The sequence below is a fragment of the Ruditapes philippinarum genome, unplaced genomic scaffold (assembly GCF_026571515.1).
Source record: "Ruditapes philippinarum isolate M1 unplaced genomic scaffold, ASM2657151v2 ctg5686_1_1_1_1, whole genome shotgun sequence".
NCBI classification, from domain to species: domain Eukaryota; kingdom Metazoa; phylum Mollusca; class Bivalvia; order Venerida; family Veneridae; genus Ruditapes; species Ruditapes philippinarum.
The window spans coordinates 1-56,034 of NW_026866571.1; the positions used below are offsets into that span (position 1 = coordinate 1).

Genomic DNA, 56,034 nt, shown 5'->3' on the forward strand with positions numbered 1-56,034 from the left:
ATTATAGGGACATCTTTAAAAATCCTCTTCTTAAGAACCACAAGGCCCAGAGATTAGGTATTTTGCATGTAGCATTGTCTAGTGAACCTCTACAAGTGAGCCAAGATTGTTCAAATCATGTTAAACATGTATGCACCCTATCGGAAGCCAATTAGTCATGTAGCCAGGTCATTGTGACCAACTCCTAAAATCAATAAGGTTTTATTTACTGGTCAAATCTATAGGGTTATCTACTGGTCATGACTCAGTCACTAGGTCATTGTGACTGTGAAATTTGTGCACAGAAATTTCATGATAAAGTTATTACAAACCTTACCAAATACCAAAAATCTATAGGGGTCATCTAATGGCCAAGACCAATGCACCTAGATATACTCAGTTAAATTTAATGGATATTTGCACAATATAAATGTACTCAGATTAAATGTTCCTGAATTATTCATGAAGTTCTTCATTAATTTGTACAAGAATTTGTATAGAATTGTTGAGGAATATTGATATTCTTAGTAAATTCTTGAGCTATTCATTAAAAATATATCATGAGTAATTCATGAAGTGTTTAATTCTGCTTGATACCTTCATGAAGTTAACAATTCTCACTTCATGAATAAAACTTCATGAAGAAGGATGAAGAAGAAATCCAGAATAGTTCATGAATAATTCATAAAAGTAATGAAAAATTCATGACTTCATGAAGTCTACTTCGTAGGGGATGTGGCTTTAAAACCTTTATTTTCCATGTTTCCACGGAAAAAGCTTTGGTATGAACTAAAATCAGTAGACCAAGAGTTAGTAATATTATAAGTAATAATAATCTTCTTTGAAAAATTCTGTTTCAATAGTGGGTTTAATTCTTCTGTTAATTTATCACTCCTATTATTTTGGGGGTTTAATAAATTTCGGGGTTTTAAACCCCCTTTTTACTGTTTTCTAAAATTTGACCTAGACTAAGTTTTTATTTTTTATCATAATATTTGCTTTCCAAACTATAAGAACTTTAGCCATTTTTTCTCCAATAGTATTTAATGTTAAAGTTTTTAAATTAGACAACATCTGCTTATCTGGCCACTAAGCTTCCTCGAGTTCATTTTAAATAGACTAGTATTAAAATACAAGTGCTTATTTTAAAAGTAAAAAGTTGGGGCGTCCGTGGCCTAGTGGTTAAGGTTGTTGACTTCAAACCACTTGCCCCTCACCACTGTGGGTTCGAAATCCCGACAAGGACTTTGGATTCTTTCATGTGAGGAAGCTTTCCAGGGGCCGTATTCACAACTGATCTTAAGTTATTTCTTAAGTTAAAACATAAGTTGAAAAAAAAATCTTAGCTAAGAAAATTTTTTATCTTAAGATTAAGTCGTATTCTGAAAATGACTTAAGAAAAACTTAGCTGAGATTATTCTTAAGATTGAGAAATATCTTAAGTAATAAATATTTCACTTAAAAAATTCTTAAGTCGGTTGCTAATGAAAGAGGGGTTTTCCGTTACTAAAAATAGTAACGGAAGTGCTCTTCAATGTCTAAAATTAGAACGGGTGTTTATAAGCTGTCAAATCCAGCTGAAAACATGTCAAAGTACCATATAAAACTAAAAGATGTAGATTATGTGGAAGGGATGGCAACATGAATTATAAAATGAAAAACTATATCTAAGTATAAAACTATATTAAGTTTTATAGCCTAAAATGGGAATCAATTTGGGGGAAATGGATACTCCATTTATGTTACTTGTCAAGGCCATGGCCTATGTATTGGCAAAACTCAATTGCACATATGAGCCGCGTCACGACAAAACCAACATAATGGGTTTGCGACCAGCATGGCTCCAGACCAGCCTGCGCATCCACACAGTCTGATCTGGATCCGTGCTGTTCGCTTACAAACCCTATTACAAGTAGAGAAACTGGTAGCGAACAGCATGGATCCTGATCAGACTGTGCGGACGCGCAGACTGGTTTGGATCCATGCTGTTCGCAAACGCATAACGTTGGTTTTGTCATGACGCGGCTCAATTATAAGATGACTGAACTTGATGGGTTAGGCTAGCCATTACATAGGATAAAAAAATTAAATAATGGAGAGGGAGGAAGTGACTTGCTTAAATTTGTATAAATAAGTGTATGAAGCCCATGGTAAAGGTAGAACTTATTTATGCATGGAAAGTTAAACCTAGTACAGACAGATGGCTAAAATTTCATTTTTTTTTCATTGAAATGTTGCGATAAAATTTCTTTTAAAATAATACAAAAAGAAGGCATTTAAATTACATGTCATGCTTTTCAGCTATTCTGCTTCTAAATGATAAATCACCTAGTGTGTAAACAAGACACAGGTTGTTTTTTTTATTATTTATTTCTTTTTAATTGCAATATCAAATGTAAAACTCTACATGAACAGTTTTTTTTAAATCACACATACATGTTAGAAGAAAATACATATTTCAGAATCTGTGACCAAGTACATAGCCAATGCTTTCTTTTTGACATTATGATAGTGCTTGCACTGCAGATTAATGTTTTTAGACATACTGAAAGCTGCCGGCATAGTAGTTTTAGAAAATTAAGAGGTATGCAAGCTTATATCTCCAGTTCTGCAGTTTTGACTGTTCTAATTATACAGAAAATTTCATTCAAATGCTCACAAATTCCAAACAATTTTCATGAATAGTTCAAGGATAGCAAAAAAAAAAAAAACAAGTAAGATTGAGCTGCCAGAAGAGCAGTGCACTCCAGTTTTCTCAGAGCTTATCTGGATAGTAAACTTCATATTTTCTACAAAAATAGATAATTTGAATAAAATCACATCGACCTTAACTTTGACTAAGCAGGCTGTGCCCACATTTCAATATGTGTTCTTGACCTTAAAAATCTTATTAAAAATATCAACACAGGTCATTGTGAACCATCACCATGACCTTTTGACACAAAATGAGTATCATGTCAGGTACAACTCATCATGATTAAATCTGGTACATACAATTTGTCAAAGTCTGATGTTCCTCAGTAAATGCCTATTAAATGGCTAGTTTTATGTTTGGTTACCACAAGTCAGTGACTTTGACCTTTTGACCTGAAAATGAGGGGTTCAGGTTGAACTCATCAAGGTTCATCCACATATAAAGTTTTGATGTAATAGATTTGTAAGTACATGTATTGTATAATGAAAAATCAACAACACCAACAGGTCAGTCATACCGAATGAATATAACATTCATTTTTTCTTCTATAAAAAGTGGGTGCTGATAATCTTCCTTAAAACAATTACTAGGAAATGTTAATTCTGATCTTAATTCACACAGTTCTTTTTCCATGAATGAAATTTTCTTTCATAGTTATCCTTTTGATAGTCTTCAAGTTTCTCACAAGTTAGAATGTTTCATGTGTTTTTCGATGAAAACATTGGACCAATTCCTCTTGCACATTATGAACACAATCGGCAGTGATAGATTTTACATTTTATCACACCAAGAAAAATTGATAATGACATGTCCTGCATAAAAGTTAGTAACAATAAGGCTCCTTGATGATGTACCCAGGTATGAATCTTTTGGATTACTAGTGGTCTCTAGAGTTTTGATTCCACTGATGTGTTCCAGTGTTTATGAACACAGTAACTGTTAAGTCTTCATTGTTCTATGTGTTTTTCATGTATTTAGTGTCCATGATTTAAGGTTGCAAACAGGTGATATTTTGATGTTATATGCCATAGCTGTCAGATAGAAAATCTGATACATTATGGTAGTATATAGTCACTACACATTAATCCCGATTCAATTCTCCATGTATTTGGTCAATGAAGTAGTGCTATGTTCAGCAGCATTATAAATTATGTAACATGTTGCTACTATGTTGATATCTTTATTCTCCATACTACTGTCAGTCTGGATGACTACAAAATCCGAGGTTCATGAATAGTGTGATATCATCTGAAAATATAAAAAAAATTGTTTTTTTTAAGAAAATATAGGTACATAAATCAACAAAAGCTTTCAAAGGCATCAGCGAAGCTCGACTAATAAAATACTAGACACAGTACGGAACACAAAACTATGAAAAAAAAATCAATTATGTATAATTATTATTATGTATTAAGTTATAGTAAAAAAATAACATTTGTTAACATAAATTCCATGTTCAAGGGGAAATAATTCTGGAAATAGTCATGCTAGAGTTATGAAACTTGTTACACAACATGTGTGTAATGATAAGAAATATATATTTGAAGTTTAAAGTAGATACCTTAAAAGTAAAGATGTATTTCTTAAGGTAAATCCTAAGTTCAAAGAGAGATAAATCTGACAATATTGCGTCAATAGTTATAAACCTTGTAACATAAGATGTAATTGATGATAATGAATAAGTTTTTGAAGTTTGAGGTAGATATCTTTAAAACTAAAGAAGTTATAGAAAAAACTACATTTTTCAAGTAAAAAAATCTAAGTTATGGGGAGATTATTCTTGCAATATTGGTGCTAGAGTTATGAACCTTGTCATATAACATGTGGTTAATGATAAGGAACATATATTTGAAGTATGAACTTGATCCCTTAAGAAATAAATAAGTAACAGTAAAAATTAGTATTTTTTAAGGAAATTTCTAAGTTCAAGGGGAGATACATGTATCTGAAAATATTGTGCTAGAGTTATGAACCTTGACACATAAGATGTGGTTGATGAAAAGGAACATAATTATATTTGTAGGGATGTCATCGATTCAATCGATATCGGTGTATCAACGATCTTTGTTATCCGATTCGATATCGATTCCATTTTTTAAATATCGGATATCGAATGCACATATATTTCTAGCTAAAGAGACTTCAGCGAACAGGTTTTATAGAACTGATAGACCTGTTTACTGTCGCAAAACGTCAAAATAAAAGCGACATATAAAGTTATGGAACCCAGAAACTTTTTTTTTCTAAAATGAAAACGGAAATCAATGCCAAAGTTACCTCCCAGTGTCTCTAACGAATGCTGGCTAATTTCGTTATAATCTCGCTTGTCTGCTAAGTGGATGTCAAGACCCCTCAATAGGGAAAATGCCAAGAAAATTTTTGCAGTGTTTGTAAACATTATGATTACAAAATGTTAAACTTTAATAATTATTCAGGTTCTAAACACTATAATTTGCCAATTAAACCCGGCTTAATTGGAACAGCAAAGACGGCATTTAGCATGATCAGTAACTACGTAATAGCAACAACAACAACTAAAGTAAAATTGAAAAGGCTTTAAACTTTATAGTTACTAGTCATTAGTTTTCATTATTGCTATATGATAAAAAAAAGAAACAAATTGTTCAGTTTTCATAGTTTATCTTTTTATGCCCCCATTTTGAAAAAAAGGGGGTATATTGCTTTGCACTTGTCGGTCCGTCGGTCCGTAGACCAAATGGTTTCCGAGTGATAACTAAAGAACCCTTAGGCCTAGGAATTTCAAACTTGGTATGGTGATTGGTCATGACCAGTAGATGACCCCTATTGATTTTGGGGTCAAGGGGTCAAAAAGGTCAAGGTCACATTGACCTTGAAAGCAAAAACGGTTTCCGATCAATAACTAAAGAACCTTAAGGCCTAGGAACTTCAAACTTGGTATGGTGATTGGTCATGACCAGTAGATGACCCCTATTGATTTTGGGGGTCAAGGGGTCAAAGGTCAAGGTCACATTGACCTTGAAAGCAAAAACGGTTTCCGATCAATAACTAAAGAACCTTAAGGCCTAGGAACTTCAAACTTGGTATGGTGATTTGGTCATGACCAGTAGATGACCCCTATTGATTTTGGGGTCAAGGGGTCAAAGGTCAAGGTCACATTGACCTTGAAAGCAAAAACGGTTTCCGATCAATAACTAAAGAACCTTAAGGCCTAGGAACTTCAAACTTGGTATGGTGATTGGTCATGACCAGTAGATGACCCCTATTGATTTTGGGGTCAAGGGTCAAAGGTCAAGGTCACATTGACCTTGAAAGCAAAAAACGGTTTCCGATCAATAACTAAAGAACCTTAAGGCCTAGGAACTTCAAACTTGGTATGGTGATTGGTCATGACCAGTAGATGACCCCTATTGATTTTGGGGTCAAGGGGTCAAAGGTCAAGGTCACATTGACCTTGAAAGCAAAAACGGTTTCCGATCAATAACTAAAGAACCTTAAGGCCTAGGAACTTCAAACTTGGTATGGTGATTGGTCATGACCAGTAGATGACCCCTATTGATTTTGGGGTCAAGGGGTCAAAGGTCAAGGTCACATTGACCTTGACATTGACCTTGAAAGCAAAAACGGTTTCCGATCAATAACTAAAGAACCTTAAGGCCTAGGAGCTTCAAACTTGGTATGGTGATTGGTCATGATCAGTAGATGACCCCTATTGATTTTGGGGTCAAGGGGTCAAAGGTCAAGGTCACATTGACCTTGAAAGCAAAAACGGTTTCCGATCAATAACTAAAGAACCTTAAGGCCTAGGAACTTCAAACTTGGTATGGTGATTGGTCATGATCAGTAGATGACCCCTATTGATTTTGGGATCAAGGGGTCAAAGGTCAAGGTCACATTGACCTTTTAATTATAAACGGTTTCTGATCAATAACAAAAGAACCCTTAGGCCTAGGAACTTCAAACTTGGTATGGTGATTGGTTATGACCAATCAGATGACCCCTATTGATTTTGGCGTTAAGGGGTCAAAGGTCAAGGTCACATTGACCTTGTAGGTAAAAACGGTTTCCGATCAATAATGAAAGAACCCTTAGGCCTAGGGACTTCAAACTTGAGATGGTGATTGGTCATGATCAGCAGATGACCCCTATTGATTTTGGGGTCTAGGGGTCAAAGGTCAAGGTCACATTGACCTCTTAGGTAAAAACGGTTTCCGATCAATAACTAAAGAACCCTTAAGCCTAGGAACTTCAAACTTGGTATGGTGATTGGTCATGACCAGCAGATGACCCCTATTGATTTTGGGTAAAGGGGTTAAAGGGCAAGGTCACATTGACCTTGTAGGTAAAAATGCTTTCCGATCAATAACTTAAGAACCCTTATGCCTAGGAACTTCAAACTTGGTATGGTGATTGGTCATGACCAGCAGATGACCTATTGATTTTGGTGTCAAGGGGTCAAAGGTCAAGGTCACATTGACCTTGTAGGTAAAAATGGTTTCCGATCAATTAACTAAAAACGCTTAGGCCTAGGAACTTCAAACTTTGTGTGATGATTGGTCATGACCAGCAGATGACCCCTATTGAGTTTTAGGTGAAGGGGTCAAAGGTCAAGGTCACATTGACCTTTTAAGTTAAAAAACGGTTTCTGATCAATAACTCAAGAACGCTTAGGCCTAGGAACTTCAAACTTGGTATGGTGATTTGTCATGACCAGCAGATTACTCCTATTGATTTTGGGATCAAGGGGTCAAAGGTCAAGGTCACAATGACCTTGTAAGTAAAAACGGTTTCTGATCAATAATTAAAGAACGCTTCGGCCTAGAAACTTCAAACTTGGCATGGTGATTGGTCATGACCAGCAGATGACCCCTATTGATTTTGGGGTCAAGGGGTCAAAGGTCAAGGTCACATTGACCTTATAGGTAAAAAAGGTTTCTGATCAATTTACTAAAACGCCTAGGCCTAGGAATTTCAAACTTTGTATGATGATTGGTCGTGACCAGCAGATGACCCCTATTGAGTTTTGGTTCAAGGGGTCAAAGGTCAAGGTCATGACCAGTAGATACTTTATAACCCTTATTAATTGTTTGATCACTGGGTCAGAAGTCATGCATAATAACCTTATCACATGACTAATTGGCTGCTGATAGGGGGCATACATGTTTTACAAACATATCTTGTTTGCATTTGTCTTAATATAACTGCTTTGTCAGTGTCCTAAGGAAACATTTAAAAAGACTCGAAAGCTAAAATTTAGCCTGGCAATTGATATATCGCTGTATCGCCGATAATTCATTACCGATATATCGATACAAAAATCCTTATCGATGACACCTCTATATATTTGAAGTTGATACCTTAAGAAAATGAAAAGTTATAGTGAAAAATATTTTACTAAACCAAAACTTTAACCTGAAATCTGGAGGCTGATGCCGGGGCGAGTAGTTCAGCTCTCCATATACTTTGTATAGTCAAACTAAAATTGCAGTTTTAGTTTTAACTGAATATCATTCTGAATATCATTCAAACAAACAAATTGAGCATAATTATGTTGTCACTTATTGAAGTAAATATAAAATATCAACAAATTTCTATATCATTTACCCAATAACAACAAACCCCACTATAAATGAGATTTCGCACCACAGATGTGACAATTCACCACACCTTCAACATGATATTAAAAATGTTATAAACAGAAGGATAGTTTTATGATTGGTTAAGTGTCTAACCATAAACAACACTGAACAACAGTGACACAAGTTTGTGTTCAATTTATAACCTTGAACAGACAATATGATAATAATGGTATGTGTTTATATTTGGCAGTGTTTTGAACTACATGTCTATCTCCTTTATGAAAATTGGGGCTAATTCTGCAATAATCCATGCTAGAGTAAAGTTATGGGTCTTGGATGGTTAACTCCAATTTTAAATCTGAATCTTAAGTTTTAAGTGAATACCTCAGTAGTTATGAAGATTGATGTAGCATCAGGAACTTCTAGTTCAAAAAGGGTTATAATTCTGGCAAAATACATGCTAGAGTTATGAGCCTTGGATAATAATCACCAATTATGATCCAAAAAATGTGTGTTAAGTTTCAATTGAATAATTTAATGTTGATGGTGCATGGAAAACTTTAACAGGGTGTCCGTTAGACCCTTCAAATTTCCAAAAGGCCTGATTTGACACTCAGGATTTTAACTGGAGGGTCAAATTTTGTAAAAATCATTGGGATTTGACCCTGTAGTCTGTAAAACTTGTTCAAAATTACCCTCATGATTTCATGGCTAGTGAACACCCTGCTTTAAACAAACTGATGACTGATACCCTAGTGTCAGTAAGCTTACAATGTCTAATTTTTTTCAAACCTTTCTTTAGATAGACTATTGAGAGTTGACCAACATAATAATACTCATTTCATCATAAATCTATTTTTTATTTTTCTTTGAATTCCTTGTGATAGATTGGGCTGCTTTTGTTTTCTTGCTTTTTATGACTGTCAACCTGCTTCCTATTCTATGTATTTAAGCAACAAGAACCTTTTAGTAAAAGATGGGTTAAAGAAAAAAAAACATTTCTATGCATTGTTTTCATTTGACAGCAGCATACATGTCTATCAAAAATTAAGCTTTTGTGCACACAATTTGATATAATCCAGGACGCTTCTAGTGAAAAATAAACAGCTCATTAATGAATGCTTTGAGATTGGATTGGGTGTGTGATAAGAATTAAGAGTAATGCCTAAATATGAGGCAGGAGTATTTGAAAGGGTGGTTTGGAAGATTCATGAAAACTATTCATTTTATTGTTGTTTGATCTCAGAGATACTAAGAAAAGATAACTATTTGAAGTAAAAATACTTAAAAAATTATATAACATAGATGTCACAAAGCATCATTTATAAAGCAAACCCTGGCGCACAATATGTTAGGCTATAATGAGTGACTAAATTTGAAACTCACTGGCTGATGAATGCAAATGCTGGACATTCATTGATTTTATTTTATAAAAAAAAATCAACATGTTGTGAATGCAGTTGTATACATAGGCCACTTCTAACAGCCTTGCTGTTGCGTTAACCCTTTAGCACCTTGTTATCAAAAAGTTTGAGGTTTAAATCCCGGAGAGTGCCTATGTATTTTGGTAACGATTTGCCCCACTTTAGCGACGATTTTTCCTAGCTTTAATATATTTAATAAACATTTTTTAATTCATTTTGATGGAAAAAAGATTATGGTTTGGGTATTTTCTGCATTTATTTGGCATAGATAACATTTTATATAGACTAAGAGATAGACTAAAAAAAAATATCCGTTTAATGGAACTTACAATTACTAATACCATTTGTATATTTCATCAAACTTTTAGAGTTAAAACTAATAAATTTAACAAGAAATGTCAAACGACACATGCCCCCCTTTCTAGCCCTTGACACATTATTGGTTATTTTGTTATAGACACTTGCCATAAATGGGTACCTGGAAGAGTTCAGTTAATTGGAAAAAAAAAAAGAAAAATAATGAAGACTTTGTGATAAATAGTTTTCAAGATAATGAGCAGACACCATTCTGACTTTAAAGGCCTCTGTGACCTTAACCTTTGAACTAGTGACCCAAAATCAATAGGGGTCATCTAATAGTTATGACCAATCAAAATTAGAAATATGAAGACTTTGTGATAAATTGCTTTCAAGATTATGAGCGGAAACCTAAACCATACTAATAACAAAATGAAGAGAAAAAAAACTGAAAACAATATTATATCATTTGTATGGAACATATTTATAATACATTTGTAATAAAATTTTATCTCGAACGCTTTTAGCGGGCATTGAAAATGACAAGCTGGTTGTTTGCTCACCAATACAAGATGAAACACACCTGTTTTTCACGACTGCACAAGAACACTACTGTATTATTGACCTTAAAGTCTGTGGGTCAATATCCAGCAGTAGTTACATGTAGATCATGACAAAGTAATTTTAATAATTAAAACTTGTAAATAACATGTACAGAATTTCCATTGGCTAACGAAAACTCTTCAATTAAAGGTGAATTTATTTCTGATAGATCACAGCGTTTTTTTTCTTTATATAACTACTACTCGAAAAAGGTACTGTTCCCAATGGTAAAAAGACATGAAAATTCCCAAATTCTAATGAGAAAATTCTCAAAATGACTGTTCAGGCCATGATATTTCTCTAAAATCATTATATTTATATTAATTACCACTCAATAGTTCTACCTGGACACTGGAAGATGTTAACTGTCTTTATTCATTATGATTAATCTTATTTGTAGCTGAAAAGATGCTTAATAAAATTTGAGTCAAAATAACGCATTTTTTCCTAATCAGTCTGGTACCGGCACCAATAACCAAAGTAGAGAGAAAAAACCTGCTGGATCTATTCGATATCTTGTCATCATGATAATATAAATGGCCGAACATCATCGGTAATATTATTTTTTTTAAATATGTATGTTCATTCTGTGTGAAAATGTAATAAGACCTGCAAATTACTGACTTCATCATTGCATTTATCTATTATTGAAAAACTACTGTACGGCTAGCCACAACAGTGTGTATAGGATAGATATATGTGACTCACATACAGCTAGAACTTCTGGCACCCAGTACGGGCGCGTATGGTAACCCACTTGCTAAATACATAACACATTTTATTTCACAAATAAACGGTTACCAAAAGAAACATTTCATCTTTTCATTTCTTTATTTTGATAACCTAAAGGACGTTTAAAAGGATTATTCTAAAGAAGGACAGATCGTCTCTAATCTGAAGTGAACCATCAATAAAGTGGGGCGAAACGTTCTTGGGCGAATCATCAGAGGGGCAAATCATTATCAATTCAGCATGTGTCAGGTTTTCAATAAATACATCGGTAATACGGAACATTATCAATTTGCATATGTAAATTATTCAATTAAAATTATCCGCTAAGCATTGCAAGTTGTAGCTTATCCGCAATTTTCAGTGATAGTCATAATTGATTCTCGCGAAAACCAGTGACATTCCAAATAAACACTCGTAAGCGTTTACCAGTTATGTTTTTCTCAAAGAACAACACACAAACCGACATTTTACATTTTTCTGTGCACAAATATTTTCTTTACAAGTACTTACCAGCAAGAAACTGACGATCATACTCCGGTTTGTGAAATGAGCGTCTCTTTTGCGTCTTCAATTTTTGCCGATTTAACTCCCTTGTTTTACTCACATTTATCGTGTGTATAAATTACTTTGAACGAAATCATTATTGCTGTAATTATTGGCGTTGATTACCTCAATGCTATATCTAATACTAGTAAAAAACGCAAGTTTTCAATCGAATCGACGTTTACCGTCCGCCATTTTTAAGATGATTTACTGCCAAGTTAAGAAATTTCTTAACTTTAAGATAGGGTAGTAGCTGACTTATATTTAAGACAAAAATTGTCCATCTTAAGACAAAACTTAAGATAAAAAACAGTTGTGAATACCACTTAAGTAAATTGCGAATTATTATCTTAAATCTAAGAAAATTTCTCAAAATATAAGAAAAATCTTATATTTAAGTCAAAAAATTAACTTAAGATCAGTTGTGAATACGGCCCCAGCTAGCTTACGGAACGTCGGTGGTTCTACTCAGGTGCCCGTTTGTGCCTGAAATAATGTACGGAAGGGCACCGGAGGTCTTCCTCCACCAGTAAAGCTGGAACGTCGCCATATGACCTATACTGTGTTGGTGTGACTTGAAATTCGGTCAAACAAACAAAATTGAAGAGTTAAACACACACATTATCAATGTCTGTTATCACATGTCACTGGTATATTGATCTTTACATGTTAACAATATAGTGTTTATCATCAGACTTATATTAACCTTGAAGTATTCATTTGAGCAGACAAATATTGATAGTAAAACAATTGCACAACAGTTACTATTCAATTTATGTATGAAATTCAAAAGTTAGATTATCGCTACACCTGTTAGTACGCTGTGTTCATTCATTGTCTGGTATGACCCTAAATTGTCTGCGTAATGGTAGTTTGGACTGATATTGGTTTGTTACTTAAATGTCTGTAACAGCCGCACTGGAGCTCCAACTTTGTCTATGGCAGAACAAAGGTTGCACGCTCAATAGATATCTTCCTTGAATTATAAATAACATGTGCCGTAAAAAGGAAATCTGCTTGATAGAAAATATTTTATGCTTTCTATCTTACTTTACCATATTTGGCTTGGTCAAAGAAGGGGAAATAAAGATGATTTTAAGGGCTGGCCAAAGTAATGATCTTCTTGCTTTGTGACATACATTATATGTTGTTACATACATTCTTTGTTGCTGTCTGACAGCTTCTAGTCCCCATCTTACTCTTGTGGATAAAAATTTAACTGTAGAGATGGTTAAAATGCATTTTTAGCCTCTCCACCTCTTGTCTCTTGCAAGTTGTCTCAAGTGAAGGGTGGCATTTTCATATGACATATTTCTCGTTATGTTGTTCTTCAGATTCTTTGTTGTTGACAGCTTCCCAGTCTCCTTCACAAAAAAAAAAAAAAAAATTCTGGATAAAAAATTAACTGTGGAGTCAGGTGAATTTTTTGTCTGACAGTATCCAAAAAAATGTCTACAAATAAGTGTGCTGATTCTATGTCACAGATCTGCTTTTACTTAAAAGGAGCATTTTATCCAACAAATTTTGTTTAATGTAAATGTACATTATACATACTTTATTTATTTCCTTTGTTGGGCCCTTTGTGGGAGTCTTTTTATGTATGTCGTCTTTTTGTTGTTGTGCCTAGGGTATAAAAGTTGCAGGTGGATGTGACACATTTGTTGTGTTGTTGTTCTTGCGAAACCTTTGTTACAGCCTGCTCCCCCACACTACTCTCAAAAAAGTCCTTGATAGAAAATGAACTGTAGAGTTGGTGGTTCCAACAACTTCCTTATTTTTTCCATTTAAGTGTCCTTCTGATGCTTCTACATCACTTATCTGTTATAACTCAAGTTGGAGCTCTTAATCTAATATATTGTTGTATTTAAATATACATTATATAATACTGTGTTAATATCTTTTTTTGGCCCCGGTGTGAGAATCTTTTTTTGAATGCCTCACTTCTTGGGTTAAATGCTGCAGTGTGATATGACATATTTCATGTGTTGCTATCTATATCCAGGCCAGTTCCATCCCTAGTTGTGCATATCTCCTACACAATCTGCTTATATGCAATATTTACTTTTCTTAAAATTTTCAAAAAATATTTCCTTTGTTAACCCCTTTGTGGGAATCTTTTGAAATGTCCATCTTCATGGTAGTTGTATATGGGAATGAAAGGCTGTAGTCTGATAGGATTTTTTTTTTCATGTGCTGTTTTTTCTTGCACATACGTTGTTGCTGTCTTCCCCTCCACCCCCTCCTTCTTACCTCCCATTTCCCTCTAAAGTCATAGATAAAAAATACTGTAGAATAACCAACTTCTTGATTGTCTCCCTTACATTGTCTCCAATAAAGGGTGTTGATTGTCTCCCTTACATTGTCTCCAGTAAAGTGTGTTGATTGTCTCTCTTGCATTGTCTCCAATAAAGTATGTTGATTGTCTCCCTTACATTGTCTCCAATAAAATGTGTTGATTGTCTCCCTTATATTGTTGTCTCCAATAAAGTGTGTTGATTGACGCCCTTATATTGTCTCCAATAAATGTGTTGATTGTCTCCCTTACATTGTCTCCATTAAAGTGTGTTGATTGTTTCCCTTATATTGTATCCAATAAAATGTGTTGATTGTCTCCCTTACATTGTCTCCAATAAAGGGTGTTGATTGTCTCCCTTACATTGTCTCCAGTAAAGTGTGTTGATTGTCTCCCTTACATTGTCTCCAATAATATGTGTTGATTGTCTCCCTTATATTGTTGTCGCCAATAAAGTGTGTTGATTGACGCCCTTATATTGTCTACAATAAAATGTGTTGATTGTCTCCCTTACATTGTCTCCGTTAAAGTGTGTTGATTGTTTCCCTAAATTGTATCAAATAAAATGAGTTGGTTGTCTCCCTTACATTGTCTCCAAATAATGGAGCTTTTTATTTAAAAAGAAACCTGTGGTATGAAAGTATACATAATACCTAATTAATTTATTCCTTTCTGGGAGTCTTTGCTAGTTGTTGTTCTTTCAAAACCTTAGTTACTGCCTGCTCCCCCAAGTCACTCCCCAACAAGTCCTTGATAGAAAATGAACTGCGAGTTTGTGGTTCTAGCCTTTAAGTATAGTGTCTTTCTTATGATACTACTTCACTTATCTGCTGTAACTTTAGATGGAGCTCTTTATCTAACATAATGTTGTATTGAATATACATTATACATAACTGTGTCTATATCCTTTGTTGACCTCTTTGTGAGAGTCTATTTTTCAATGCCGCTCTTCTTGATGGTTATGTTTGGGATTAAAAGGCTGCACTGTGACTTGGCATTTTTATGTGTTGCTGTTTATCCCTATGCCAGTACCAAATCTAGTAGTGCATATCACTTGCACATTCTGCTTCACTTCACAAAATGGTCACAATTGGTCTTGGCCTATAGATGACCCCTATTGCTTCTAAGGTCAAGGTCATATTGAGCTTGTAGACAAAAACAATTTCCGATCAATAACTTGATAAACCATAGACCCTTTGCCCTTTTACTGCATAGGTGCATTGGTTTTGACCAGTAGATGACCCCTATTGATTTTGGGATCAAGGAATCAAAGGTCAAGGTCACATTGACCTTGTAGGTAAATAACTTGACAACCCATGGGCTGTTGGCCCTCAAACACGGTAGGTGCATTAGTCTTGGCAAGTAGATGACCCTATTAATTTTGGGGTGAGGGGGTCAAAGGTTAAGGTCATATTGACCTTGTAAGTCAGAATAGTTGCCTACCAATAACTGGACAACCCATGAACTCTTGACCTTCAAACTTCACAAATGCATTGCTTTTGGGCAAGATGACCTCAATGGATTTTATGTTCAAGGGGTCAAGATTACATTGACCTTATAGTAAAAAACAGTTTCTGATCAATATCTCAATAAATCATGTGCCCTTTTACCTTCAAACGTCACAGGTGCATTGGTCTTGGCCAGTAGATATCCCTATTGATTTTTTGGTCAGTCACATAAACCTGGCCTCATGACTAATTGGTTGGCCATAGGGGGCATTCATGTTTTACAAACATTTCGTTTATGAGTATATTTTTTTTAATGCTTTGTGAAAATGTGCTTTGTGACAAAATCACTTAATTTTATGTCCACAAAATGAAGTTAAGTCACAGCACATGTAGTTTGTACAGTTGACAACTAGTCCTTGGTTTCATTTTTCTACCCATTCAGGCACTTAATTTTACAAAGACATACAGAAAGGTGATACCTTTTTCAAGACTTCTTGGCTCAGAGTTTGGATATTTAGTATTAGATATTCTACGGCTGATGTCTGTATTTTTTTTTAACTCATTGCCCTGTAATTAAAATTAAGATAAATTATTCACCATCCATTTGTAGAATCATATAAACTTTGGAAAAATTTTCCAAACTCTTCTTGCAAACCATAACCTCTAAGGAAACCCAAGCACTTAAAAGCTTGGATTGTACCAAGTTTACTCAGTAATAATTATGAACCTTATGCTAAAATAAGCCTGGCTTACTCTGTGACAGTCAAGTTTTGTATGTTTATTTTAAAACCATTTTCAAAACAGTAAAATTACAGGACAAAGTTCCAAATAATATTGTTTTTAAGTGGTTGCTCTCCTAGTTAAAAAAATTAATCTTCAGTAAAATGTCCATCTCATTTTCGGAAAATAGGTTATTAACCAGTTTTTTCATTTACAAAATTCTGGTTATTAGATTGAGGTATGCTGACAGGCAGGTAGATGAGCGTCAAATAAGTGGTTTATAGTAGTGATGTTCCGATTGTCGCAAGTCACCGATAATCAGTTACTGTTATGTAAAGCGACAATAATCGATTCACAAAACTTTGTAAACAAGTGAATGTTATTATTTGACATCCATTGAAAAATAAAATTTATTTTGTAAAATTATGACTATATAAGGTGAAAACTGTGTTGAAAGTGCTAAATGAAGTTCATGTTACTGAATATAATCAAGTGCCTTGGGAAGAAATGTTTCTTCCCTATTTCTTTTTAACACGACTTTATTTGAAAAGTTATCAATTATGGCCCATCCGATTGAACCGATGATCGATTGGGACAAATTTCATTCGATTTCCGTCACTAGTTTATAGGTAGTTTCAAATAGTTGACCACTGCAACAATTTAAATAACAATATAGAAGAAAATGAAACAAACTGAGTTTATTCAAATTAGAACAAATCATTCTAGTTTGAACTGTAAACCTGGTTTAGTGGCTTAGTGTTAAAAAAGAGGTATTGCCATGTTCTTTTTTTCTTTGTACTGAAACTGTTTTCCTACAGTAATAAAAATACAGCAATGATATAAGAATACCATTGCAAAACAATTATATTTTAGGTGTCAAATTATATAATTTATTGAAATTTTGGCTATGAGCTTATTTACAGAAGTATAAGGTACAAAAATCATCATAGTATATCACTAAGAAATACTAAATAACCGTAGGAAATTTAAAAAATTGTTTCAACACTTTTCGATTTTTGAAATTCTCTATCTAAATGTTTTAGAATTAAGTTTGTATGCTATTACACATTAATTAGAAAAAAAATCTAAGAGTTTTTTATGTACTGTTGCTAACATTTTTATGTGCTTTTGTACAAATAAAGTCATTTTTGTGATTTTGATAGATTCAATTATAAATGTAAATATTTGCATAATTATAGAGAATACAACTAGTGTCAAAATTTTAAATATTACTTTACATTCAGTAATTGAGTACTTGACTATATGTTTGTAGCAGTGTCATTAAGTCTTGAACAACATAAACTGTCAGCATTTATTAAATACATTTCAAATACATGGTAGACATTGAGGCTATTTTATATAAGTGACAGCATACTGTCCACTTAAACCATAACATGGCAGTACCTTTGATGTATCTGTAGTATCCACAAAAATAAAATAAAACAACTTCATTTGACATAAAGGCAATGAGAAACAGTCTATATAATGGCTGTACAATAAATGAGAAAAAAAAGACAAAGGAAAAGTGTCTGAACATTGGTTCTGCATGATTTCTTTGTTGAAAAATCTCAAAGAACAATAAATTGCCAATACTAGAGGTGCTTGAGGTACCTTATAGAGTAAAGTTGTTACCAAAAGTGGATACACAGAATGATATAATATGACTTTTGAATAATATTTGGTTGGCTGGGATGAGGTAGTTATTTATTTTTATATAAAAGTTTGTTTTGTTCTTGATGAATGATAATGCTTATAAATATATAGTTTTGGCTCACAAAACAAATTTAATAGAGAAAACTTAAAGGAATTTATTAAAAAGCACATACACTACATTTGTCATTTTCCTGAAGTTTAAATTGCAAATGTAGATATTTTTAACTAAATACTAATTGTATTTTAATAGCAGAATGTATTCACTATATGCAAAATATTTCATATATTTGTACAACTTTAGTGTTAAAAATTTATGATTGTCTAAATTAAAAAATTAACTTAAACATTTATAAATTTTGTTCCATCCTTAGTTACAAAGGTAGCTCTATACTAAATTTTAACTTTTATGAATTTTTGTTCCATTCTCAGTTACAAAAATAAACTAAATTTAAAATTTCATAAATTGTTTGTTTCATTCTTCTCTATGACTGTATACTATGGTTACTTTTGTCAAATAGAAACTGATGCTTTAGTTATCATAAAATACTCCACCGAAAAATTGTATCATCTCTGTAGAATGTTTACTGTAGGAAAAGAATCAGAGATGGAAGCTCATTACAATTTGAATTTGCAAGATTTGTACAAAACTTGACTGTTGTTGTGCCACAGACTCAAGGTCAATGTCAGCCTTGAAGGTCAAACATCAGATGATCCCTTCGAACTTCTTTAACCCAGGCCTTTTAACGATGTTCCTCAAAGGAAATGGTCACCACCAGTGATTTTTTTTCTATATTTTACAGCCGAATAAAGGCTGTTTCCCCTAGCCCAAAATAGGTATATTTTCCCCTAAAAATGCTTATATTTTCCCCCAAAATGCCCTGTGCACTTCTTCACCAGAACCATGGCTTAACAGTAGCTGACTTTTTCAGTTACCAAGTTGATAGATTCAATTGTTGCTGTCCCTATATATACATGTAGCCTCTATTATGTAGCATGCATGTTAATTGAATTGAAATTGAAAAATAAAAAAAAAAAATTGTGGGTGGTGGTAATTTCCATTCTCAGTTATTGTAATTTGATTTCAGATTTTCCTACTTATCTGAATTATCACGCTATATTTTCCCCTTTAGAAAGTTGCGGGTTGTTTTGAAAATTGGGGAAAAAAGTCACCACAACAAAGCAATGTGCAGAAACCTATCCCGCTGCATTGCCAGCTCAATGTCAAGGTCCCTTAGAAGGTCAAATGTCTCACTGTATAAATCCTATACCCCTCAAAGGCTTTTAAACTTGGCTATAATGTTTACCTCAATAAGGCAGCAGGAAGAAATCAGGTTGGCTGCCAACATGCAGAACATATCCGGCTGCTCTGCCAACTCAAGATAAATAAAGGTCACCCTTGAAGGTCAAATGTCATAAAATTTTGTGGTGGATTTAAAAAAATATATACATTGTATTGAATATTATGTGAAAACTTGGCTAAAATGCTCACCTGAACAAGATTATATGCAGAACCCATGCTTCAGCTATGCTGGCTTATTAGGTCCACATTAATGGTCAAATGTCAGATGATTTGGTGCTCCTCTTGAAGGAATAAACATGTAATTTCAAAACTTGGCTCAATGATTTCATAGTACAGTACAACCAGACCTTATATAGTACAGTACAGCCACACCTTATATAGTACAGTACAACCAGACCTTATATAGTACAGTACAACCAGACCTTATATAGTACAGTACAACCAGACCTTATATAGTACAGTACAGCCACACCTTATATAGTACAGTACAGCCACACCTTATATAGTACAGTACAGCCACACCTTATGACCATCAGGACAACCAAGTTATCAAAGAGCATTTAGTCTTTTTCTCATTTCAATGGTCTTTCTATTAGAAATTTCTGTTTTTGGTATACCTTTGCTGTTGAGGGATTTTCAGATAATGTTCAGACAATATGTCTGAGTCTTATTTCTTTTAAGTGCATATCCTTTTTCTGGATTATAGATAGAGTGTTGTCTGTGGATTGGAAATTTAATAACATGGACTGCTGATGGGGGCAGAAATAATGCTATTATAAGCCAGGTTTATGTAATATCCAAAGTAGTCATATCAGTACAGCTTGTTTTTTCTGGTCCTATTTCTTGGAGAACTTTTGCCATTGAAAGCAGCAAGTATGTCTCATCAGCCCAGTGATCATCTGCAAAGATCTAGCAAAAATGTGTAGTTTTGCATTTATTTGAGATGCAAATAGATAAACTGAGACATCAGGGAATATTTTTAGTATCTTTTCAAAAAGATGTTCCCTCGATACCCATTTGGTACCCATAATGAATTTTCTAGATAATCTGTCTACCTTATAAGCAAATATCTTTTGTGTAAAAAATTTCAAATTATTAATTCACTTTCTCATTGTTTTCAGAATAATTATTCTTATTTCACTCACATTTGGCTAAGAATAACACAACCATATGATTTTCAATTCATTTCTCAGAGTTTATATCTTGATTATCTTTCGGGTATTTCTGTTTTAAGTGCTCAACATGGTCTATGTAACTTTGCTTTTTAGGCTTTTTAACCTCAGAGAAGTTATGATATGGCCTGCTGTTAAGTGAATTTTTCTTTCTAAACAAATGATTGTCATATTTCCCTGGCTTAACTCTTTGACTCTAAACATTTGTCCACAAATTTAGTCGTATAAATTATGAGCAGCTGTTGTTCTATGAATATGCCTGTGTAAATGACAATTTGACACATGTGACTACTGACCACATGTTCTGTGATTGTTAGTTTTGTCACTCATTCTCCCCCATCCACAGTCTTTGAAGCCCCATTCTCCCCCATCCCCAGGCTTTAAAGCATCTGAAAATAGTAGCCATTTTTGGCTGTCCATGAGTAATAAACTTTTGCTTCATGAAAGATTATTGATACACCATTTAAAATAGATGTTTTTTTGCATTTTTTAAGGATTTCCTTTGAATTCTGTTTTATATATACATGAATATCATGCAGAAGTACAGATCAACTGGCTGTCAGTCACTATGTTTAACAAACCTCAAAATGAAAAGTTAGACTTTTTCGTCTAACAATTCAGTCAGATGGTTTTAGATATATAAAACATACTACACACAGTGTTTTGTTTTTCTTTTTCTTTAAAGGCTCTTCAACATAATTTAAGTAATATGGTGCCAAAACAGAAAAGATGATATTGGCTTACTTCGGTTTTACAAACTTAAAGCAACACCAGGGGTCAAAACCACCTCATCTGTAAAGTGATTTAAAACTCATTTAGTCGCCTCTGACATAATTATGCAGGGATAAACAGTGGCTGCAATTCTGATGCCTCAACTCCCTCTGCAACAAGGAGATACAACCACAACATGAAAACTAAATAATTATAAAGTTGGCATCAGCACTGCACTTTATTAATTATATTTGTCATAATTTCTTGAACATTTGTCAGATAACGCTGCATAAAATTATACATTTAAAGAAAACTCAAGTTTACCAAAATAAGTTGTTTTCTTAATTTTAGGATACAGAGATATTTGCACAAAAATATTTAGTTGGATGCTGTCGTCTAATCTTAATTATGCCCCCATTTCGAAGAAAAGGGGGTATATTGCTTTGCACTTGTCGGTCCGTCGGTCTGTCGGTCCGTCGGTCCGTAGACCAAATGGTTTCCGAGTGATAACTAAAGAACCCTTAGGCCTAGGAACTTCAAACTTGGTATGGTGATTGGTCATGACCAGTAGATGACCCCTATTGATTTTGGGGTCAAGGGGTCAAAGGTCAAGGTCACATTAACCTTGTAAGCAAAAACGGTTTCCGATCAATAACTTAAGAACCTTAAGGTCTAGGAACTTCAAACTTGGTATGGTGATTGGTCATGATCAGTAGATGACCCCTATTGATTTTGGGGTCAAGGGGTCTAAGGTCAAGGTCACATTGACCTCTTGGGTAAAAAATGGTTTAGGATCGATAACAAAAGAACCCTTAGGCCTAGGAACTTCAAACTTGGTATGGTGATTGGTTATAACCAGTAGATGACCCCTATTGATTTTGGGGTTAAGGGGTCAAAGGTCAAGGTCACATTGACCTTGTAGGTAAAAACAGTTTCCGATCAATAACTAAAGAACGCTTAGGCCTAGGAACTTCAAACTTGGTATGGTGATTGGTCATGACCAGCAGATGACCTATTGATTTTGGGGTCAAGGGGTCAAAGGTCAAGGTCACATTGACCTTGTAGGTAAAAATGGTTTCTGATCAATAACAAAAGAACCCTTAGGCCTAGGAACTTCAAACCTGGTATGGTGATTTGTCATGACCAGCAGATTACCCCTTTTGATTTTGGGATCAAGGGGTCAAAGGTCAAGGTCACATTGACATTGTAAGTAAAAACGGTTTCTGATCAATAACTAAAGAACGCTTCGGCCTAGGAACTTCAAACTTGGCATGGTGATTGGTCATGACCAGCAGATGACCCCTATTGATTTTGGGGTCAAAGGTCAAGGTCACATTGACCATGTATGTTAAAACGGTTTCCGATCAATAACTAAAGAACCCTTAGGCCTAGGAACTTCAAACTTGGTATGGTGATTGGTCATGACCAGCAGATGACCTATTGATTTTGGGGTCAAGGGGTCAAAGGTCAAGGTCACATTGACCTTGTAGGTAAAAACGGTTTCCGATCAATTAACTAAAAACGCTTAGGCCTAGGAACTTCAAACTTTGTATGATGATTGGTCGTGACCAGCAGATGACCCGTATTGAGTTTTGGGTCAAGGGGTCAAAGGTTAAGGTCATGACCAGTAGATACTTGATAACCCTTATTAATTGTTTGATCACTGGGTCAGAAGTCATGCATAATAACCTTATCACATGACTAATTGGCTGCTGATAGGGGGCATACATGTTTTACAAACATATCTTGTTTCAATTAAATATTCAAGTTTGTAATTGTGCCATAAAGTAACATTAACAAAAAATATTTTATTTGTACAAAGTGTTGTTCAAAAGTAATGGATATTCTTATCATTTAATATTTTACAGACAGCTGCCATTATATTCATTATTTGTTCCATAATTGTTCATATTTTGTTCCATCATATTCATTATTTGTTCCATTATATTCATTATTTGTTCCATTATATTCATTTATTGTTCCATTATATTCATTTATTGTTCCATTATATTCTTATTTGTTCCATTATATTCATTAATTGTTTCATTATATTTTTATTTGTTCCATTATATTCATTAATTGTTCCATTATGTTCTTATTTGTTTTATTATATTCATTAATTGTTCCATTATATTCTTATTTGTTCCATTATATTCATTATTTGTTCCATTAAATTCATTATTTGTTTCAATCTATTCATTATTTATTCCATTCATTGTTCCATTAAATTCATTATTTGTTCCATTATATTCATTATTTGTTCCATTATATTCCTTATTTGTTCATTTTTTCTATATACTCTTGTTATCTATGTTCATTATTTGTTCCATAATTGTTCATTTTTTGTTCCATCATATTCATTACTTGTTCCATTATATTCATTATTTGTTCCATTATATTCATTTATTGTTCTATTATATTCTTATTTTGTTCCATTATATTCATTAATTGTTTCATTATATTTTTATTTGTTCCATTATATTTATTAATTGTTCCATTATGTTCTTATTTGTTTTATTATATTCATTAATTGTTCCATTATGTTCTTATTTGTTTTATTAGCTCGACTATTCGAAGAATATGAGAGCTATTGTAGTCGCCCCGGCGTCGGCTTCGGCGTCCGCGTCGGCGTCTGCGTTGGTTAAAGTTTTTTGTAAAGTCAAATATCTCAATTATTACTTGAGATATTCAATTGAAACTTACAATACTTATTTATAGTAACAAGGTACATCAGATTGACAAGTTGGATAACTCTGCCTACAATATTGACAGAATTATGCCCCTTTTTAACTTAGAAATTTTGGTTTAAGTTTTTTGTAAAGTCAAATATCTCGATTATTGCTTGAGATATTTAATTGAAACTTACAATACTTATTTATAGTAACAAGGTACATCAGATTGACAAGTTGGATAACTCTGCCTACAATATTGACAGAATTATGCCCCTTTGGAACTTAGAAATTTTGGTTAAAGTTTTTTTGTAAAGTCAAATATCTCAATTATTGCTTGAGATATTCAATTGAAATTTAAAATACTTTTTTATAGTAACAATGTACATCAGTTTGCAAAATTGCATAACTCTGCCTGCAATATTTGCAAAAATTATTTGCCCCTTTGAAACTTAGAACTTTTGGTTAAAGGTTAAAGGTCTTCAAAGATATTTACTTGAAACTTTACACATGCACTTAGGGTCATAGTTGGAGGGTCATAATTGTATGTCACTGACCAAGTACCATAACTCTATCTTGCATTAAGGCTGATTCATATCCCCTTTTCTAATTAGTCTCTTGGTTAATGTTTACATGCAAGTTTTACATATCTCAATAAGTATTTAAAACTTCACATATGCATTTAGGGTCATAATTGTAGGTCACTGACAAAGATACATAATTCTATCTTGCATTTAGGCTGATTTTTCTCCCCTTTTTCAACTTAGAAATTCATGGTAAAGTTTTGCTTGTAAGCTGTTATCTCAATAACTTCTGAATGGTTTGTGCCTTTTTTGGGACAATTTTATGCATTCATAATAATAAAGCAGTGATTTACTTGATAAAACATCTTAATAACAATGAATCCTATGTACCTTTTCTGTCAAATTTATGTATTCATAGGTAATTAGTATTATTATACTCAATAAAACACCCTTGTGGCATTACCTTCTGAATAGTCAAGCCAATACTGTATAATTAGACTCTCTCTAAGGCCTATAACATGAATTTATAAAAAAAAATTAGCCCTTTTGTGAACTTAAAAAATTTAACATTATCAAGGCTCTTTTACTATCAAGCACTTAGAATAGTCGAGCGTGCTGTCCTTCCGACAGCTCTTGTTATATTCATTAATTGTTCCATTATATTCTTATTTGTTCCATTATATTCATTATTTGTTTCAATCTATTCATTATTTATTCCATTCATTGTTCCATTAAATTCATTATTTGTTCCATTATATTCATTATTTGTTCCATTATATTCATTATTTGTTCATTTTTTCTATATACTCTTGTTATCTATGTTGGTGCACATAAATAAATCAATTTATATATAATACCTCATTATATCAAAAAAATCTCTATATAAGGAGATCCCTTAATAAAGCAATGAAAACATCAATTTTGTATGAAAAGTGAAGACTTGGTTTCATTGAGTCTGTTTAAAAGAGTTAATTAAAGTAAAAGAGCAATATCTGTTACTTCTCCAAGTGCAAAACAGGCGCAATATTTTGCAAGGGCGTAGTTTCTTATTGGCAATGCAACCTTATACTCTTTCTATAAAAATGACAAGCCATTAACTTGTTTCTCTTCAGTTGTCTAACAATTCCCCAATATATTTTGACTATATATACATGGCAACGCACTTGCAACAAATTAATGTAGAGAGCATCGATTCCATAATTATGTGCTACAACTAAATTTAATAGTTTACATACATGTTACACTGTAATTTTTCTAGTATTATTACATTAAAGTTTTGTAAGTTGGAAGGTGTTGATATTCACTGATGCCCACACATTATCAATTTAACTTAAATTTTTACAGTTTTATTCACATGACTGAGGACTAACCTGTAAGGAAAGGCAATAATTGACTAAACTGTAAGGAAAGACAATGTTTGACTTAACTGTAAGGAAAGGCAATGTTTGACATATCTGTAAGAAAAGGAAATGTTTGACTTACCTGCAAGGAAAGGCAATGTTTGAATCACTTGTAATGAAAGGGAATGTTTGACTTAACCTGTAAGGAAAGGCAATGTTTGACATACCTGTAAGGGAAGGCAAATTTTGACTTACATGTAATGAAAGGGAATGTTTGACATATCTGTAAGGAAAATGCAATGTTTGACTCAACTGTAAGGAAAAGCAATGTTTGACATATCTGTAAGGAAAGGCAATGTTGGACATATCTGTAAGGAAAGGCAATGTTTGACTCAACTGTAAAGAAAGGCAATGTTAGACACATCTGTAAGGAAAGTCAATGTTTGACTTACCTGAAAGGAAAGGCAATGTTTGACACATCTTTAAGGAAAGGCAATGTTGGACATATCTGTAAGGAAAGACAATGTTTGACAGACCTGTAAGGAAAGGCAATGTTTGACTTAACTGTAAGGAAAATGCAATGTTTGTGTCACCTGTAAGGACAGGCAATGTTTGACTCACCTGTAAGGACAGGCAATGTTTGACTTAACTGTAAGAAAAGGCAATGTTTGACTCACCTGTAAGGAAAGGCAATGTTTGACATATCTGTAAGGAAAGGCAATGTTTGACATACCTGTAAGGAAAGGCAATGTTTGACTTAACTGTAAGGAAAGGCAATGTTTGACTCACCTGTAGGAAAGGCAATGTTTGACATATGTGTAAGGAAAGGCAATGTTTGACATATCTGTAAGGAAAGACAATGTATGACTTATCTGTAAGGAAAGGCAATGTTTGACTTAACTTTAAATGTGTTTCTGCTAGAGGCTGAAGACATAGTGAATTTGAGAGAAAGTGAAAATTCCATATATTTTACAGCCAAATTTAATTGACTGAAAGACAAAAAGCTGTCTATATAGATCGCCTTTGTTGAGTTTGTCCTAATTATTGGATCTAATTATAATTCTCAGTTGTTTGAATTTGATTTCAGCTTTTACCCCTTTTCTGATTCATCATGCTTTTTTCCCCTTCAGAAAGCCTACAGTTAAAAATCACTGACAGTTTAATAAATATGTGCAGTTATTTTATAATTTATCATTTTGTAGGGCTTTACAAATGAGTATACCTACTTGGATTTTGATAGGTTTCAGGAAGGTTGCCTTGGTAAATACAAAACAGTAATAGTCATGATTTTGAAAATTTGTCTAAGACCCATTCAATAGAGGTCACTAGCTGTCGATATCCAGTGGTTATTTGATTTCCATGACTATTTGCCATTTTGAGCCCGAATAACGGTCATAAATTTTTACTTTGTTGACATGTGAAAATACACATACTGATTTGTTGTTGTCATTTATAGTGGTTGTTTGTCAAGACTGCTTGAATGTAACACAACAAGTCTCACTGTTATATTTACCTTTTAATTAATAAGTTTGCTTGCTTGAATCTAATTGAGTTAAAGTTATTTTCATAAATAAAGCAAGTACAAAGGGAAGTAAAAATTGCTAAGAAAAAAATATCAAAATGCTTTGATAGTGATAATTAAAACTGTCTAAGATGTACAACCTCAGTTAATATTAAGCTATATATTCTTTATATACTAGGCACTTAAAGCCAATTGAAGCATAGGTTTTCCTGACTTTAAACATATTTAATTTTCATGAAGCCAGTTAGATGAAAGGTGTTTTGGTTGTTTTAAACCTCATTTTGGGGAGTAGATTGTTTTGTTACCTGTTGGTCAGGTCAGTCTGTAGACTTAACCGTTTCCAATCAATAATTAAAGAGAACTTCATACAAGGTATGGTGACCCTATTGTTTTTGGGTTTCACTAGGTAAAACAATGTCACATTGACCTGTAATATGTAAAGTCAGTAACCAATAACTCAACAACCCATGAACCCTTGGTCTTCAAACTTTACAGGTGCGTCTGTCTTCGCCAGTAGATGACCCCTATTGACTTTGGGGTCAAAGGCCAAGGTTACATTTAATTTGAATGCCAAAATAGTTTCCAACTAATAACTTGACAATTCATGGGACCTTATACTGTATAACTTTTATTTTGGGGGGGGGGGGGGGGTAAGCATATGCTTACATGTTTTACAAACATATCTTTTTTGGTAGACGTAACTTGTCCTTATATATCAAGCACACACAAGTTGTGCATGTTATTTTAAATAAACAAGTATCATATCAAATGATTTTTATGCCCCCACAAAGTGGGGTGCATATAGCGTTGCACTTGTCCATCCGTCCGTCCGTATGTCCCGAAATCTGTTAACGCAACTCCTCTTAAACCAGATGGCAGATTTTGCTTAAACATCCAGGGATGACCAACCTTAATGTGTAGATGGTAGTAAAGGAAGGAATTTTTGCTGCGACTAAATTTAACAGAATTATGGCCCTTTGTTGATTTTTTCACTATATACCATATATATGTTGTTCGTTGGGGCATCCGTGTCCTTTGGACACATTTATAGTTTACTATATTTATACATAAAACAATGTATAATAATTGGTAAATTAATCGAGACTTGTTGAAGATTGATTAAGATTTTATTGAACTACCAGTGACTTAGATTTTACATGAGAGAACGGAAACGTGAAGGTCAAGGTCATTCTTCAGAGCTACTGTATAAATGATAAACTAAATTGCTTCGGGTTGGGCAACCAAAAAGTGTATTCCATATATATTGATGGGTGGGCATGTAAAATCTAAGTCACTGGTAGTTCAATAAAATCTTAATCAATCTTCAACAAGTCTCGATTAATTTACCAATTTTATTGAACTACCACGTGACCAGATTTTCCATGAGATTTCAGAGCTAAGCAATAGTAGTTTATCATCTATTATTAAACAAAACAGTAAATATATAGTTTCCTATTTGTATTCAGACAATTTTAATTGAATAAAATTCACAACTTGTAAACATCTTTTCTATATATTTACTCTAGTATATTTACATCATTCAATACATTTCTCAAAAATAAGGGAGACAAATGCTATACATAAAACTAATTCAGAACATGTTGATTAACTCCCTTGAATGTGTAAAATTCCATTTTGTTATAACGCATAAAATAAACAGATCATAATGTAACCACCATTATTTCAAATGTTTGTACCATCTAAAATTACGTCTGAAAAAGATTGTTCAACAGTTTTGTTATAGTATAGAGCAAACGTTTTTGCTGAACTCCATCCAGCTGCCTTCATTATAGAGTCTATTTGAACACCTCTATTTGCAGCAGCTGATGTTGATGCTGCACGACAACTATGAACACCAAATTTGTTCACATCAATGCCAGACTGTTGCATTAATTGCTTTATCCATCTAGCAACTGTAGTTTTAGTCACTGCCTTAAAGGGTTTTACAGTTGAAATAAACAATTTGAGTTCAGTCCCTCTAAGTTTAGATGTAATTATAATGTAAGTTTCCAATGTATTCACTAAACATAATTTTGGATCATTGTAGTATCTACGAATTTGCATTGGTTTCACATGTAACCCAGGTTTAGACTGTTTCACTAATTCTGATACGTGACAAACTACTTGTTCTTTACAAATCTGTAAATCAGACAATTTTACTAAATGAATTGTTTGACATCTTTGTCCGGTTAACAACATAAACAAAGTTGACAATTTTTGAGACAGTTGTAATAAACTCAGTTCATTATTGTTAGGAAGACTAGAAATATATTGCAACACTTTATTTACATCCCAAATATTGTCATATTTAGGCAAAGTTGGTCTGATTGAGAATAACCCTCTCATAAACTTTTTAATCAGAATGTCATTACCAATATCTTTATCATTTATCAATTTGCATGTAGATGAAATAGCAGATTTCGCTGTATTGATAGCACTATAGCCTAACCCACTTTCATATAATTCAGTTAAAAATTCTAAAACTGTCACTGTAGATGGGTTAAGTGAATCAATTTGTTTTGAACTTGAAAAAAGCAGCCATTTTCTGAAATAAGACCCATACTGCTTTGTTGTTGATGTTTTCCATGATTGTAAAATAATTTCGATAGTTTTTTCTGATAGGCCTCTGTTTTGGAGCTGTTCCCTGATAAGACAAAGGCTCCCAGTCGCATCTTCTGAACAGGATGTTGCTTGTGTGGATTTTTTGGCAGAATTAACGTTTGTTGTTTTGGTAGAATGTATGACTGGGCACAAATCTGTTGTAATAATTGACTGAACCACACCTGTGTTGGCCATAATGGAGCAATCAATACCGCTGAATTCACTCTGTCGAGGATTATTTTCTGAAGACAGTGACTGATCAAACTGAAAGGAGGAAACAAATAAATTTTTTCATTCCATGACAATGTAAATGCATCAACAGCGAATGCTTTAGCATCAGGTTGATAAGATACATAATTTGATATTTGGTGATTCAAATGCGAAGCAAATAAATCTATGTCAAATGTTCCCACTTTCTGTTCTAACATTTTAAAATATGTTGGATTTAACTGCCATTCTATATCTTCATTAACTTGTCTAGATAATCTATCTGCTTCATAGTTATCTTTCCCTGGAATATGAGCGGCACTTAACCAGATATTCCTTTGTTTGCACCACCACCAAATTTCTTTAGCTACTTTATGCAAATTTAAGGATTTCCCCCCAAATTTGTTTATATAAGCAATTGCAACTGTATTATCCATATATATCCTCAAATGTTCATTCTTAACATCCGCAGCCAACGATTGTATAGTAAGCATTGCTGCTTTAAGTTCTAAAATATTAATATGTTCCTCTTTTTCAAATTCATCCCATAATCCCCGAGTATTTGTATTGTTTGTTTTATTAACTCCACCCCAACCTGTTTTGCTTGAATCACTGAATAAAATGACACCAGGGGCATTTCTTATAATAGGTTTTTTCGCTAATGGTAGAAATTGTATCCATTTGTATAAAATGTCTTTGCTTTCATTTGTTAATGTTATCATTTGGTCAAATTTACCCTTGAAAACACCAAGTTTCTCATCTTTTTCATGTTCTAAATCTTTATAAAATAATGGAGCATAATCTACCCCTGGTTCACTAGCCACCATCTTCCCAATAACTTTAGAAAATTCACGAATAGTAATATGTTGCTGAGTAAGTACTTTTTGACATAACTCGATTAAATTTGAAATTCGTTCTGGTGTCATTTTTACTGTCATATTTTCTGAATTCAAAATGAATCCTAAAAACACAATTATTTGAGATGGTTTAAACACAGATTTTTCAGGGTGTATTGTTAAAGCCCAAGTTATCCATAATATTAATAGTTTCTAAAACATTCTGTTCACAGGAATGGTATGTTTTAGCTTTTAACAAACTATCATCAATATAAGGTATGTTAGAATACCCTTTCTTTCTAAGAAATGCATAAACTGGTTTTAGCAATTTAGTGAATACCCGAGGGCTACACGCTAGTCCTTGTGGCAAAGTTATAAAATGATAATGTTTGTTCTGCCAAATAAATCTAAGGTATTTTCTATGTTCAACATGAATAGGAACACTAAAATATGCATCCTTTAAATCAATAGACGCAAAATAATCCCTGGGTTGAATATTAGCTATTGCTGATTTTAGAGTTTCCATTTTAAAATGGCACTTTGTAACATGATCATTGAAAGCTTTTAAGTTCAAAATAATTCGCACACTACCATCTTTCTTAGGTCTCATGAATATGTTAGAATAGTACTGACCACATTCGTCCGAACTAACCTCTTCAATAATTTTCTTATCTAAAAATTTTTGAATTTCAACATCCACAAGATTTTTCTCAATGTTACTCAATTTAATTGCTTTTGGTACAAAAAACTGGGTTGGCTTAGAATCTAAATCTATTCTTAAACCAGAAACCGTGTTTAATATCCAGGGATCAGTAGACAATTTTGTCCAATTTTCTGCAAATTTTGAAATTTTTCCTCCATAAAAATTCTCGGGAGTATTCATAACTCGAAAATTTTTACTTACAGTTATTTCTTCCTGTAATATGCCCCTCTTTGGGCCTGGAATTTTCCTCGATGGACATTTCTCCCCCATGATGGGTTGTAATTGCCTTGATTCGACTGTTGCGGCGGTTGAAATTGATTCCCTTTCGGGAATCGTTGGCCTAAAAAAGGCTTCGATTTACTTGTTGTGACACTATTCTGGTGGCCACCTAATTTCTGTGCACGCTTTTCTTCCTTCTCACAATTTTCAACCTTTAAGTCTAAGTCATTACCAAAGAGAAATTCTGTGGTTTTTTCTTCCCCTTCACACACCTTACGATACTTTGTTGGTATTGCTGGTCTTATAAGAGCCCTACGCTTCCGATTAGCCACATTAATGCCTTGAGCCAATAATCTGAACGTATCTTTGGTCAACTCTTTTACTTTCTTAATGTCCCCTTTTTCCATTAGCAGTTCAAGAGATTTAATAACTGGTACAATTGCTAAACTCAAATAGCTCTGTGTTGATTGCAATGCCAAGTCAGATGCTCGTTTTAACTTAAATGCAGTCCATAATTCCCTGTTAACTTTGGGAACTCTCAAGTTTTGACAGTTTTCCGGGATTAGGTATTTTTCTCTTAATTTTTTGTCTTCTTCTTCTGGCAACGCACTGTCGATAGCGTTGCAAACAAGTTTCCCTAATGTCTCATTTACGTTAGGCCCAAACTGCGTTTTAGTCTCATAGTCATTCATTAAGTCTGCCAAAAATTCATTGTCAACGTTGTCACCACTCGTTACCGTACTTTCGGTTTCACTTAACAATTCGTCTAATCCATCATGATTTATTGTAGCAGGGGTGTTGTTTTCAGTTGCAGTCATAATCGACTGTTGACTATTTCTTTCTTTTTGCATATTTTGTTGCATTTTTGCAACGTTCAGCACTATATTTGCTAAGATTTCCGTCTGCGCTTCTTCCCGTTTCCGGAAAGATTCTTCCATTGAGGAAATCCTTCCCCACAATCCATTGCTGTCTGCGCATGCCGCCATGTGCTCCGAGCCTCGTTCTGGAATTTCTCCAGCATCTCGTTCTAGCGACTGGGGATTTCCCCCATTGTTTACCCTTTCGGGTGAAACGCATTGTTCATTATTTAATTGCGTTTCGCAATTCATATTTTCTGAGATTTCATCCGGATTTCCCGGTGTCTCACTGGCTTTCCCAGCTTTGACTCGCGCTAATTCTTGCGCCCGTTTAATAGTTCTTAATTGAGCCGACAATTTGTTCATTTCGGCCATTTCGGCCATGCACAATTTTTCGTCGAATTTGTAAATTACAAAATCCAATTGAATCCGTTACTTTTATTAATTGCTCAGTGTCTTTTTGCAACAAAAAAGTGTCAAAATAAAATTTCACTCCTGACATTAATTATTTAATTCCCAAATTAACAACTTTCCGCGTTTATTTATCGATTTTTTCACAGTATTAGTATCTAAAGAACGACCCTTTCCTAGTAATTTTTCCGTAATGACCTTGACCTTCACGTTTCCGTTCTCTCATGGAAAATCTGGTCACGTGGTAGTTCAATAAAATTTTTATCCTTTTACAAAGGTCGACCAAACAATACTTTTGTAAAGCAGAATTGTGCAAACTATTGGCAGCAGATGTATCATTAATAACATTAAGATTACTTTTTACAATGAAAGGCTCACCAACATAGGCCTAGGTGATTTTGTAAAAGTATTTCAGTCACATGTTAGCAGTCAGTACAAAAACTTTTAGGATTTTTATTTAAATATTAGCCTATTCTCCATAAGTAACTGTCCATGAGTCACTTTGACCATTGGTAGGGAGTCAGCTATGGCCTTGCGGCATATAAACAGTCTTTGATCATATGTTACAGAGAACAAAATACTGCAACCAAGATTCAATCCCACACCCTTTTTTTCTTCTTTCTTAAGTAATGTATCCCTGGTGAGTGAACACAGCAGAACGCAATCCTTCATCTTTTTTTGTATGTTGTTATTATTAATGTTATTTCTTGTCTTACAGCCATTTCAGCTCCAGTTTTATAAATGAGCCATGTCACGACAAAACCAACATAATGGGTTTGCGACCAGCATGGATCCATACGAGCCTGCGCATCCACGCAGTCTGATCAGAATCCATGCTGTTCGCTTACAAACCCTATAACAAGTAGAGAAACTGATAGCGAACAGCATGGATCCTGATCAGACTACTCTGGGATGCGCAGGCTGGTCTGGATCCATGCTGGTTGTAAATCCATTATGTTGGTTTTGTCGTGACACGGCTCAAATGATTTTATGCCCAAAAGGGTGGTATATTAGAATCGCACTGTCTGTCTGTCTGCCATGTCTGTCTGTCTGTGCATCCCTTCTTGCACAGCATTTGTGTCCAGATAGGAACTAAAGTCATACATTAAAATATTTTGAAATAACTTTTGTCAACCACATCATGATGATGTGTTACATCTAAGACCCATGTCCCTACCTCCAAGGTCAAGGTCATGCTTACATTTTGAAGGTTCACATTCTCACAATTAAGAGTTTCAAGGTACACACATTTGTGTCTGGCCTATAACTTTGTCATACTTTGAAGGATTTAAAAATAACTTAGCATAATTGTTTACCACATAAAGAGGACTGTCATATCCAAGACCCATGTCCTTACCACTAAGGTCAAGGTCACACTTAGTTTATAGTTTTAAATTACTCATTCTCACAAGAAGAGTTTGAAAGTACACTATAACTTTGTCATGGCACAAATGTCTACAACATCAAGACAATATATCATGTCTTATTTCAACACCTAAAAGGTCAAGGTCACACTTGAATATACACATTCCTGTCTGGACTGTAACTTAATCAAGTATTGAAGGTTTTTACAATATCTTGGCACAACCACAACCACATCATGAAGGTGTGTTGTGTCTAAGACCAAGTTCCCTACCTCAAAGGTCAAGGTCATAATTTTGGTTTGAAGGTTCAAATCCTCACAGAGTTTAAAGGCTTCAGTGTCCGGACTGTAACTTTGTCATGCATGAAAGGACTTTCAGATTACTTAGCATATATTTCAACCAGATCAAAACAATATGCCACATCCATGTCCCTACCTCCAAGGTCAAAGTCACAATTACAGTTTGAAGGTACTCGTTTGTGTCCAGACTAATTTGATCAAGGATTGAAGTATTTTAAAAAACTCGGCATAAATGTCTACCACATCAAGACCATGTTGCATCTAAGGTTATTGTCAGTACATAGAAGGTCAAGGTCACATTTAAAGCTTTAAGGTACACATTCATGTGTGAACTGTAACTATTTCATGCATTGAAGGATTTTTAAATAACTTCACTTAAATGTCAACCACGTCATGATCCATGTCCAAGGCGGTAATTTAAGCTTGCTATGAATATCACTTTTTTCACAAGAATGATATTGAGCAATAAGTAATAGAAAGAGCACCGAAACACGAGGCTATCTGATTTTTACGAGGGGGCGTATCCCCCGAGTATAAATCAGATTGCCGAGTGTTTTGGTGTTCTTTCTCTTTTGTATCATAGTCAAACATAAAAGCACGTTCCCTGTTGTCACAATATGAAACCCCGGCAAAAATGAACCAATGAACGAACATCTGAATATGACATTTCTGTCGCTTTCCCTTTCTCTGCCGTCACAATATGTAAACCCCAGCAAAAATGAACCAATCAATGGGCATGCTCTGGAGTGCGGGTATCAGTTACCCGCACTCCAGTTACCGCACTGTGCATGTATATGTATACGATTTAACCCTGACACATTTTCAACAGAAAGGTCTCCGAACTATGATACAAGTTACTTTTATTACCCTTTCTTTTCATGATACCTTTCTGTAATACTTATAAAACCTTTTCGGGAGCATTTGTCACTTTGGCATGACAGTGGGTTTTTTAAGCTCACCTGAGCTAGCTCAGGGTGAGCTTTTAGGATCGTTGGATGTCCGTCATCTGTCCACACTAAGTCTTGTTCGTTAACATTAGTCACATTTTTGCCTAAATCATCTTCAAACTTTGTCAGGATGCTTATCTAGTTGATAGCTTGGATGAGTTCAAACATGGGTCATCTCGGATGAAAAACTAGGTCATCAGAGCTAAAAATAGAAAAACCTTGTTAACGCTCAAGCAGTCACATTTTTGCCTCAATTATCATCAAACTTTGTCAGGATGATTGCCTAATTGATAACTTGGATGAGTTCGAACATGGGTCATCTCGGATGAAAAACAAGGTCACAGCAGCTAAAAATAGAAAAACCTTGTTAACACTCTAGTGGTCACATTTTTAATTCAGTCATCATCAAACTTGATCAGGATGCATGTCTAGGTGATCTCAGATAAAAAACTAGGAAAACCTTGTTAACACTAGCGGTCACATTTTTGACTCAATTATCATCTAACTTGGTCAGGATGCTTGTCTAGGCAATAGCTCGGATAAGTTCCTACATGGGTCATCTCGGATGAAAAACTAGGTCACAGGAGCTAAAAATAGAAAAACCTTGTTAACACTCTAGTGGTCACATTTGTCATCAAACTTGGTCAGGATGCTTGTCTAGGTAATTTGGATGAGTTTGAACATAGGTCATCTCGGATGAAAAACTAGGTCACAGGAGCTAAAAATAGAAAAATCTTGTTAACATTCTAGTGGCTACTCTTTTGATCTAAATATCCTAGAAATTGGTCTGAAAGTTTGTTTTGGTGATTTCTAGGTCAAGTTCGAATATGGGTCACCCGGGGTCAAAAACTAGGTCACACTGCCCAAATATGGAAAAACCTTGTTAACATTCTAGTGGTCACGTTTTTGCCTCAATTATCTTCAAACTTGGTCAGGATGCTTTTCTAAGTAATTGTTTGGATGAGTTCGAACATGGGTCATCTTGGATGAAAAACTAGGTTACCGAAGCTAAAAATAGAAAAATCTTGTAAACACTCTAGTCGCTACTGTTTTGATCCAAGTATCCTGGAAATTGGTCTGAAAGTTTGTTTTGATGATTTCTAGGTCAAGTTCGAATATTGGTCACCTGGGGAAAAAACTAGGTCACACTGCTCAAATATAGATTATCCTTGTTAACACTCTAGTGGTCACATTTTTGAAACTGTCATGAATTTTGGTCAGAATCTTGTCTAAGTAATTGTTTGGATGAGTTCGATGGGTCAGGTGAGCGATCTAGGGCCATCTTGGTCCTTTTGTTTCTTTTCTTTTAGCCACTTTTAGCTCCATTTTTTCAAAGAAAAAGTAGGGCTATTGACATGACTCACTCAGCATTGTTGGTTAACTTTTCTGGTTAAGATTTTGTTCATGGTCATTCCCTTCAATGCAAACAAAGCTTCACATGCAGATACACACTTATAAGTTCTGCCTGCCAGACCTATTTTCAGCTTTAATGGTCAAAGATCTAGGTGGCTTCAACTTGTAATAATGCATCATAAAATGGGCTATTTAATGAAAGAGCATAGACCTATGCGGATTTGATTAGCCATTCCTTCCATATTTATTTTTGGGCATCTGTCTCATTATGCCCATTTTAAGGTCAAAAGGTCAATATGCCACTTAATTAGCGTGTTGATCTCAGGACTTTTTCTGTAAATGCCTGTTCATATCACTCATAGTCATTTTAGGTCAAAGGTCAAGGTTACATTTTCAATAGTCAATGACTTTATTTAATTGCAGATTATAAATTTTTCATTCTTTAGATTTGTAAAAAGTGAATTTTTCTAAGGTTTAAATAATGGTTTCAGAGTATGTTAGATACTTGCTGACATCTCAACCATGCCTATTTTCAGGTTAAAAGCCAAGATGACCCTAGAAAATGTGCCCTTTACTGAGTTAAATATTTCCCATGGACAGAGCTTGTTTAGCATAGCAGTTGTCTTCATAAAGGTCTTTCTGGTTAAAGTTTTCTTGTTGTAACATATTTCTTATTATTATTAGTTTGTTGTTGAGAAAGATAGGGAATTATTTCAAACTTGAAATGTGTTTCCCTCATCATCACCTACATAATGCCAATTTTCACATTTAAGAAAAGAATGAGTCAAGCATGCTAGTTTCTCTGTGTAAATTCTTTCTTGTTTTATGCACTCTTCATTATATCTGTTTTTGTTTTTAATTACTTAAACTTTAAAACTATTACTAATAATTTATAGAAGTTTGCACTTAATCAAAAAATCAGCACCAATATGTTGTCCAATTAACTTGTTATTCTATGAGCACTTATTATAACTAACATGTTTGTGTTACTTTCAAATTTAGAGTTCATTTACTATCAAAATATATCTCTTAACAGCTCTAGTTTGGTCTCAAAATATAATTATTTCTTGTACATCAGCTTGTTTTACTCATTAGTCCTGGTATGAGAGTAGCCAGATGAGATACATGCTAATGTTGATGTCATTTCCCTGTCTGAATAGAGTAGTAAATTCATAAATTGCTACAAGAAAATTAGTAATGATTAACATAGGCAAACTCGTTCCAATTTGGTTAAATATAGTTACATGAAATAATATCTGACAAATATTTGTTGTTTAAATCAGAATATTCATTCCCCATGCATTAGCCACTTTGCCCTTTTCCTATCTTCTTCCCTTTAGCTTTTCCAAGCAAAATCAATTTTGGATGTCATCCTCTAACTTAAGTTGGGGTTTGGGGCTACTAAGGTCAATGTCACATGCATTAAAGGTTTTTTACACTTTTTTCTCAAATTCACCCTTTTTGGCATCATTGTCTTATGAACACATATTTAGTTTTTCTTAGCTTGTTGAAGTTTATTTATTTATTTTTTTTTCTTCCTTGTTTTTATTTATTTTATTTTTTTTGCTTGGTTTAAAGGAACTCCACTGAGTTTTTTTTGTTCCCCTGCCTTTTCGAAGAAAAAAGGGGGATATAGAAATAGGCTCTGTCCGTCCGTCCGTCCGTCACACTTTCGTGTCCAGTCCATAACTTTGTCATTTATGAAAGGAATTTGAAATAACTTGGCACAAATGTTTATTATAATAAGATGATGTGTCATGTGCAACAACCAGACCCCTACCTCCAGGGTCAAGGTCGCACTTGCTCATTCAAGGTCAACATTGCCTATTTGAGGGTATATGTCGTGTCCGGTCCATAACTTTCTTATCTATGAAGGGATTTTGTAAATACTTGCCATAATTGTTCACAATAATCAGACAATGTGTCATGCGCAAAATCCAGTTGCCTACCTTCAAGGTCACGGTCACACTTGGAGGTCAAATATTAACATAGTCTGTTACAGGGTATATTTTGTGTCCGGTCCATAACTTTGTCATTTATCAAAGGAATTTGGAATAACTTGGCACAAATGTTTTTTATAGTAAGACGATGTGTCATGCACAACAACCAGACCCCTACCTCCAGGGTCAAGGTCGTACTTGCTTATTCAAGGTCAACATTGTCTATTTGAGGGTATATGTCGTGTCCGGTCCATAACTTTCTTATCTATGAAGGAATTTTGTAAATACTTGCTATAATTGTTCACAATCATCAGATGATGTGTCATGCGCAAAAACCGGTCACCTACCTCCAAGGTCAAGGTCACACTTGGAGGTCAAATACTTACATAGTCTGTTACAGGGTATATTTTGTGTCTGGTCCATAACTTTTTCATAGATCGAAGGATTTTGAAAATACTTCGCACAAATAGTCACTATAATAAGAGGATGTGTCATGCGCAACACCTGCATCCCTACCTCCAAGGTCAAGGTCACACTTAGAGGTAAAAAATTAACAGAGTCTGTTATATGGTATATTTTGTGTCGAATCTAGAACTTCTTCATAGTTCAAGGGATTTTGAAATAACTTGGCACAAATAGTCACAATAATCAGACGATATGTCAAGTACAACACCTGCACCCCTACCTCCAACGTCAAAGTCACACTTAGAGGTCAAAGGTTAACAGAGTCTGTTATTTGGTATATTTTGTGTCCCATCCATTATTTCTTCATAGATTAAGGGATTTTGAAAATACTTGGCACAAATAGTCACAATGATTAGATGATTGTCATGCGTAACATCTGTGTCCCTACCTCTAAGGTCAAAGTCACACTTAGAGGTCAAAGATTTGCATAGTCTGTTATAGGGTATATTTTGTGTCCAATCTATAACTTCTTCATAGTTCAAGGGATTTTGAAAATACTTGGCACAAATAGTCTCAATAATAAGACGTTATGTCATGCACAACACCTGCTCCCCTACCTCAAGGTCAAGATCACACTTAGAGGTCTAAGCTTAACATGATAGATTTTTAAATTCCGTGTTTCATTTTATTTTTTTAACAAATTTATTGTTACATTTGCAGATCTAGCATTGATCATAATTTTGGACTGAATGTCCTGAGATCCATACCTCAATCTTTTGAAATAGCACAATTTTATGCTTCATATAAAATTTCCCAAGGCGGGGGATGTTGGTAACTCTGTTACAAATTCTTGTTTTTTAAAAAACGTGACCTGAAATAATTTTTGGAAATAGAATTAATGTGTAATTTGATATAGGTCTTAACCAATATCTTACATGCAAAATTTTATGTTATTTGCTCATTCCAATTTCTAGAAAAATAATTGAAATTCAATTCAAATCAGGCAAAGAAAAGCACAAAAATACATTTTTTTTTTCAATCTACTCTTGGGTATAATTTTTTAATGATTAATTACATATCTTACCCGCTCATTAGATCTGTGTAGAAATTTCAAACTTTATGTTTCTAGGATTTTGGACCCCAGTGGAGTTCCTTTAAGGTGACAGCAAGGTCGCAATTATGATATTTACCAGTTGAACTGGTACAGGAAGACATAAATACCTCCATGCATTATTGTAGGCACAAGGGGGCACCTGACTGGAACCACTGTCTGTAAGCAAATTTGTAGGATGCATAATACTTATCATCTTCCTATTTAAGTGACCTTATTTTACTTGATGTAAAGAATGATATATTTTATACTTTCTGGGACTGAGTGCACAAAGAAGAAAACTAGAGATAACTGCAGTAGACTGGATTCACCTGAGGAGACTGTTTGTGATTTTGGAGTCATTAACATTTCATCAAAGGTAAATATTTATCCTTTTTAGACCCCTATCAGTTTAACTGGAGGGGACTTTAAGTTTACCCTCTGTCGGTCTGTCCGTACAAACCAGAGCTACATTATGGGGTTTGGTCTATTGTTCTCATAACAATAGATGTCTTTGATGTCATTCATTCCGTTTCTCTTGTGGGGTTATTTTCTGCATTGTGGGGTTAAAAAGAACAAAAGAAATAACAAAAGAAAACCCCATAATGTAACTCTGGTAAGAACATCCGTCCATCCGTACAAACATATAGATACTTAGGTCACCAGGCTATGGGAACATTAGTAGGTAACAGTAAATATCCTTTGTAGCTATTCTTATGTGGCTTATTACTTTTTCTCTGACATGGCTAAAAGAACAATAAAGAGAACAAAAGAGTAGCCACTTAAATACCCAACTTTGAGTAGGTCCATCTGTCTGTCCATCAGTCCATCCATCCACAAAACTGGATCATGGATAATCCAAAAAGTACTGAAAATATATTTATGCAACTTGATGTATGGATATATGGCAGTATAGAGATTATGCACGTCTTTTTATTTTCTTCCTAATAGTTGTTCCTATGTTAAAAAATGTGGTTACTATGGCAACAAATAGGCTTAAATATGATAAATGTAACAATTTTTGTGATTACTCAAAAGGTAATGTAAACATTTTTATGAAACTGCAATTATGGATAGATGGCAGTATGGAGATTATGCACATCATTTTAATCTTGACTATAGGGAGTATATTGAGAGGTGTCCTACTCGCCAAATTCGGCGACCTCGTCAAGATTTCTGATTAAAAATTTTACACTTTTTCTCTATAAGTTTTTAAGGTATTTACTTCAAACTTCAAATATATGTTTCGAATCATCAATCACATCATATGTGATCTAGCACAAAATTATCAGACTTACCCCCCTTGAACTTAGAATTTCCGTAAAAAAGATTATGTTTTTTTGTTTTGTTATAATTTCTTTATTTGTTTATGTATCTATAATGGACTTCATATATATGTTTTATATTACCACTAAAATCATTTGTAAGAAGGTTTAATATTCTAGCTTGATGGTTTCCAGAATTATGCCCTCCTTGAAATTTTTTATCCATAAATTATCATTTTTTACTCAAACTTCTTAATTTCTTTAAAACATTTATTTCAAACTCCCATATCATAATAATATGACAATGGTTATAAGTCTAGTGTCCATATATCTAGAATTATCTCTTTCATCAACTTTTAAATTTTCTTATTCATTCTTTAACTTTCTTATTTTTCCATGGATTTACTCCAAATTCAAAATAGACATTCATTATCAACACATATTATCAACATATATGATTAGTTTTATAAGTCATGAGTGACTATAAATAGCATCTTCTTTAGGCTATATAAAATAAATTCCCAGATTGTCATCCCCCCATGCCCAGCAAAAATTGCTTAAAAAAAAAAAAAAAAAAAAAAAAAAATTTTTTTTTTTTTTTGAAAATCAAGAAAAAAGTTTATAGCTAGAATTATACATTTGATTACCGTGTATGAATGCCGAGTCCTGAAAATATAAAAGTTTATAGCTAGAATTATACATTTGAATACCGTGTACGAATGCCAAGTCCTGAAAGTATAAAAGTTTATAGCTAGAATTATACATTTGATTACCGTGTATGAATGCCAAGTCCTGAAAGTATATAAGTTTATAGCTAGAATTATACATTTGATTACCGTGTACAAATGCCGAGTCCTGAAAGTATATAAGTTTATAGCTAGAATTATACATTTGATTACCGTGTATGAATGCCCAGTCCTGAAAGTATAAAAGTTTATAGCTAGAATTATACATTTGATTACCGTGTATGAATGCAAAGTCCTGAAAGTATATAAGTTTATAGCTAGAATTATACATTTGATTACCGTGTACGAATGCCGAGTCCTGAAAGTATATAAGTTTATAGCTAGAATTATACATTTGATTACCGTGTATGAATGCCGAGTCCTGAAAGTATAAAAGTTTATAGCTAGAATTATACATTTGATTACCGTGTACGAATGCCGAGTCCTGAAAGTATATAAGTTTATAGCTAGAATTATACATTTGATTACCGTGTATGAATGCCAAGTACTGAAAGTATATAAGTTTATAGCTAGAATTATACATTTGATTACCGTGTATGAATGCCAAGTACTGAAAGTATATAAGTTCATAGCTAGAATTATACATTTGATTACCGTGTATGAATGCCGAGTCCTGAAAGTATATAAGTTTATAGCTAGAATTATACATTTGATTACCGTGTATGAATGCAAAGTCCTGAAAGTATATAAGTTTATAGCTAAAATTATACATTTGATTACCGTGTATGAATGCCAAGTCCTGAAAGTATATAAGTTTATAGCTAGAATTATACATTTGATTACCGTGTACAAATGCCGAGTCCTGAAAGTATATAAGTTTATAGCTAGAATTATACATTTGATTACCGTGTATGAATGCCGAGTTTCTGAAAGTATAAAAGTTTATAGCTAGAATTATACATTTGATTACCGTGTATGAATGCCGAGTTCTGAAAGTATATAAGTTTATAGCTAGAATTATACATTTGATTACCGTGTATGAATGCCGAGTTCTGAAAGTATATAAGTTTATAGCTAGAATTATACATTTGATTACCGTGTATGAATGCCAAGTCCTGAAAGTATATAAGTTTATAGCTAGAATTATACATTTGATTACCGTGTATGAATGCCAAGTCCTGAAAGTATATAAGTTTATAGCTAGAATTATACATTTGATTACCGTGTATGAATGCCGAGTCCTGAAAGTATATAAGTTTATAGCTAGAATTATACATTTGATTACCGTGTATGAATGCCAAGTCCTGAAAGTATAAAAGTTTATAGCTAGAATTATACATTTGATTACCGTGTATGAATGCCAAGTCCTGAAAGTATATAAGTTTATAGCTAGAATTATACATTTGATTACCGTGTATGAATGCCGAGTCCTGAAAGTATATAAGTTTATAGCTAGAATTATACATTTGATTACTGTGTATGAATGCAAAGTCCTGAAAGTATATAAGTTTATAGCTAGAATTATACATTTGATTACCGTGTATGAATGCAAAGTCCTGAAAGTATATAAGTTTATAGCTAGAATTATACATTTGATTACCTTGTACGAATGCCGAGTCCTGAAAGTATATAAGTTTATAGCTAGAATTATACATTTGATTACCGTGCATGAATGCCAAGTACTGAAAGTATATAAGTTTATAGCTAGAATTATACATTTGATTACCGTGTACGGATGCCGAGTCCTGAAAGTATATAAGTTTATAGCTAGAATTATACATTTGATTACCGTGTATGAATGCCATTGAACTACTGAAAGTATATAAGTTCATAGCTAGAATTATACATTTGATTACCGTGTACGGATGCCAAGTCCTGAAAGTATATAAGTTTATAGCTAGAATTATACATTTGATTACCGTGTACGGATGCCGAGTCCTGAAAGTATATAAGTGCATGATCATTATCTGTGCGGCCAAAACTAGGTCAGTCTCGGTCCTAGCTGAATAAAAATTGGATCATGTGGTCCAAGACAAATTTTCTTACCGCCAATCCTCGGGTCCGAATAAAATTTCAAAGAGCTTAAGATAACTTGTTTTGATAGTAAAAAGGAAATTTGTTAAAAAAAAACAAACTTTAAAGATATTGACCACAGAGGACCAATTTCGGACAAGTCAAACAGCTGAGAGCTTGTCTTCATAAACAACATCGGTAAATTTTGCCAAAAATTACAAATTTGGACGTTTTGTTTTACAATGCCTTTTAAAATAGCGAATGAATAACAATCTAAAACTAATAATAAAATGTTTAATCTGATAAATCAAAATCAACAACAACTAGAATTGAGAATGGTTATGCAGGAAACAGACATTTTTAAATTGTCACAATTATTTTCATGATGCCAATTATTATAATAAAAAAAGAAGTTGCCTAAAGGAAGCTTAGTTTTGTTAAAATGTGTCCAATAACACTTTAGATATAGTTTATTATTTAAAGACGTTTTCGGTAGTTTTCTGTGCGCACCGTTATGCGCTTCCAAGAAATATAATCACGGATAATTACTCTTCAAATGAAGGTCAAGTTGAATAGTATTCGGATAAGTATTTAAATTTCGGCCATAAGCAAATAATGAGTAAATAATACAGAATAGATATTTCTAAATGTTCAAAAGGAGATCGGTTCAAAAGAATAAGAGGTCGTTTAGACAACATCACATAAAGGATTTCTCCAAGCATTAGTACGACAGCATTGATGATAATTCTGCGCGTGTTACCCCACCCACTTGTGGTATAGTGACAAAAGTGCGTCGCGACTTGATTACTGGCAGACAACTGGGCAAAGAAGTTTAAAATGATAAATTTTAAAGTGTTGAATAAAAAAACAAAATTAATATCCAAGAAATGTTCCGAATTTCATTATTTTCTTTGTAAATTTCTGAATACTTGCTTACTGTTCGGGTATGTTAGTCGAGTCACGGATTTATATATTTTGTAATATAAATCCGTGGTCGAGTGAAAAAAATAATATTGCCCAAAAAATATTCAGTATAATTTACTTAATATAACATCAAAAGAAAAAGAAATTTTTATTACAACATGTTTTTGTTGTATATTTGACAATACATTTAGTATAACACTGATATTTCTTAAGAAAGCGTGGTAATTTTGACAGTTGGCATATGCGGTAACCATGGAAACTGCCCGTTTACAAAAATTTAACACGTCAACATATATATTTTATTTCTATTTTTGAATCCACCATCAAATGTTACTTGATATATCAATAATGTAGAAAATTCTATGATAGCTTTAATTTTTTACAGAATTCATGTTTATTTTTCTCATTTTTTGCTTAGTTAAAAAGCATGAAAACTCATTTTTTAAAGAAATATGTTCAAATTATCGTTTGTTTTATACAGAACCCTAAGATTAATAATATCTGTCATATTTTGCGGTTCGGATCGGAATATCCGTCCTGAGGTGATCCGCCCATTGGGCGGTAACGAGGCTTGCCGAGTTATGGCCCTTTGATAAAAAGGTGTTTTTTCTGTGTGTTGCCAGATATGCAAAAGCTTGTCCGGACTACTCCTCATAAACTACTGGTGCGATTTCATCCAAACTTTACAGGAATGATCAGTACCAAGTCTAGTTGTGCACTGTCCGTCTGTCTGTCTGTCTGTCTGTCACAAACTTTGTCCCAACATGAAATTGGCCATCATGAGGCGACACATGTGATTACTGATCGCTCTTGTTATTAATAAACGATAAAGTAATGCATTTGAAAATTAATGTGTAGAGATAAATACAACGCACCGGAATATATTTATTAATGCATCAACGTACAGTACATAGATGTACTATAATTTGGTAATTAAGTCTTGTAGGATGATTCAATTAATTGACTTTGTATAGAGTTCAAGCCAGATCATGTATTTTATCAGATAGCATCACTGGAAACTCAATATGACTGTTTCAATATTCTATACTGCAGTCCATTTAACGGGTGTTTCAAAAAATGATTTCTTTATTGCTCATCTATCAGCTTGCCTAGCAATACACAGATGGAACATTACATCTTCCTTGTCCATAAATAACTTTGGAAGAAAAAGCCTTGGTGCATGTGAGTCACTTGTTAGGGACATTGACCTTGGTCAGAAGATGACCCCTATTGTTTTCGAGGTCAGTAGGTTAAAATCAACATGGCTTTGATGACAAAAATGGATAATATTATCAAGCAATGTATACTTCAGTACTTTCAGTGCTTTGATTTTTCATTCTTTTACATACCTTCTATTACATATCTATTCACTTTATTATTGACAAATTGCACATTTAGCTTTTTTGATTATTATTTTATAGGGAAAAGCAAAATTAAATGCAAAACATATATTGCATTTAAGCAGAACGATGATAAAAGCTTACCTGTATATGCGTTGTGTTAAAAATAATATTTGTGCATTACATCAAATATTTCGGACCAGCCATTGCTCAAGCCAATATAGTTTTACGGTGTGTAAGTTGGATATCAGCCTTGTACATCGATCTTTCTGTTTAGGAAAGACCTAGTCACGAATTTCATGAAACACCACGAGCGCTACGCGCTCTCGGTGTCACATGAAATTCATGACCAAGTCTTTCCTAAACAGAAAGACCTCGTACTCGGTCGATATCCTATACTTATATCATAATGTACATTTCATTCTGCAACTTTTATATGCTGATATATACATTTTTTAGTTTATTTTTATTCAAAAAGTAGGAATAGTAGGAATATTTGTAAAAACAGTAAAAGTATGGCAAAAAAGTAGGCAAAAGTAGGGCTAATTTCAAGCCTATATAATAAAAGTGCCACAATGGCTTTAAATGACATTAAATAAATAGGAGTCATCTAATGGGCTTTTGTCGATGTTTTTTTATTTATACCCCCAAAAACGAAGTTTGGGGGGGTATATAGGAGTCACCCGGTGGTCGGTCGGTTGGTCGGTCGGTCGGTTGGTTGGTTGGTCAGTCCAGACGTCTGTTGCATTTTCCTTGTCCGGAGCATAACTTCAAGACTAATGGTTGGAATTTAATATAACTACATACAATGGTCAAGCACATTGAGAGGAAGTAGAGTGCACAAGAATCATAACTCTATCTTGACTAATTACAGAGTTATTGCCCTTTGTTACTTTTCCTTGTCCGGGGCATAACTTGAAAACTACTGGTTGGAATTCAAAACAACTTCATACAATTGTCAAACACAATAAGGGAAAGTGCAGTGCACAAGAACCATAACTCTATCTAAAGTAATTACAGAGTTATTGCCCTTTGTTACTTTTCCATTGCTTTCTTTTGTCCGGACCATAACTTGAAGACTAATGGTTGGAATTCAATATAACTACATACAATGGTCAAGCACATTGAGAGGAAGTGTAATGCACAAGAACCATAACTCTATCTTGACTAATTACAGAGTTATTGCCCTTTGTTTCCTTTCCTTGTCCCGGGCATAACTTGAAAACTACTGGTTGGAATTCAAAACAACTTCATACAATGGTCAAGCACAATAAGGGGGAAGTGCAGTGCACAAGAACCATAACTCCATCTTGACTAATTACAGAGTTATTGCCCTTTGTTACTTTTCCATTGCTTTCTTTTGTCCGGACCATAACTTGAAGTCAAATGGTTGGAATTCATTATAACTTCATACAATGGTCAAGCACATTGAGAGGAAGTGCAGTGCACAAGAACCATAACTCCATCTTGACTAATTACAGAATAATTGCCCTTTGTTATTTTTCCTTGTCCAGAGCATAACTTGAAAACTACTGTTTGGAATTCAATTCAACTTCATACAGTTGTCAAGGACATTAAAAGGAAGTTCAGTGCACAAGAGCCATAACTCCATTTTGACAAAATACAGAGTTACAGTAACTGCCCTTTGATACTTTTCCTTGTCCGGAGCATAACTTAAAACGTACTGGTTGGAATTCAAAACAACTTCATACAATGGTCTAGCACAATAAGAGGAAGTGCAGTGCACAAGAACTATAACTCCATCTTCAGTATTTATAGAGTTATTGCCCTTTGTTCCTTTTCTTTGTCTTTCTGGACTTATTACAGAGTAATTCAATAAAACTTCACCAATGGCCAACCACATTGAAAGGAAATGCAACATACAAGAACCACAACTGTCTTTAATTGCCCACAACCATAACTCTGTATTTCAATTCTTTTACAAGGTATTCTGTTACTAGTAACATCCTCATTTCCGAAGCAGTCTTGTGGGGGTATTAATCATATTTAGTGATAGTTCTAGTTTTTGTGTCGCCTTGAAAAGGTGACATATAGGGGTTACTTTTGTCGGCGGTGTCTGCGGCGGCGTCTGTGTCGGCGTCATTGTCGGCGTCGTTGTCGGCGTCCCCTAAAGCTTGTCCGGAGCATAACTCAGTCACTATAAGTCTGAATGACTTCAAACTTGGTATGCATGCTTCTTTCAATAACCCGAAGTGCAGTGCACAAGGACCGGTACTCTGCAGTTCTTATTTTTTGAGTTATTGCCCTTTGTAAATTTTCATACTTTAATTTTGTCCAGGCCATTTCTCTTCAACTAAAAAAGCTATGGACTTGAAACTTCATAGGATGATAGATCTCATTATTAAGAAGTGCAGTGCACAAGAACCAGTACTCTGCACTTCCTAATTTTTGAGTTATTGCCCTTTGTTAATTTTCATACTTTATTTTTGTCCGGGCCATTTCTCCTAATGTATAAAAGCCATGGACTTGAAACTTCATAGGATGATAGGTCTCATTAAGAAGAAGTGCAGTGCACAAGAACTGGTACTCTGCATTTCTTATTTTTTTGAGTTATTGCCCTTTGTTTATTTTCATACTTTAATTTTGTCCGGGCCATTTCTTCTTAAGTATAAAAGCTATGGACTTGAAACTTCATAGGATGATAGATCTCATTATTAAGAAGTGCAGTGCACAAGAATCGGTACTCTGCATTTCTTAATTTTTGAGTTATGGCCCTTTGTTAATTTTCATACTTAATTTTTGTCCAGGCCATTTCTCCGAAAGTATAAAAGTTATGGACTTGAAACTTCATAGGATGATAGATCTCATTAAAAAGAAGTGCAGTGCATAAGAACTGATACTCTGCATTTCTTATTTTTGAGTTATTGCCCTTTGTTGATTTTCTTACTTTATTTTTGTCCTGGTCATTTCTCCTCAAGTATGAAAGCTATGGACTTGAAACATCATAGAATGATAGATCTTATTGATAAGAAGTGCAGTGTACAGAAACTGCTGCTCTGCACTTATTATTTTTTTAGTTATTGCCCTTTGTTATTTTTCATATTTCATTTTTGTCCTGGCCATTTCCCCTAAACTACATTGTTCACAAGGCGACACATCCGACTCGCGGAGTTCTAGTTTTGTTGTTTTTTTCCCTTAATTTTCTAAATAAAATTTATATAATATCCAATCCATAGAGGAAATCAACAACATGACAACATAAATATGTAATTAAGAACAGAAAACATATAATTAAACGATAAAACCTTAATAACTGAATAAATGGAATAACCAAAACGAATATTATCATTACTATTGGTTATTTGATAGAATTTTAAGTTTCTGTGCAATTACTTATCTAATTCTAATATTTAACCTTTGTGAGAAAAGAATATTTAACTTAACTATATCATAGTATAATACATTATTTGACAATGTTGTTTTAATTGACACTGTGATTTGCATAAGATTAACATACAAACACAAAACTTAATATTTCATCAATATTGAATAAGAATGTACTGTAATGAGGAAGTACCCGTGGCTACGGAAAAACACACCAAAATTTGTGCATACAGTTGGTTTATTGAACCAAAGTATTAGGCGTACAATAAGAAAACTGGAAATATTTATATATTTTCAGATAGATATGGAAAACTACTCTTGTTTATCGTTTTGTTATCAAAATTAAACATGTTGGGACTTAAAGTAATCAAATATCTCGTTTTAAAACTACTGATACATTATTCCTTTGCATGTGCATATCAGGTTGATGGTTGAATTTGCAGCAACAAATACCTCAATAACTTCCTCAATACTATAAAATTTAGTATTTTATTTTGACAATCATACACAATTATGAGTTCTGATCAGCATGCAAAATGCTATTCTTCAAGAAATTACAATAGACAACAAATATTTGAAAACAAACATGCTCACTATAACCCACTTTCGTTTTCGCTTTCGTAGGCCATTAGTCCGTATTGCATGATTTCACCTCGCTTAAAGGAGTATTGCACCGCTATACTTTCGACCCCCTGTTTATAATATCTTGTCATGGTATAAAGTGAAAATAAGATAGCTTTTTAATATAATAGGTAAATCTCTGTACTTCCTTTGCCAAATGTTCAATCATGAGGATATGTTATTATTTTTGCTATGTGATATATAAATAGGATTTTATTTTTGTGTAGCTTCATGCTTCATTGGTTGATTAATTAATCTTTATTCAACTCTTTTATAAAATTAAGATGTCTTATTTTGTAACAATACATGCATATACATGTATATATTGGTTCTTTTTTGTCCAAACAACAATTTGCTTGATGTCAGAATATGAAACGTTCAATAAAACATATCATAACGATCAAGATATATTATCATGTTGCTTCATAATTCTCAATCTGTCTCTATACATTTTACATACACATAATATTAGCACCTAAATAGTTTATAATAGAACAAATCCCCAAATATTGACCTCCTCGTATGTAATTCCAGACCGAGAATGGAAAATAAAAAATATAATCCAACCAACCGCCCCATTTTTTTCCAAATTTGAATGAGAATCTAGTTATTTATTTTCTATTGCCTTATCATACTTAAGATAATTGCTCTTTGTTACACTCACATCATGTATGATAATGTTCATAAGTCGAGCATCTTTTTTCAACAGTTAATTTTTCTTAGTTTAAAAAGTTTGCTTTTAAAAATGTTTTATTCAGGATGTTTAAAGATTTTACCTCAGTGTCTTTCAGTCTGTCTGTCTGTCCGTTCCTAACTTAAGATTTAAGTACATTCATGTCATTCATTCATTCAATGGCATAATTAAATCACCAATGGCCCTTCAGAATGTTGCAGGTGTTCTAATCGGTAGGGGACTAATGGATTGCTTGCAATACTATGATAATTGCTTGTTGTTATGATATGTCTGTCCTTCCAAAGAATCTGTATATGTCTTATACAGAAAATTCTTTCAAAAGCGTACTTATTTTCTCCCCTTTAAATGAAACTTAAGAAAAATGAACACAGATTTAGGGAAAGTAGAAAGATTCAAGATTAAAGTTATAATTTAAGTGTTATTAAGCAACTAATGGTTATTATGTCTCAAAAATTTTTTAGGAGACATATTGTTTTTGCCTTTCGCCGTCTGTCTGTTCGTCCATCTGTTGTCCATCCGCATTAAGCTTGTCCGCCTTTCACAGGTCAAACTACTGGTGGGTTTTCAACCAAACTTTACAGGAATGATAAGTAACATCCTTAGATGGGCACATCACCGGCACATTCCGCTTCGCTGCACAAAATGGCCACCAGAGCTTAAAATAGAAAAATCTTGTCTGGCTTTCACAGGTCAAACTACTAGTGGGATTTCAACCAAACTTTACAGGAGTGATCAGTACCATCCTTATTTATGCACATCATTGGCACGTTCCTCTTCGCTGCACAAAATGGCAGCCAGAGCTAAAAATAGAAAAATCTTGTCCGCCCTTCACAGGTCAAGCTACTGGTGGGATTTCAACCAAACTTTACAGGAGTGATATCAGTACCATCCCTAGTTGTGCACATCACCTGCATGTTTAGCTTCCCTGCACAAAATGGTCTCCAGAGCTAAAAATAGAAAAGTCTTGACCGCCCTTCACAGGTCAAACTACAGGGGGCATTTCAACCAAACTTTTCACGAGTGATCAGTACCATCCCTAGTTGTGCACATCACCCGCACGTTTCGCTTCACTGCATAAAATGGCCGCCAGAGCTAAAAATAGAAAAATCTTGTCTGCCCTCATATGTCAAACTACTTTTGGGATTTCAACAAAACTTTACAGGAATGATCAGTACCATCCCTAGTTGTGCACATCACCTGCACGTTCGGCTTTACTGCACAAAATGGCCTCCAGAGCTAAAAATAGAAAATTCCTTTCCGGCCTTCACAGGTCAAACTTGACTTGTGGGATTTCAACCAAACTTTACAGGAGTGATCAGTACCATCAATAGATGTGCACATCACGGGCACGTTCTGCTTCGCTGCACAAAATGGCCGTCAGGGCTATAATTAGAAAAATCTTGTCTGGCTTTCAAAGGTCAAGCTACTGGTGGAATTTCAATGAAACTTCACATGAGTGACCATACATAGTTTTGGGAGACATATGTTTTTGTAACAAAAACCCTTCTAGTTTTTCATTATGTTTAACTATATTTCTACTGCTTTACTAACATAGTAAGGGGATTTTTGCATATTTTGATCTCTTTTTGTAATAATAGTGGGTTGCAATGTGAAAATTGTTTCCATCTGGTTACTGCTCAATTTTTTACTTTTAATAGCATATTCAAAATTTTCATGAAATTAAGCATTTATTTAGAGGTGTGCTGCTTTGAAGATAAAGGGGTATATCTGTTGATCAGTCTTGTAATTAATTAAGAAACAAGCAATAATCATAGTATTGCAAGCAATCCATAAGTCCCCTACCGGTGAGAACCCCAGCAACATTCTGATGGGCCATTGGCCATTTAATGAATGAATGACATGAATGAACTTAAATATTCTATATCACAGTAATGTGGTTAAGTGTCCCTGCCTGAAAGGTAAATTTGTTTATACCACATATAACAAAAGGTCCAATTTTCTCAGGATGAATATTATAACTAATGTTTCATCTTATCTCTATTTTAAGTAAATTTGTTGGAAAAATCCCTATTACCAAAATATAACATTTTTTAAAGCAAAATTCTTAAAAGAGGAGATAACTCTTGAAATAAAGATGCTTGATTTATGAGCATTGTCATACATGATGATACCATTTATAGCCACAAAGAAGAAAAGTAAAAAAATAACAATTTTCAAATATACCATTAACATGTAAAAGTAACAAAGATGAAAATTAAAAAAAAAAAAAAATAGATATTGATTCTAGATTTTTGAACCTTGTCATCTTATTATGATGTGGGAGTTTGAAGTAAATTCTATCAGAAATGAAAGAAGTAAACAATACCAATTTATCGAAAAAAATGTAAGTTATCTAAAGGGGCATAATTCTGGAAATAGTCTTATTAGAGTATTGAACCTTTTCACAAATGTTGAATGATAATAAGAAACATATATATATGAAGTTTGAAATAGATACATTAAGAAATAAAGTTATTAAAAAAACAACATTTTTTTCCATGAAAATTCTAAGTTCAAGGGAGGTTATTCTGATCATTTTTGTGCTTGAATTGTAAACATATTGTGACATATGATGTGGTTGATGACCAGAAACTTATATTTAAAGTTTGAATTTCAAGATTTCTGGTGCTAGTTTTTATGCTTTTTCACTATATTAAGTTCTTTATTTCTTCAGTCTATTTGTTGCCAAATCAACCAGAATTTTCAACTTAGGAAGACAAAAAAAGATGTGCAAAATTTCCAGACTGCCATCTACCTATATTTCAAGTTTCATGAAAACTTTTTGCGTTATTACTGGATCCAATTAATATGTGTTAAATTTGTCATATTTTCTATCTATTTGTTGCCATAGCAACCAAAATTTTCAACATAGCAAGAAAAGAAAAAGACATGCATCATCTCCATACTGCCATTTATCCATAAATAAAGTCATAAAAATATTTTCAGTACTTTTTGCGTCATTGCGGGATCCAGTTTTGTGGACTGACTGACAGACAGATGGACAGAGGGTAAACGGGAGGGCTTATAAGGTTGATTTCTTTATACTGACCATTCAGTCAATGTTTAAAAAACAAGTACAGTAATTAATAAACCTTAATACCGATGAGAAAGATGTTAGTAGTTTATAAACACCTTGAAAATTCTAATATGTACTTAATACATGTATTCTTTTTACTTAACATATTTGTATGCAGTACAAAACTGCACAAAGTTTATTATCCGCTGCCGAAAGGTGGCGGGGGATATAGTAATAGTCTCCAGTCGTCCGTCCATCCTTCCTTCCGTCCGACATTCTTGTATGGAGCATAACTCAAAAAGCCTTTGAGATATCAACATGAAACTTCATAGTTGGATAGATCTCACTCGGGAAGTGTGGAGTGCCCAAGAATGATAACTCTTCCCATTATAATTTTGGAGTTATTGCCCTTTGATATTTTCAGCCATCAGTATTCACATACAGTAGGTTTCAAATCTGTAATCACTTCAGCCATCAGTTTTCATTACCAAATTTTACTTAAAATTGAATTATTCTGCTCTACTACATGATTTATATATTCTTCCAATGAGCAAACACATTCGGCGAGGGATGGCCATGATGACATGGCTCTTGTTATTATGTCTCCCCCACCTTGGGGGGAGACATATTGTTTTTGCCCTGTCCGTCCGTCCGTCAGTCCGTCCGTCAGTCCGTCCGTCCGTCCATTCTTCGTTTCCGGACGATAACTAGAGTTCCTTTTGACCTACAGCCCTCAAACTTCATAGGATGATTGGTCTTATAGAGCTGATGATCCCTATTGTTTTTGGGGTCAGTAGGTCAAAGGTCAAGGTCACACTGACCGTTGGTCAATTTCTCGTTTCCGGATGATAACTAGAGTTCCTTTAGACCTACAGACCTCAAACTTCATAGGATGATTGGTCTTATTGAGCAGATGATCCCTATTGTTTTTGGGGTCAGTAGTTCAAAGGTCAAGGTCACAGTGACCGTTGGTCAATTTCTCGTTTCCGGATGATAACTAGAGTTCCTTTTGACCTACAGCCCTCAAACTTCATAGGATGATTGGTCTTATAGAGCAGATGATCCCTATTGTTTTTGAGGTCAGTAGGTCAAAGGTCAAGGTCACAGTGACCGTTGGTCAATTCTCATTTCCGGATGATAACTAGAGTTCCTTTTGACCTACAACCCTCAAACTTCATAGGAAGCATCTTCTCATACAACCTTAACAATAGAAACCATCCATAGACAGCCTTCATTGAAGTGACTACCGGGTATTTACATTATCTTATCTCCATTTCCATTCCTGTTTCCATTCACAGTTATTCTCAGCAGTGGGGGAGACATGCGCTTTTTTACAAAAGCATCCTCTAGTTTTTGAATGGATTGTCTTCAAACTTGAACATAATAATCTTTAAGGATAGCCCTTGAAATTACCAGACAGACCATGACCTTCACTGATGCAAGACCTTGACTTTGAAGGTCAAATTATTGAAATTTTCATTTTTAGCTCGACTATACGAAGTATATGGAGAGCTGTCCTACTCGCCCCGGCGTTCGTTTTCAGATTAAAGTTTTGGTGGAGTAAAGTATTTTTCAACTTCAAACTCCTTATCATCAACCACATCTTATGTGACAAGGTTCATAACTCTAGCACCAATATTTACAGATTTATCTCTCCCCTTGAACTTAGAATTTTTCTTAAAAAATACTATTTTTTACTGTTTATTTCTTTATTT

At 33.9% G+C, this 56,034-nt stretch overlaps 2 protein-coding genes across 2 annotated transcripts; both read right to left on the reverse strand.

The window, feature by feature from the left end:
• Window positions 1-28,686: 28,686 nt before the first annotated feature.
• On the reverse strand, window positions 28,687-33,270 carry LOC132732953 (uncharacterized). The gene is made up of 2 exons (XM_060719489.1): window positions 31,732-33,270; window positions 28,687-30,048 (listed from the first exon to the last, which is right to left on the reverse strand). Exon 1 carries the CDS (start codon window positions 32,988-32,990, stop codon window positions 31,734-31,736), a length of 1,257 nt encoding a protein of 418 aa, XP_060575472.1. The 5' UTR covers window positions 32,991-33,270; the 3' UTR covers window positions 28,687-30,048; window positions 31,732-31,733.
• Window positions 28,867-30,818, reverse strand: LOC132732952 (uncharacterized). Its single transcript, XM_060719488.1, has 2 exons — window positions 30,198-30,818; window positions 28,867-30,048 (listed from the first exon to the last, which is right to left on the reverse strand). The coding sequence occupies exons 1-2, from the start codon at window positions 30,816-30,818 to the stop codon at window positions 28,867-28,869; spliced, it is 1,803 nt and encodes a 600-aa protein (XP_060575471.1).
• Window positions 33,271-56,034: the final 22,764 nt, after the last annotated feature.

Coding starts and splice junctions, on each gene's coding strand:
- LOC132732953 (XM_060719489.1), bottom strand. CDS start 32,990: ATGGCCGAAATGGCCGAAATGAACAAATTGTCGGCTCAATTAAGAACT.
- LOC132732952 (XM_060719488.1), bottom strand. CDS start 30,818: ATGGTGGCTAGTGAACCAGGGGTAGATTATGCTCCATTATTTTATAAA. Junction 30,049..30,197: donor TTAAAATGTTAGAACAGAAA/GTGGGAACATTT, acceptor TCCTCCTTTCAG/TTTGATCAGTCACTGTCTTC.